Source organism: Crinia signifera, chromosome 2, assembly GCF_055691185.1.
Source record: "Crinia signifera chromosome 2, ASM5569118v1, whole genome shotgun sequence".
NCBI lineage: Eukaryota > Metazoa > Chordata > Amphibia > Anura > Myobatrachidae > Crinia > Crinia signifera.
Genome location: NC_139218.1, coordinates 135,921,404 through 135,993,492, shown reverse-complemented (window position 1 = coordinate 135,993,492; position 72,089 = coordinate 135,921,404). Strand labels below are relative to the sequence as shown.

Below are 72,089 nucleotides of genomic sequence, written 5' to 3'. Positions count from 1 at the left end.
GGAAAAATCTGTCCCATGAGGAATCTCTAGCTTTAAAGCAACTAAGTCAATATGACGATATCCTCATAAGACCGGCCGACAAAGGCGGGACCATTGTTATTCTGGACATTGGAGACTACCGAGCTGAGGTGTATAGACAGCTGGCAGATGTGGCTGTGTATGAGGAGTTACGCCACGATCCTACTATACGTTTTCAAAAGGAACTGAAGACCATCTTCACGACGGCTGTCAATGATGGGTTGTTGTCTGATAAAGCGCGTAAACATCTCTACAAAGACTCTCCTACTGTTCCCGCACTTTATATCTTGCCCAAACTGCATAAGGACCCGATTAAGCCACCCGGCCGCCCTATAATCGCGGCTAGGGATTCTTTATATCAACCTGTGGCCCAATTACTAGATCACTTATTACAACCCCTCTTGTTATGTAAACAAGCGTTCTTGAAAGACACCACTAGTTTTTTTAATTTGTTGGCGGGCATTGGTCATGTCCCAACCAACACCATTATGTGTTGTCTTGACGTTAATAGCCTGTACACCTCCATCCCTCATGGTGGGGGTTTGCAGGCGATGCGTCAGTTTTTGTCTGAGTTCCTGGACCCTTATGTCTTTTCTCATGATTTGTTTTTGAAATTGCTTACTCTCACCCTAGAGAGGAACTACTTTCTCTTCGATGGCCATTTTTATTTGCAGAAGCAGGGATGCGCCATGGGTTCTGCCGTGGCGCCATCCTACGCGAACATTTTTATGTTCAGCCAAGAAGAGGAGGTGTTCCTTAATAGGCCTGAGATTAAGCGGCATTTGCTCCTGTACACCCGCTACACAGATGATATTTTCATCATGTGGACGGGTGTACAGGAGGAATTTGATGATCTCATGTCTTATGCCAATTCCCGTGACTCTCCTATACGGTACACTTATGAATGCAGCACCACTTTGGCGCATTTATGGGATGTGTAGATTACCATCCAAAACAACAGCATCACCACTGATGTTTTTTACAAAGATGTATCACGCAACACATTCTTAATGTCCAGCAGCCATCACCCTCCCGCCCTCAAGCGTGGCCTTCCACTATCACAGATGATTAGGGTGGCGAGACTGGTTAGTGATCATGATGCTCTCTCAGATCGGCTTGACCATTTGATTGGCAAATATCTGATTAGAGGCTATGATCCAGCCTTACTGGCCGCCCAGAAAATTCAGGTCATGCAGATGCCACGTCAGATATTGCTAGAGCCCAAGAAACGCTCCACTGAGGATGTTATCCCGTGGACCAGTACATTCTCCACAGCCAGCCCTATCCTCAGTTATGCAACTAAATCACTCTGGCCTATTGTTAAAACTGATCTACAATTACCCGGGTTCCATGCTTCTCGGCCTATGGCTGCTTTCAAACGTGGCCCTAATTTGCGCGATAGGTTGGTTAAAACTGAAATTACTGGTATGGGTATTCCGCGAGCTCCCAATACCACTTTTAAAGCTGCTGGTTGCTACAGTTGTTTAGATTGCATTACATGTAATTACATGGTCACTTGTAAAAGCTTCAAACATCCCCATATGGATAAGGAATATCAAATTCGCCATGTGGTGTCATGCCGTACTGCATTCGTTGTATACATTATAGTATGCCCCTGCGGGCTTTACTATGTGGGCCAAACACAAGAGGGTTGGAGTAAAGTGCGCTGCTGTTTAAATGATTTTAGTAACTGTAACACATTGGCTGTCTGAAGAGGAATGAATTATGGACACACTGTTGCTTTTAGAAAATATTTATCACGAGTAAAAAATATATATAAAACATACAAATAAATACACAGCATATACAAAACAAGACAATTTTAAAATAAAGAGAATGGGATCCCAATCAATTAATTAATGATAGCTTTGATATGTTATCAGTAGTAATTTCTTTACTGAGAAAGTTAGTGTTCTCCTGCCAATTGATGGAGGTTAAATATGGGTAATCAGATAATGAAACAAAGTTCCAGTTTAAGCAAAGTGGTGTAGCTTAGAAAGCTAGTTGGTAACTTTATAATAGATATAGTCACAATTTAGATGGTATGCTCACCCATATGGTAGACCTCAATCCCCTGGATGTATTTGCGGGGAGAGGAAGGTGGTGTACACTAGCTGATGTCCGGCAGCTCAGATGGACGGAGAGCTGCACTTCAGCTAGAATGTATAGAAGCACCTTGCAGTAAGCTGGAATGGATTTAACCCGGTGGAAGGTGGTCCCACTGCAGAGGTCTCCGTCCCCTTGATGTAATCTGGGGAGAGGGACTGGGTGCAGCTACTGATGTCCGGCGGCTCAGAATATGGAAATGCCGCGCTTCAGCAGGAAGAAAGGTGGGTGCCTGTCAGGTATCCGGTTGCGGTGTACCGCGAAGAATTCAATCCCCTTGATGTAGCTTGGGGAGAGGGACGGGGTGCAAACGCTGATGTCCGGCGGCTTCAGGAGAGGTGAAAGCCGCGCTTCAGCGAGATTGTGGTGTGCACCTGTCCTAGTGCGCGGCAGTGCTTGTATGCAGTCAGGCAGCGTGGGGCAGCTAATTGCCGGCTGCTGGAGAAGGCTCACGCTTGTACAGGGAGGCAGGAAGGAAAGTTGGTGTTAGATGATGGGATCACCGTCTCAGATGAATGAATTGCGTCAACGCGTTTCGTTCCGTAGTCAGGCTGGAACTTTATCAAGACGAGTGGGCCAGACCACTTGCCCCTTTAGAGTCCGTATGGCGCAACACAGGTCGGCGATTGACCTGTCACTACGCGGCAGGAATGTCGACCAACCTGTGGCGCGCCATTTCAAAGCGTTTTGTCACCCATTGGCTTTCCTTTAGTACTTTATAATAGACCACATTAAAGAATCCCTGCGCAGAGGTGACCGTGCCAGACAACTCCTGAGACTTGAATCCCAATGGATTCTCAGACTGGATGTAACTCATCCACGTGGTCTTAATGAGAAAATTAACTGGAATGCCATTATGTAATTATGCCTGCTGTATATATTTTCGTGTCTTTTTGTTTGTTTTATTATTGTTTTTCTTTTTTGTATCGCTTTTACGTTTTGTCTTTGTACATGTATTTATACTGTGCCTTGCTCCCCGTCAGATTCGGCTTCCCCCGCCGCTGGTAAGCGGCTTCTTCTGGATTATGCGCATTCACTCCCTTCAGTGAGACGCAAGCTGTTTTGGTTGCTGGGCAACCTCATCCACTACACGCCGGATATGCTATGACGCGTATTTCCTGTATGTGCGTCTGAACTGCTGGCAGCGTGCGGGGGTGGCCGGAGCTGTTGGTGACTATGTTAGAGGTGAGTGTTATATGTCACTGTTGTTGTCTGTACCTGATGAAGGGGGTCACACCCCGAAAGCTAGTCTTTTAATACAGACTCTTTTTTTCACCTACAACCGCCTCTCGAGTGCTGCCTCTGTTGGATTCATATATATATATATATATATATATATATATATATATATATATACACACACAAATACAACATATAGAATACTATATCACCCAAGATATATACTATGGGCTTATATTAAGTCTTAACACATTTGCTTTAAAAAAAAACACATACATGACTTCATAAGTCCAGGTGAAGTCCATAGATTCAGTGGTGGCCAGCACCAGCTAAGAGGAGCACCCTGTCCAGCCTAGAAGGGGTCCAGCATGGTTATTGTTATTTGCAGATTATCTATTCCATCTTAGTTTTGCTATCACAACTACTTTACAACTTGTACAACAGAGTGGCTAGAGAACCTTAGGGCCTCTATTTGTGTTTTCAGAGTCCTTTAGGGTTGGGCTGCTTGAGTGGGGAGGTTAGGGTCAGGCTGGGGGAAGGTGGGGTTAGGTTAAGGCACTTTGAATACGAGGTTAGATGAAACCGCTGGGCGTACGCATGGTAATGCGGCCGTGATGCACATGTGGGGGGGCGGACAACTGACATAGTCGGATGTCAGCTGCCCGCCCATATCCCTGCTTTCATACGGAAAAATGTGCGAGTGCTCTGGAGCATTCGGTGCTGCCTGACTGCTCGATCCATCATTCGATGGTCGGCGACCATCGGAGGATGCGGAAGGTTCCCACAGATGGAGGAGGTGTTCACATGAAACATCCACTTCCAAGCCATACTCTCCGGCGTCTTACCGCATTTGTACGGGGTGAGCGATCCGTACGGTAGGCGGGGCTAAGAACACTTGGTTCCTGTCCGAAATACACATCCGTCCGAATCAACTAGTATAAGGGCTTTAGTCCCAACAATGGGGATATTGCCCCGTCTGAGCTAAAGATCAAGGTTTCAACACTTCTGAGGTTACTCCCATCTTTTTCTGTTTGTATCCAGTTTTACTATTCATTATTGTATTCTTATAAAAAATTATATAAACTTAGACTACAACCCTTATTATTGTCATTATCCTTATTAGTATTGTTGAGATTTCAAGCCCAATCATAATTATTTTCTACTTCAAAGTCACAGATATATTATTCATTGTCTTTATTAAAAATAGACTTATTATTATTCTTCATAATTATCATCAAAGTTGTTTTACAGACTTATAACATTATATGACTTGCTCATATGCAAAGCTGGATGAATCACAAGATGTGTGATTTTGGTCTGTGCTCAGTAGTTAGGCATCTCTAGACAGCATGATATCTACATAATTCATACTGCTTTATCAGATGAGCCCCCCAGGTACTCGTTAGGACAGGCTAGCTTTAGGTTTATTAGAAACCTTAATACTCTTGTCAACTCAAGTAGGACTGAAGACCCTCAAGAAGTTTCATAAAAAAGAAAAAAACCATGGCATAAAAAATACCCTGCTGACCCAGACAACAAATCTCTGGGGGAAGAAAATCTTGGCGTTTGTTATTTTTCTTCAAAGAAAAGTTAAGTTTTAAGAACAAACCTAAAGACTGGGAGGCTTGGTAAAAATCTGATTGAGCATGAGGAGACTCGAATCAGGTAGATACTTGGAGCATGTCCAATGTGCTAATCCACTTAATGAAAGGAATTTGTTTAGTTCTGCTTAGATCGAAGTCCTTGGGCATAGCCAGAACATTGTGGACCCCATAGCAATACTTTGAAGGGGCCCCTGTTCCAATGCTTCTTGAGAGACACCACAGCAGTTAATGTTATGTCCATAACTATGCCCTAATTGATTTCTGAAACATAGGGTGAAATGTAATAGGATGAGAGATTCAGAAAGTGAGAGATTTGGTAAGAAATCTCCAGTTTTTTTAAAAGCGGCAATCATTTACACTGCAAATGCAGTTTGATTGTGAAGTGTAAATGATTGCCGCTTTAAAAAACATGGAGATTTCTTACCAAATCTCTCACTTTCTGAATCTCTCATCCTATTACATTTCACCCATAGTATTTCCCTAATTTATGTTATGAGCCAATGCCATAGCAGTGCTATAGTAATGACCTATTTCACATTTTGTCACATTATAGGTCTGCCAGTACACATGCAACACAGTATCCCTAGTTCATTTTATGCTACACTACAGTCAGTACATATTTTGCCACACTATAGTACCTCCACTTCCTATTGTGCCATCACAGGCACAGTGCTCCCACCTTGTACCATGGAACTCCTTTCCCCTAACACCAAAGCCCCCCCCCCCACACGGAAGGGGTGTGGTCATACAATAGTAACTCTAATTAAAAGTACAACACATGGTAGCACAATCATATACACATTACACCACATGTAGTGTCCTTGATTCATATTAAATCACACAGTAATGCCATTTATACACATAATGTCCACAGTTGTTCATCTTCACTTTACATTACATATGCCGTGCCAGAAGATGAAGCCGTTGGGACAGGCTTTTCTGTTGGAATTACCATTAGAGGTGCTGAAACTCAGTTTCACCCCGTTCCCCCTCACTTTAACCCCTGCGTCTAAGGAGCCGCACATAGCAATCTGCCACAGAGCCTCCCCCAGAGCCCACTCCTGATTGGCTCAGGGAGGACCCGATGAATGACGTCACCGGGAAATCTCCAGGAGGATCTGCAAGTGTAAACCCACTTGCGGCTCCTCATGTTCGTATGGTACGTGCTACTCAATCTTTTTTTTTTAACACCTGTGGATGCCTACTTTAGAACAAAGAGGATGCAATACATGCTGAAGAAGCTGGTGAGTATAATTTCCTTTCACAGGTACTGTTGGGTTTCTACTGGAGAAGAGGACAGGCTTACGGTGGACCCTATAGGTACGTATGTATGGGTGATTGTGGTATGTATTAAAGTGTACTTTATATGTGTGTCTTTGTTTTATTTTGCTATTGGTTATGCTGTAGAACTGCAAGAACCAGCAGGATGTGTGGTTCTCCCTGCATGTGGGGGAGGCTTGCTGGGACACAACCCAATAATTTATTCTTTTTTTTTTTACACTTTTATGCCATCAGCCTAGGGCCTACCACCCAGGTGCACCGGGGACAGCTCTGCGCTTCAGCCTTGGCTGGGTTTCCCTTGGTGGGGGGGGACCCCTTTATTGGGGTGGTCCCCACTCCCCCAATGACCAGCCAGGATGATCATGTTATGACTCGGGGACCTTATATAATAAGTGTCCCCCGGTTGTGATATGACACGACTGGCTGTTTGAGCCCGATGCTGGTTCACAAAATAGAGGGGGACCCTATTCATTTTGTCCCCCATATTTTGGGAAACAGGACTGGGCCATAAGCCTGATGCTGGTTATAGAAATACAGGGGGACCTAAGCTTATTTCCCCCCTGTATTTCTGCAACCAATCAATGCTGCTTCAGACCAAGCATGCTTCAGACCAATACTCCTGAAAAATGAGTATTTTCCAGGAGTATTTTATGCTGAATAACAGGCCATTGATAATAAATTTGGGATTCACCATTCAAGTGAATGGTGAAATACGTACTGCATGCGTGGTGTATTCATTCATAAAAAAAATATGAATGAATACACCGTTCGTGACACAGATTACACACACTTAGTAAATTAGCAAAAGCTAATTTACAGTCGGCAATTTACATTGAATGGCTAGAAATACCAGCATTCGTAGCCATTCGATCTTTAGGAAATTTTCCCCTATATCTCAACAATCATTATTATACTGAAAGTCCATGGTTGTATATCAATCCTGGTCAGGTCAATCAATTGGCAGCAGTTCTCCAACTTCATTAAAATAGAAGCACCACCATTAGGGAATAAATGGTCAACTATTACCATATACCGTTGGATGAATCTTGAATCTTGAATTAATGATTGTGCTAGTAGACTCTCTCAGGCATAGCTTTGAATCTTAGCCTCAGGTTAATTGTACATTTACATTTATTTTTAATACTTTTGTGAAAAAGTAGAGATCTGATCAGAAAGCCTTTCAGTCAGAGGTGATAGTTTTTGAGATGCCAGTGAAAAACCTACTCTGCCTCTGGCTTTATATGAGTGCTTCTAACAAGCTGACATTGTTCATTTTTGCTGAACTCCTGAAATCTGAAAGTTGACCTGGAATGATCACAAAGAACCTTTTGTTCAATTTTGCTTCTAACTTCTAAGACAGGGTCTACCTTTCATCGGCCCTTTTCAAAACTAGACACTCAAGATCCTCTCCAGGGCCCTTATTCTGATCGGTGCGGCCGGATCCGAATATGCGGCCAGCACCGCGCGTCCTAAACCCCGCCTTCCATACGGATCGCCAACTCCGTCCGTACGCGGTAAGAAGCTGTCCGAATGGACCGCACGTGTATTTCTCATGAATACACCTCCTCCATCTCAGGGAACCTCCCCCATCATTCGATGGTCACAGAACATCGAATGCAGGGCCGAGTGGTCCGCCAGCTCCCGCAACCTCAGACCACACGGGCATTTCTCTGTGCAAAAGCAGGGATCTGGGCGGGCAGCTGACATCCGGCAATGTCATATGTCCGCCCCCTACACGTGCGTCACGGCCGCATTACCATACGTACGCCCAGCGTTTTCATGGGAACGCCCATGAAACGCGGGGTGTAAACATATGGTAATGAGCCCAAACAGCCCTTCACACCCCTCTCCACCCCCTGTTCGTAGTGTACACATTTCATGCGGAATGTGGCCATGCGTCCGTCTCGCACATGCGCAGAGACGCCTCTGCACATGCGCAGACACAAAACATCGGCGGCACGAACGCACGCGGATATTACCGCACCAACCAGAATAAGGGCCCAGATCACTTCAAACAAAGATGTGCATGCTGACCAAACGTTACATCAGTGAGTGTAGCCGTAAATCCAACCCAGGCTCATTGCAGGAAAGATGTGGAAATCTCTGGTACAAGCTGCAGAGTTGTGGACCTTCTACTCTTGCAGGGCTGGTGGGGAATGGTGTGTAGCACATAGATCTGGAACTTCTTTGCTGGGTACAGTTGGGAGGAGGTGCGAAAATCAAGTACTTCCATGAAATAAGGATATTTTTCTCTGGGGGTGGGGTCACAAGATTGGGAACATGTTCTCTGGGTTGGATGGCTCACAGAAATTGGGAACTTATCTGGTGTTTAAGGGAATTGTCAGCTTAAATCATGCGATAGCTGAGTGCTGCATTGGGCATGTGCTAGACGCACACCATAGGAGACTATATAATAGATTATTGATTGCACAGCTACGACTACTAGAAAGAGTTTTATGAATTTCCTTGAAATCTCTGTAAAGGATACATTTTTCTGTCTGGCAAATCCACACTCACAGGGAATATTACACTGCAGATGTGCAATCACAGGACTAAACCCAGCTGCCTCCTATGCTCTTTTTGCAGAAGAATTATTTTTACAATATATTGTGTAAGCCCTGTTTGCTTGGGGGTAGAGGAGGGAGGAGGTAGTATTGTATTATTCATAACGTATGCATTGCTGGACTGTTAGGTCAACAGGCTCATTCGTGCTTTCCACAGGCTCATATAAAATGTTAACAAGTAGGCTGCAGCAGATGTAGAGGTGTCCTCTTACCAGTGATGGATTGATAGACAGTCACGGTTACTTATTTACATTTCCCAGAACATATCACTGTCTTAGGGGCATTTTTTTTTTTAAATGCATGAAGCCCCCAAATATTAAGGATCCTTATTGCCACTTTTTGCGATAAGTGGTTCCACCAATGCTATTGAGTAATAATAACACACTTGTAGTGTTACTTTACTATATTTGGTAAGTATTTGCCGGGCGCCCACTAAGCAAATAGCTTAGTGGGTGATTCTGCATAAGAAAATCACATCGCATGCGTTTTTTGCATGCGATGCAATGCGATTTTCCTATGTAATTTATTCACTGCTCTCTGGCCTTGGGCGGTGCGATGAGATTGCATCGCATGTGATCGCCCCGCACATAAAATCGCATGCGATTTTATAGGGTGTGATGCCATTTAATGTACTATACACTTGTATGAAATACAATGGGATTTAGGGCCCCCCCCCCCCACTATCCACGACACCCCAAAGCGTGTATATAGTGTAGCGAGAAGCAGCGAGCCACCAAGCCCGAAGCGCGGCTTGGTGTATTCCGCGGCTGCTCACCGCGCTTCGGGCTCGGTTGTTCACTGCGCTCGCCACACTATATAAACTCAACTCCACGCCAACGTGAATAGTGGGGGTATGAAAAGGTCGGGAGGACGCGTTCTGCCGCCCCTCGTGGGGTGGCGTGGATAGCGGGGGGTGCCCTAAATCCCATTGTATGTCATACAAATGTATAGTACATTAAATTGCATCGCACCCTATAAAATTGTATGCGATTTTATGTGCGGTGGGATCGCATGCGATATCATCGCACCGCCCAAGGCCAGAGAGCAGTGAATAAATTACATAGGAAAATCGCATGCAATCGCATCGCATGCAAAAAAATCGCATGCGATGCGATTTCACTACGGTGCCGTACGTATGTTAATTGGGCGCCCGGCTAATACATAAGTACCTATTTGGACATTTCAACCCGACAACAGGGGCTCAGTGCTAGTCAGCTTTGTTCTGGAACTCTTAATTTCCTGACATAGGCCAAAACCCTGCACAGGCCAGGGCAAGATGATGAGTAGAGGCCAGACAGTTATAGTATCTATGCAAGCATGAAAAAAAATCACTTTATTTATTATTTACACTTCACTGTATACATGAAACAGTTGGGAAAATGGGAAATAAGTACAAATTTTAAAACACGTTGGTCCTGTGCGTGATCATCTCGTTGGAACCACCTGCCTGCAAATAACAAGCGCTACCAGTCATCCCGCTTTGGGGTTATGAGCCTTATTCTAGTTCATTCTAAAGGTGCGTACACACGGGGGGTGATAGGGGATGATTTCGCTGGGAATATGGTCGCTGGCGACCATATTGCCAGTGATGGGAGTGTGCCCCGGCGATAAATTGCCGGATGCGGGCTCCCGTTTCAGCCCCGTTCTAATCGCTGGTCACAGGAGCTTGCTCTTGCGACCAGCTGATTACCTCTGCGGCACCGCCGGGAGAGGTTCCTTTTCATCAGCGACCATCTCTGGTCACTGATGAAAAGGAGACACTGAGCAATATATCTCCCCCGTGTGTACGCAAATATTGGAATACAGGTCAGTACTGGAACTCTACAGAAGATTCCAAATACAAATTCTACTGCTGTAAACAATTTTCAGAATCCATCCACTTGCTACATTTGGAAAAACAGCTAAGCCGTGTTTTACATGTTGTGACAAATTGAGAAAAAAAGCCAGGATGTATGTGTACACATCTGTATACCACAAACTATTTTGAATGCAAGAATGTTTTTTTTATTTGTCACTGAATAAGCTTGTATCATGTGTGATTAGTGCTACTGTGCCAAACAAGGTCAAAACTGTGGAACCTACAGTATGTAGTGCTTCATAAAGTGATAGCTACCTTTGATCATCTAACTCTTAGCCCACAATTAACAAGTATCAAGAAGATTGTAAGCTTGCAGCAGGGCCCACCAGCAGACCTCCAAGTCTGTCTGTTGTTACCCAGTTTGTTTTATCACTGTCTACTATTGTAAAGCGCAACGGAATCTGCTGCGCTATATAAAAAACTGTAAATAAATACATTTTTGAAAAAGGTGCTAATCACCAAGTATTGTGAAGAGTGGTGCAAGGAAGGAAAAATATATATAAAATAAACACAACTTCCCTTATAATATTTGATGACACTTTCTTGCCAGATATATGGAGGATAAAAAGAAAATTAGGTGTCAGATTTAAGTAGTATAACAATGTGCATGAGAAGAGAAATCTGTATGAGAAATCATCCTCTAAGGGGGATATTCAATCACCGTCGAGCATCTCCCGTGGGGGAGATGCTCGACGGGCCCTATTCAATGCTGTCTTCCCCGACAGCATTGAACAGGGTTTCCTGGCAGAACGAGCTGTCGGGCTCGTTCTGCCGAGAACAGCCGGGAAGTGACGAGCTGCCGGCTGCATCTCGTCACTTCCCGGCCGCAACTCGCGGCCACGCCCCCTTCTCGTCCCGCTGCAGGCGGGACATTGAATCCCGCCTGCATGTTCTCGGTCGAGCTGACCGAGAACGGGACTGGGTCACGGCAGGCGAGCAAGCTCGTCTGCCGTGACCCGAAGATTGAATACCCCCCTTAGGCTGTGTACACACGGGGTGATTTTGTTTAATATTGCCCGCGATGGGATTGTGCACCGGCGATGTATCGCCGGGTGCGTGCTCCTGTTTTCTCCCCCGTAGTGATCGCCGGTCGCAGGAACATGCTCCTGCGACCAGCTGATTTCCACTGCCTGAATTGGATAACAACCCCCACCAAACCTCTCCCGATACAATTACCAGTGGTAAATTGGATACTCACCAAAGTGATATATTTTAAAGTAAAAACAGCCTCCCCCAAAAAATAGCATACAGTTCAAATTAGCCAAAATAACTGTTTGCCTAATGAAAAGTGGTCATCCAGTTTACCCAGTTCCTAAATGGTCCTTAACAAGTGGTTCAGGACCCTTTAGGAACCATTCAGTAATACACACAATCAGGACAATCTAATACCCCGTTCTCACTGCAGGCAAATTCCCGGGTCTAGCATGTCGACCTGGAAATTTGCCTTTTAACACAGGGTTTTTTCCAGTGTGAACGGGTCGCATACCCGGATCTCATACACAGGTAAAACCTTTCTTTTTAACCGTGTTTGAGATCCGGGTATGCAGACAAGGGTTGACCCGTTCTCACTGCATAAAAACCCGTGTTAAAAGGCAAATTACAGGGTAGAACTTCACCCGGGAATTTGTCTTGCAGTGAGAACGGGGGTCCGTCCCTGCAGTCCCCGGCATTTTAATGCTGGGTAAATGCCATGTGTTTCTCACTCGCAGTGAGAACACAGTATAAGTGGCATGTCAGGAGCTTTTCAATGCATTTTGAAAGGGACCCTCTCTTCCTTAGGGCATGTGTGGTGGTTCTGCTCTTCTTAGAGGTTTTAAATAGCAAGGCTAAGGAGTTCTAGCTTCACTGGGTTCTTCCGAAATCTCAGGAATTGGTAGTAAACCAATAGGATGGCACCGGAATCAGTATTGAATCCCGGCGGTCGGGATCCCGGCGTTCAGAATCCCGACGCCGGAATCCCGACAGCCAAAATGCCGACAAGGGGGGGACGCAGCGGGCCTGGTGCCTCGCTACGCTCGGCACACTAATTTATTCTCCCTCCAGGGGTGTCGTGGACACCCCAGGAGGGAGAATGTGTCGGCATTTCGGCGGTCGGGATTCCGGCGTCGGGATTCTGAACGCCGGGATCCCGACCGCCGGGATTTTAACTGCATCCCGATGGCACCACCTCTGGCACTTTGTTAAGTCAATCTTAGAATCTAGGTCTAGGTCGACAGGTCATTAGGTCGACACGAGCATTAGGTGAACATGGGCTAGGTCGACAGTCAAAAGGTCGACATGGGGTATTTCACTGCATTTTTACCCAAATGTCGACACCGACACTGTTTGAAGTGCACCGCATCCCCTCGCTTTGCTCGCAATGTTTCGGGCACGGTTTCTTGCTACGCTCGGCACATTATTTTATTCTCCCACCACGCCCTAGTGGATGGTAGGGCATGAAATAACGCCTGTCGGCACATGTCTGCTCAAAAAACTGTGAAAAACCCCATGTTGACCTTTTGACTGTCGACCTAGCCCAGTGGTGGACAACAGGCGGCCCGCGGGCCAGATGCGGCCCTCGAGACAGTTATGTCTGGCCCGCTGCACAGACCTTTATTACTATGACAAGCGGCCCGACTAGCATTAGCGGACGCTTGTCATTTAACCAGCAAATTTTTCTTTGCAGGGATAAACAGACCTGTTCACCCGCCGTTGTGAATGCACGACGTCCACATCGCCGCGCACGGCATGCATGGGAGCGGACGTGGTGACACGGCAGCCACCTCCCCTTCATTATATTGTGTAAGCCCTGTTTGCTTGGGGGTAGAGGAGGGAGGAGGTAGTATTGTATTATTCATAACGTATGCATTGCTGGACTGTTAGGTCAACAGGCTCATTCGTGCTTTCCACAGGCTCATATAAAATGTTAACAAGTAGGCTGCAGCAGATGTAGAGGTGTCCTCTTACCAGTGATGGATTGATAGACAGTCACGGTTACTTATTTACATTTCCCAGAACATATCACTGTCTTAGGGGCTTTTTTTTTTTTAAATGCATGAAGCCCCCAAATATTAAGGATCCTTATTGCCACTTTTTGCGATAAGTGGTTCCACCAATGCTATTGAGTAATAATAACACACTTGTAGTGTTACTTTACTATATTTGGTAAGTATTTGCCGGGCGCCCACTAAGCAAATAGCTTAGTGGGTGATTCTGCATAAGAAAATCGCATCGCATGCGTTTTTTGCATGCGATGCAATGCGATTTTCCTATGTAATTTATTCACTGCTCTCTGGCCTTGGGCGGTGCGATGAGATTGCATCGCATGTGATCGCCCCGCACATAAAATCGCATGCGATTTTATAGGGTGTGATGCCATTTAATGTACTATACACTTGTATGAAATACAATGGGATTTAGGGCCCCCCCCCACTATCCACGACACCCCAAAGCGTGTATATAGTGTAGCGAGAAGCAGCGAGCCACCAAGCCCGAATCGCGGCTTGGTGTATTCCGCGGCTGCTCACCGCGCTTCGGGCTCGGTTGTTCACTGCGCTCGCCACACTATATAAACTCAACTCCACGCCAACGTGAATAGTGGGGGTATGAAAAGGTCGGGAGGACGCGTTCTGCCGCCCCTCGTGGGGTGGCGTGGATAGCGGGGGGTGCCCTAAATCCCATTGTATGTCATACAAATGTATAGTACATTAAATTGCATCGCACCCTATAAAATTGTATGCGATTTTATGTGCGGTGGGATCGCATGCGATATCATCGCACCGCCCAAGGCCAGAGAGCAGTGAATAAATTACATAGGAAAATCGCATGCAATCGCATCGCATGCAAAAAAATCGCATGCGATGCGATTTCACTACGGTGCCGTACGTATGTTAATTGGGCGCCCGGCTAATACATAAGTACCTATTTGGACATTTCAACCCGACAACAGGGGCTCAGTGCTAGTCAGCTTTGTTCTGGAACTCTTAATTTCCTGACATAGGCCAAAACCCTGCACAGGCCAGGGCAAGATGATGAGTAGAGGCCAGACAGTTATAGTATCTATGCAAGCATGAAAAAAAATCACTTTATTTATTATTTACACTTCACTGTATACATGAAACAGTTGGGAAAATGGGAAATAAGTACAAATTTTAAAACACGTTGGTCCTGTGCGTGATCATCTCGTTGGAACCACCTGCCTGCAAATAACAAGCGCTACCAGTCATCCCGCTTTGGGGTTATGAGCCTTATTCTAGTTCATTCTAAAGGTGCGTACACACGGGGGGCGATAGGGGATGATTTCGCTGGGAATATGGTCGCTGGCGACCATATTGCCAGTGATGGGAGTGTGCCCCGGCGATAAATTGCCGGATGCGGGCTCCCGTTTCAGCCCCGTTCTAATCGCTGGTCACAGGAGCTTGCTCTTGCGACCAGCTGATTACCTCTGCGGCACCGCCGGGAGAGGTTCCTTTTCATCAGCGACCATCTCTGGTCACTGATGAAAAGGAGACACTGAGCAATATATCTCCCCCGTGTGTACGCAAATATTGGAATACAGGTCAGTACTGGAACTCTACAGAAGATTCCAAATACAAATTCTACTGCTGTAAACAATTTTCAGAATCCATCCACTTGCTACATTTGGAAAAACAGCTAAGCCGTGTTTTACATGTTGTGACAAATTGAGAAAAAAAGCCAGGATGTATCTGTATACCACAAACTATTTTGAATGCAAGAATGTTTTTTTTATTTGTCACTGAATAAGCTTGTATCATGTGTGATTAGTGCTACTGTGCCAAACAAGGTCAAAACTGTGGAACCTACAGTATGTAGTGCTTCATAAAGTGATAGCTACCTTTGATCATCTAACTCTTAGCCCACAATTAACAAGTATCAAGAAGATTGTAAGCTTGCAGCAGGGCCCACCAGCAGACCTCCAAGTCTGTCTGTTGTTACCCAGTTTGTTTTATCACTGTCTACTATTGTAAAGCGCAACGGAATCTGCTGCGCTATATAAGAAACTGTAAATAAATAAATTTTTGAAAAAGGTGCTAATCACCAAAGTATTGTGAAGAGTGGTGCAAGGAAGGAAAAATATATATAAAATAAACACAACTTCCCTTATAATATTTGATGACACTTTCTTGCCAGATATATGGAGGATAAAAAGAAAATTAGGTGTCAGATTTAAGTAGTATAACAATGTGCATGAGAAGAGAAATCTGTATGAGAAATCATCCTCTAAGGGGGATATTCAATCACCGTCGAGCATCTCCCGTGGGGGAGATGCTCGACGGGCCTTATTCAATGCTGTCTTCCCCGACAGCATTGAACAGGGTTTCCTGGCAGAACGAGCTGTCGGGCTCGTTCTGCCGAGAACAGCCGGGAAGTGACGAGCTGCCGGCTGCATCTCGTCACTTCCCGGCCGCAACTCGCGGCCACGCCCCCTTCTCGTCCCGCTGCAGGCGGGACATTGAATCCCGCCTGCATGTTCTTGGTCGAGCTGACCGAGAACGGGACTGGGTCACGGCAGGCGAGCAAGCTCGTCTGCCGTGACCCGAAGATTGAATACCCCCCTTAGGCTGTGTACACACGGGGTGATTTTGTGTAATATTGCCCGCGATGGGAGTGTGCACCGGCGATGTATCGCCGGGTGCGTGCTCCTGTTTTCTCCCCCGTAGTGATCGCCGGTCGCAGGAACATGCTCCTGCGACCAGCTGATTTCCACTGCCTGAATTGGATAACAACCCCCACCAAACCTCTCCCGATACAATTACCAGTGGTAAATTGGATACTCACCAAAGTGATATATTTTAAAGTAAAAACAGCCTCCCCCAAAAAATAGCATACAGTTCAAATTAGCCAAAATAACTGTTTGCCTAATGAAAAGTGGTCATCCAGTTTACCCAGTTCCTAAATGGTCCTTAACAAGTGGTTCAGGACCCTTTAGGAACCATTCAGTAATACACACAATCAGGACAATCTAATACCCCGTTCTCACTGCAGGCAAATTCCCGGGTCTAGCATGTCGACCTGGAAATTTGCCTTTTAACACAGGGTTTTTTCCAGTGTGAACGGGTCGCATACCCGGATCTCATACACAGGTAAAACCTTTCTTTTTAACCGTGTTTGAGATCCGGGTATGCAGACAAGGGTTGACCCGTTCTCACTGCATAAAAACCCGTGTTAAAAGGCAAATTACAGGGTAGAACTTCACCCGGGAATTTGTCTTGCAGTGAGAACGGGGGTCCGTCCCTGCAGTCCCCGGCATTTTAATGCTGGGTAAATGCCATGTGTTTCTCACTCGCAGTGAGAACACAGTATAAGTGGCATGTCAGAAGCTTTTCAATGCATTTTGAAAGGGACCCTCTCTTCCTTAGGGCATGTGTGGTGGCTTCTGCTCTTCTTAGAGGTTTTAAATAGCAAGGCTAAGGAGTTCTAGCTTCACTGGGTTCTTCCGAAATCTCAGGAATTGGTAGTAAACCAATAGAATGGCACCGGAATCAGTATTGAATCCCGGCGGTCGGGATCCCGGCGTTCAGAATCCCGACGCCGGAATCCCGACAGCCGAAATGCCGACAAGGGGGGGACGTGGATCGCCCCCCTTGCGGGCTCGCTGCGCTCGCCACGCAGCGGGCCTGGTGCCTCGCTACGCTCGGCACACTCATTTATTCTCCCTCCAGGGGTGTCGTGGACACCCCAGGAGGGAGAATGTGTCGGCATTTCGGCGGTCGGGATTCCGGCGTCGGGATTCTGAACGCCGGGATCCCGACCGCCGGGATTTTAACTGCATCCCGATGGCACCACCTCTGGCACTTTGTTAAGTCAATCTTAGAATCTAGGTCTAGGTCGACAGGTCATTAGGTCGACACGAGCATTAGGTGAACATGGGCTAGGTCGACAGTCAAAAGGTCGACATGGGGTATTTCACTGCATTTTTACCCAAATGTCGACACCGACACTGTTTGAAGTGCACCGCATCCCCTCGCATTGCTCGCTTTGCTCGCAATGTTTCGGGCACGGTTCCTTGCTACGCTCGGCACATTATTTTATTCTCCCACCACGCCCTAGTGGATGGTAGGGCATGAAATAACGCCTGTCGGCACATGTCTGCTCAAAAAACTGTGAAAAACCCCATGTTGACCTTTTGACTGTCGACCTAGCCCAGTGGTGGACAACAGGCGGCCCGCGGGCCAGATGCGGCCCTCGAGACACTTATGTCTGGCCCGCTGCACAGACCTTTATTACTATGACAAGCGGCCCGACTAGCATTAGCGGACGCTTGTCATTTAACCAGCAAATTTTTCTTTGCAGGGATAAACAGACCTGTTCACCCGCCGTTGTGAATGCACGACGTCCACATCGCCGCGCACGGCATTCCTGGGAGCATGGGAGCGGACGTGGTGACACGGCAGCCACCTCCCCTTCATTAGCTGGTGCGGCCGCTGTGTCACCGCGTACCCTCCCACAGCCCAGTAATGCTGTGCAGGGCGGCCGCTCTCCGGCGGGCGCAAGCAGCTAGCTACGGAGATATACAACTAGTTCTCATCTCACCTGGCTTCCCTCCTCAGGCACCACACGCCCCGGAAAATACAATAGTACTAAAAAGTAAGGAGCAATTATTTAATGTGCATTATATATATATATATATATATATATATATATATATATATATATACTTCCAGACAAAGGGCACTCGAGGACTTCAAAGTTGGTGAAAACAAAGGACTGGTTTATTTCTCAGTCAAGGTGATGTCAACGTTTCGGGGTCTCCCCCGTCGTCAGGACAGATAAGGTGAATAAACATAGAGCAAACAACACTGACATTTATAGGCTTAAGACATACTTACCCCCTCTTGCAGGAAGCACACACTTCGCGACCACCAGGCTTGATTTCCGGGTGCGATCGCACGCTGGTGACGTCACCGCTACTCACAGCGCCGTCTGACAGGCGCATCACTGCCGCTCCGTCCTGGGGTCACGTGGGGCTAGCTGTTGGGGAGGCAAAACGGGTGATTTAGTGTCATGGCAACAGTAAACAAATTGCGTACATAAACAGGAGTCACACTGTACAATAGCGGCTTCCAATATACTGCATACATTTAAGAGGAAACCTAAAACAAAGTGCAGAAAAAATACAGCAAATGGTGAGAAAAAACTTGTGAGTAAGTGACATCTGGTAAATAAAAAGATAAAAAACATGTATAGGGACAAACAAACTTTTTTTAAAAACCCTGTACTTCTAGGGACTGCGTGTAACGACTCGCAGTAAAGTGGAGCATAGCTGGCTGTTGGAAAAAGCAACACTAATCAGAAGTGTGCCACACATAGAGCACATGCATCGGATGGCTGCGTGCCAGAGCATAGAAGCAAACTAGCCGTCGTGTCAGCATTAGGCAGGTGTCGACCATATGTCGGAGGAACTGCGTGGCGTTAGCTGCCGCCAAGCAGTGTGATGATGCCATGCAAGTGGCTGGATGCAGCTGTTTGTAAAGTGAAAGTGGAAACAGGGGGTATTTATAAAAAAGCATGTAACCCCAAGCTGTCATTTAACCCCTTAGGGGCCAGAGTACCCAACCTAAATATCCATTGACACTCAAGTTGAAGGAGTTTTTTAGATCAGAACTGCTGCTGCCCTTCTACACATCTGGGTGATGCTACTGCTCCCCTCTAGCCAGCCGTGTGCCACTGCTCTTCCATCTCCCTGGCCGGACACCTCTGCTTCTCCTCCTCCTTGGCAGCTGGGTAGCAAAAAAAGTAGCGGTGGAACTCGCCGTGGGTACCGCTAGCGTGGTGTGTCTGGCGGGGGTCGCGGGCGGGTGATGCTTGTGATCGCAGCCCGCCGCCCGTAGTTTCCCGCCGACGGACCTGTCAATACTCACCTCCCCTGGATCCGTCTTCTGGTTCGGCGTGTGTGACTTGCTGCGTGCCGGTCTGGAGGCGTCTCGGTTCCTGGCTTGTCTGTACTCTACGCTGTGATGTTTCTTCTGCTGTGCCGGTGGGATTGCACAGTGCAGTTGCGCGGATGTCTGTGATAGCGGAGGTGATGGGGATATCGGGGATGCCTCTTCTGGTTGCTGCCAATCTTGTGGGTGCTTCTTGCTGTGTGTGCTCCAACGCATTTCGGCCTACTGGCCTTCTTCTTGGGAGTTTTGCAGTGGTTTGTGTGGCTGGGTTTAAATCAGCTGTGGGCGGGTTCTCTGTGGTTCACTGTCATCATCTGATTGGTGGATGTCGGCTGTGGGCGTTGGTGGTTTCTTATTTGCTGGTCTATGCTGTCAGTCATTCGTTCTGTACATTGTCATTGATTTGGTAATCAGCTAGCGGTTGCTAGGTTTGTTTGCAAGGGAATTGGGCATTTTGCATATATTAAGTACAATTGTTACAGCTCAGCGTGTGGTGATGGCATTGTGTGTTATTTGGCTGTGTAGGTGAGTTGGGTGTTATATAAAGGAACATACGAGGAGGTCGAAGAACATCGCCGGCTCCCCTTGACTGTATCCCCACTACAATTGTACCCCCACTGACAAAGGCACACCTGGGCACTCAAAGACTCAGAAACTTTTTTGCCACTTACCACCACCGCACTAAGGATATCGAGGATACCCAGGGCACAGGCCAGCGGGACGCCGCTACCTGTCCCACCGGCAGGTGACATAAAACAACAGTCACCACTGCCACACCCGCATTATCAAGCCCACAATACGCATTGATTGTATTAACTCCTTTTTTTTTTTTTATTATATAATTACAACTGCACGTTATGTAACAGGGATACCAATACTTTGTAAATACATTGTACGCACCTTGTATAAACCTGCACCTTGTTTAAATAAAACGTAATTCATAACCACTCAGCAATCATCCATTCATTATCACCCACACAACCCCAAGGAGCAAAGCGCAGCACTACCAGAAAGAAAACAATTTGCCAAACCATCCGGATCGGTCACCGGACAAGTGCAGCAGCTAGCACCGCACCCCCCCCCCCCCCCCCCCCCCCAGGAAAACCCCAGTGCGCAGGACCCACCCCAAGAAAAGCATATATAATATATTAGTTTCACCTTTTAATTTGAATTACTGAAATAAATTAACTTTTGTAAGATATTCACATTTTTTGGGTTTCACCTGTACATAATGATAAAACTGTATTGTATAAAATACACAATGGTATTAAAAAAAAAAAATGAATTACAGACTTCCAAACTACAGTATAGCCAAATTGCTTAAAATTCAAATATGCCTTAAGTCAGTCCGACCTACTGTATATTTTAGCTTTCCTGACATACACAGGCAGTTGATGACATAGTTTTGTGTTGGGACCATTTTTGGCACATATAGAATTGCTGACTTCAATTCAGTATGCAGGAAACATGTCTCCAGCATCTTAGTTATGGCAGCTATTCTTATTGACCATAGTAATCACTCAGGAAATTAATGTTTCTCCAGACCTGCATCCATTCTGTATGTGTACACAGTTGCAGGCAGCTGAGCTGTGAAGGCTCCAGTGGCAATATTTATACAAGTTAGCATATTTTCAAACATAATCAAAAATTGAATCTGTCTCAGCATTAGGATGTATGAATCAGACCCAATGTATAAAGAAGCCGTATCACTTCAGCCAGTAAAATGCTCTAGCACAGCAGAACTACAGTGCTGGACCTCAGCAAGAGAGAACATTTCACAGTTGAAGGGGCAGGAGAAGAGTGCTGAGAAGGAGTGACCATGGCCAAGGCACATGAGTCCTACAGGGGATACCAAGTTCCAAGTAATGTAGACAAGCACACATATTACTATACCCAGAGGCGGGCTGGGCCGGGGGGCAGGGTGCCATGTGTCTCCCGGGCCGCTCTATTGATTAGTGCTGCGGGCCGCCCAGTGATGCAAGTTAGGGAATCCGTCATCCCCTGCCATATTCTTTACCCGCACCACCTACTCGCTGAGTGGGGAGTAGGGCAGCGGAGCACAGTTCCCTCCCCCTCCGGCGGCTCTCGGCCAGTTGCTGTGCGGCTCCTGACCTGAACCAATCAGAGCTTGTGTACCAGAAGCTGGGCCGTGAGCTCTGATTGGCTCAGGAGTCGGCGCCCTTTGAAATGGCCGAGATGCTGCCGCTGCATGGTGCTCTCCCTCCTGTTCCTCTGTGATACAGAGCAGCTGCTGCTCCGACTAGCGTCCAGATTCCCCAGTGCTGTGCAGGCGCCACGTAACTGATTGCAGGAAGCTTCGGGTGGATAGGGGTGGGATTGTGATGGCACTCTGCCTGTCCCACCCATTATTCCGCCCACCCCCTGACCATACCCAGCATCTCATCTCCTGCTCATACCAGGTTGTGGCTGCCCATCTCCTCCTGCTTATACCCAACATCCTTTATCATCCTGCTTATACCCAGCTGCCCACCTCCTCCTACCCTGCCACTTCCCAACTCCCCTACCCATCTCCTGCCCATACCCAGCCTCCCATCTCCTGCCCATACCCAGCCTCCCATCTCCTTCCCATACGCAGCCTCCCATATCCTCCTGCTCATACCCAGCTGTCCATCTTCTCCTACCCTGCCCCTTCCCAACCCCCTACCCTCCTGTCCTGCTCATACCCAGCTGTCCATCTCCTCCTGCCCATACCCAGCCTCCCATCTCCTCCTGCCCATACCCAGCCTCCTCTCTCATGCCCATTCCCAGCCTCCCATCTGCTGCCCATACCCAGCCTCCTATCTCCTGCCCATACCCAGCCTCCCATCTGCTGCCCATACCCAGCCTCCTATCTCCTGCCCATACTCACCCTCCTATCTCCTGCCCATACCCAGCCTCCTATCTCCTGCCCATTCCCAGCCTCCCATCTGCTGCCCATACCCAGCCTCCTATCTCCTGCCCATACCCACCCTCCTATCTCCTGCCCATACCCACCCTGCTATCTCCTGCCCATTCCCAGCCTCCCATCTGGTACCCATACCCAGCCTCCTATCTCCTGCCCATACCCAGCCCCACATCTCCTCCTGCTCATACCCAGCATCCCATCTCATCCTGCTCATACCCAGCATCCCATCTCATCCTGCTCATACCCAGCTGCACATCTCCTCCTACCCTGCCCCTTCCCAACCCCCCCTACCCATCTCATCCTGCTCATACCCAGCTGCCAAGGAGGAGGAGAAGCAGAGGTGTCCGGCCAGGGAGATGGAAGAGCAGTGGCACACGGCTGGCTAGAGGGGAGCAGTAGCATCACCCAGATGTGTAGAAGGGCAGCAGCAGTAGCGCCCGCCCGGTGAGATGGAGGAGCAGCAGTGGCAATCAGCCAGGGAGAGGAGGAGCAGTGGCACCCAGCCAGCCAGGAAAGGAGACCCCCCCACCCCTCAAATCACCCTCTCTCACCCCCTGTCACTACACCCCCTCTTGCCCCCATTACACTATCACCTCTCACTGTCCATCACCTCAACCCCTCTCGCGCCCCATCACCTCACAACCGCTTTTGCCCTGTCACCTCCTCTCCACCACCGTCACCTTGCCCTGTCACCACACCAAGACTCACCCGTGTCACAACGCCACTGTCATCTCATCACATCACCTTATCTCGTACTCTTACCACATCACCTTGCGTCCAATCACCTCACTCCCTTGTCATCCCCCCCCCCCCCCTCAGTCTCTTTCCTTTTTTTTGCTCTCTCAGTCCCCTTTTCTCTCTCCTCTGCTCTCTCTATCACCCTCTCTCCCCTGCTGTTTCTCCACTTTTTCTTTCCCTTTGCCCCCTCTCCTATCTTTCTTCCCTCCTCCCTTCCGCCCCCTCTCTTTACCTCTCTCTGCCCCTAGTCTCTCTATCTCCTCTGTGTCTCTCTACCCCTAGTCTCTTTAGCTCCCCTCCTTTCTCAATGCTTCTTTTCTCTCTCTCTCCTCCTCTCTGACAGTCTCTCTCACCACCCCCTCTCTTTAACTACCTGGCGCTGTCTCTCGCTCTCTCCGACACCCTCTCTCACTCCATCTCCAACCCCCTTTCTTTCCCTGACAGACTCTTGTTTTCTCTATCTCCCTGACACCCTCTATCTCTATTCATTCTCTTTGAAACTCATTCTTGCTCCTGTCTCTCTCTCTCTCTCCCTGACATTCTCTTACTTCTACTCCACACTCCTCCTTTCTCTCTGATACCATCTCTCTTTTCTCACACCTATTTCTTTTGAGGAGTGAGAAAGAGAGGGCTTCATGGGAAAAAAGAGAGGGAATCTCTTTTTCCATGGCACCCTCGCTGTCTCACTCAAGTTACCCCTATAAGAGAGTAATTAGAAGCCTTACTGTGAGGCCTAATATTTAATGGGAATTGGGGTATGTGGCATAATGAGTAATGGGCATTGGGGTTTTTGGCATAATGTGTAATGGATATTCTGATGTGTGGCATAATGTGTATTGGGCATTACAGTGTGTGGCATAATGTTTAAGGGGCATGATGGAGTGTGGCATAATGTGGCTACCCCCATATTTCCATGTAACCCCTCCTCTAGTTTAATGTGACCATACCCCCCCCCCCCAAGATTTGTATTAATACATGTTTTTTTCAATGAAAAAAAACACTATTTAACCATGCGCTGATACTTATGGGCCAGTGTCCTGGACTTGCCCCCCAGACTAAAAGTTGCCAGCCTGCCCCTGACTATACCCCTCTTTAGGGCTACTCTTTGTGTCCTTGCTCATTTTTGCAGGGCAAAGGCTTATAAATTGCCCCAGTGCCAAGCAAATACAGTAAGTACAAAAGTTTGTTTCTGATTTGGAAGCAAAGTTATAAAAAAGCCAGCAAATTTGAACCTTGGTAAGAATCATGTTGAACTGCAGGTGGGTAGATTAAAAAGCCTTACCGAAATCTTTTCACATATCAAATAATCTCTTTGAAAATGCATCTTTATGGAGACATACCCCCAACCAATCAATACATGTGGAATAAAAAAAAAATCTCATTATATAGGTCAAGTAATGGGGATACGGTAACTGGGTCGACAAGGTCACCATACATGAAGGTTGACATGGGGTTAGGTCGACAGAATCCTTAGGTTGACCTACGCCTGCCCTACTGCCTGATCCCACCTCTGCTGACTCTCCTAAGAGTTGGAGTAAATACGCAGCAGGCCCATGATGGGATACCCACCTCAGGGATTGGTCAAGCTGCCACAGTAGAGCATCTGCCCTTTGTTGAACCCAGATCAGCTTGCCATGAGTGCTACTCTATATTACCTTTAGAGGCCTTTCTATGGACACTAGTATAAGAGCTGCATTGTGCAGCAGCACCTCTATTTACTCCTTTAAACACATTATTTTGTATTGGATATACAGGACCTGGTGTTATTGTTATGGGGATCACCCCTTATGTAAACTGGGTCACCAACCAATACTGTGCAAGGTAAAATCAAGTCAGACCAACCTTGAAGAAATAAAGCAGCATGTTTTTTACATGTGCGTCTATTTTATTTGAAATTACAAAAATTAAATTTCATATTATGACACATTATTACATTCCCCCAGTTCTTATTATGTAATATTATAGTGCCCACCATGTAACAACGAGGAAATCCGATTATGCCACATTTTAGTGCCTTCCAGTTCAAATTCTACCACATTACAGTGCCCTCTTACCATTATAACATCTACTACACACTCCTATCACTGATACTGTAATGTCACACAATTCAGGCTGGTCAATGGATTATTATTATGTTTTATTACCAGTTATTTAAATAGCGCACACATTCCACAGTTCTTTACAGAGAATATTTGGCCTGCCCCAGGGAAGCTTAGAATGTATTCCCTACCACATGTACACGCACACACATAAATTCACCATCGGTACTCTCATGCTTAACAGACCTTAACACTTAACTTACTAACTTATCTAAAAATAACGACACGGACACAAGTGCTGGAGTTTCAAAATAATGAATGTCAAATTTATTTTTGACAACAGACTAAACTATATATATATATATTGGTGGCGGCACTAAAGAATGGTCAGATTAAAGAAAAGGGGTGGGGTAGGATCACCATACCATTCACACACCGCTGGTGACCAACTCTCCCAGCCAACCACCCGGGTCGGTGGTGGCAGCCATCTTCCGTGCATAGAAGTATGGCTCATGACAATCGATGCCTGGAGAGCTCACCCACTAACCTACACACATTCCATCTACACAATTGACCGTTCTTTACCGCCGCCCAAGTGAAGAAAATAGAGACAGAAAATAGGGATGGGAGGGTGGGAAAAATTTCCAGAGAGGAAGCTGATCCCTAGTCACAAGACCCTTCTGCCCTGCTAAAACTCCTCCCTCGACACCCATTGGCTGCCAGCCGCAGCCCTATCTGTCCCAAACTGCTACCTCTTCCCAGCATGAAATCCCTTTGGTGATTTATGTCACCTCCAGCTTAATCAGCGATCGGTGTTCCTTTCACACACACACACACACACACAAGTTATTTATTTGTTAGGAGCCAATTAACCCACACAAGCACTTAGAGAATATTCAAACACCACAGTTAGGGCCACGGAAGAAATCAAACCCATGACCTCAGTGCTGTGAAGCAGTATTGTTAATAATTACACCATACGTGCTGCCCAATGTATCAGGCTGATTGCTTAGAAGGCATATCTGGAAAATTGGTATGCAACCTTATAACTTGAATCCAGGCTCCCCTTAGCCTAGGGGGACCCATAGCAGAGTGCCCCCACGCAATCAACAATAGTTGCACTGCCCATGGCTGCTCTACTTTCCATTTTGAGCATCATTTCTTCAGGTATAAAGGTTTATTGAATTTAAACATGCTCTTGTTTCCTTATTGTGTGACTTTATATCAGCAGGAGATCCCCTGGACTGCCAGAAAATGAGTCCAGTCTCCTGGATCCTTAAGATTTGTGTGGCACCATCCTTACATTGTACAGAGGAGAGTGAGACTGCAATGACTCAATTCTCAGCAATTTTCTGCACCTCCTGACCTAGCTCCAAATTACGTAATTTGTATTGATGTATCTACTACAAAGGCTTATCTCAACTTAACCTCTAAAACCGATCAATTTACTAGTGTTTACAAAGGATCTAAATTCTTCCACATGAAATCAGGAAAGGTTTCTGGAACAGAAAAATGACGCTTTATGATTTATTGATTCATGTTGGACAATGACCACTCTCTGTTACAATGATGTACTACATAAAATGATGTACAGATGATGGTAGTATCATTAGGTTCACTATTAACCTGTAGAAAAGAAAGCAATATACCTGTATTGCATAATTGTAAAAGTTTTTCACTAAATGGTATGAACAGAGAGGATAATTATATAGTCTTAAAATCACAATCACAGTGGCTCCTCAATTTCACAATTGTGTTTTTCTTCTGTTACTCTAAATAACAAACATTTATTATTAGTACAGTATTTACTATTAGTAATCACTTGGTAACAGGGTCAATAATCCTGGGCCTCCTCTAACTAGGGGCCCCTTGTGGTGTGCATGTATTTATTTTTTTAAAATTTGCTAAAGGTTTTGTGCATAGGAGTGAGGTAGTGCTGCAGCTTCACATATCTGCCAATGTGACAATAATTAATGGTGCTGAGCATCGAGAGCCAAGACACACTGGGGGAAATTTACTAAGATGTGTATTATACTTCACATGTGATGTTGCTATGGGCAACCAATAGATTCTGATTGGTTGCCCATAGCAACATCACATGTGAAGTAGAATACACATCTTAGTAATTTCCCCCCACTGACTGCACATAGAATGAGTGCATTGCTGGGAGTTGACTAAGTTCCATGAGATTTTGCACAAAAGATCAGAGACTGAGTGGCTTGTGCTGAGCTCTGCTTGGTGCAGCTTATCATATGCTTCTCAGGCCTATGGAGGACAGCAGCAGCAGCCTTGTCATGGGAGGCAGTGCTTAGCATGTCAGGACTCCTACAGAGTAAGGTACAGAGGGACAAACGCAGGCTTTTCATATAGTATTACATCTCTCTCTCTCTCTCTCTCTCTCTCTCTCTCTCTCTCTCTCTCGTAATGGTTAGAATTACTGCCTCACAGCACTGAGGTTATTGGTTTGATTCCCACCATGGCTCTAACTGTGCGTAGTTTGTATATCCCCCCCCCCCCCTCCTACTTGCGTGGGTTTCCTCTGGGTACTCCGGTTTCCTCCCAGAATCCAAAAATATACTAGGCTAATTGGCTCCCAACAAATGAACCCTAGAATGTCTGTGTGTGCGTGTACATGTGGTAGGGAATATAGATTGTTAGCTCCACTGGGGCAGGGACTGATGTGAATGTTCAAGTATTCTCAGTAAATAATATATATGTGTGTGCTATATATGAAACTGTTAATAAATAAATTATATATATATATATATATATAAATCTATCCCGCCCCCTGCAGTTACCCATGGACCAAGTTTATACTGCCTTCACTCTGTGTTTTGACAGTGTAATATTCTCCTGTGCAGTTTGCCAGGTGGGAGTGGGCCCCCTGTCTAAAGTGACCCGAGCCCCCAAAGGCTTAATCCAGGCTTGCTTGGTAATAATAAACCTGTAGACTTTAGTGTTGTGAGTATCCCCATATCAGAACAGATTTTGGTACTTATGTATTAAATGCACCCCTTTTTTCATACCCCTACTATCCAACTACGCATGGAGTTGATTTTATGTAGTGTGGCGAGCGCAGCGAGCCACCGTGCCAGAAGCGTGGCGAGCGGACGCGGTCTCACAAGAAAAACGGGAGCCCAGATATTACATAAGTACCCAGATTTTAAACCTGTAGCGGTACTCTTTACCTAGAACGGCGCCCATCGCGACCATCGAATGCACTAAAAAACGGGTGCGATGCGATGCCCGCGATGGCCGCGATTTCCCATAGGGATCAATGTTAAAAGTGAGATTGGACGCGATTTTAGTGTTCAATGCCTCAATGCCCGCAATTTTTCCATAGGAAACAATGTTAAATGGGCCACAGAGCCCAAATAGTCACCCTAAAGTCTGAAATGGCCCCCACAATTGTTAACGCCACCCCACGATCAACGTCAACCCGAGGCGTGGCGAGCGGCGGCGGTACGCGTCCTCCGACCTTTTCATACCCCCACTATCCACGTCGGCGTGGAGTTGAGAATAGAATAGTGTGGCGAGCGCAGCAAGCCACCGAGCCCGAAGCGTGGTGAGCGCAGCGAGCCCCGCGAGGGGACGCGGATACCTTCACAGGTAAACGCGTCCCTTCGCGGGCTTCACAGGTATCCGCGTCCGCTCGCCACGCTTCGGGCTCGGTGGCTCGCTGCGCTCGCCACACTATTCTATTCTCAACTCCACGCCGACGTGGATAGTGGGGGTATGAAAAGGTCGGAGGACGCGTACCGCCGCCCCTCGTGGGCTCGCTGCGCTCGCCACGCTTCGGGTTCACGTTGATCGTGGGGTGGCGTTAAAAATTGTGGGGGCCATTTAAGACTTCAGGGGGACTATTAGGGCTCTGTGGCCCATTTAACATTGTTTCCTATGTAAAAATCGCGGGCATTGAGGCATTTAACACTAAAATCGCGTCCAATCTCACTTTTAACATTGATCCCTATGGGAAAATCGCGGGCATCGCGGCCATCGCGTCGCACCCGTTTTTTATGTGCATGCGATGGCCGCGATGGCCGCGATGCCCGCGATTTTTTACCCCCGAGGCCCGCGATGCCAATCGCGGGCGCCGTTCTAGGTAAAGAGTACCCCTGTAGCTGTAGACTAGACATGAACAAGCAGGTGAAAGAAACCTCATGGTATTGACTCCAACATATCTTCAAATTGAAGATGTAAAATGTGTAGTTTCTATAGAAACAGCAATCAAATGAGGCCTGTTAGTGCACACAGCCCTCACTCTCTCACACACACACGCACACACACATAGAATTGGATGGATCTCTGCCTACACACAGCTCAGAAAAGGATGCAACTCTGTGTAACCACCCACGTCAAGTGTATTCTTTATGTCAACGCCTCGTTGCCACTCAGTAACGCCCATCCAGATGCAACTGAGAAACCAGGGAGATGCATATGAGTCGTAAGTGCTATATTTTGTGTATGCAGACCACAATGCTTGTACTGTTTGATAAATAACACTCAATGTGCCTGCATTCAGAATTTGGGGAAACTCCAGGACTGTATTTGTGTGATGTGTCAATAAAGTTATTATATACTATATTTCTATACATCTATGTGTCTGTTTGTTGCTTGTGTCTTTACTGTATTTATTGATGTTTCTGCCACATGATATGCTGACACCACATTTTTCAGTGAATTCACTATTGATGGGAAGTCACATCCCACACATGACTACCACTTTCTGCTTTTTTTTCTGTCAGATTATTTTTCAGCCATCAGTATACCATGAATTAGCTTCTGCATTCTAGATATGTACCGAATGATATATCACACAGTCCATATGCTAATAATACAGCTTTCCTGTATCTGATGATCTAGCATGCTGCTACCACCTTGTACTTGTGCAGCACCTTGTAGACATATATTAGACTGTCAGTACAGTGCAGGATGGCAATGAGTTAAATCTCTTGTCTGTCAATGTTGTATGTTCTGCAGATCTCTTATCATCTCTCACCCACAAATTATCACTTGGTTTCCTAGCAACCAGCCTGCAAAGATAGGTTGGGGGTAAGGTGCATAAGGGGAACCACCTGCTTATGTATGATGAAGGCAAATTGGTTGATGTTGGTTTAATAATGCTTAAGACTACCTACAAGAAGGACCATGCACTGTGCTCACAAGCCGTGGCTGGAACAGGGTTAATACAGAATGACAATCAACTCTATTTAAAACAAATCACTTATTTGGATGAATATTGAGAGGTTTATTTTTATACACTATGAAACCATTCACATTCCACCATAAATATGTTATAGTAAGTAACAATATAAATATACAAAATAATAATACATTCTTTATACAAAAAGCAATGATAGGGTAAAACGACATGTCCATTTTAATTAGCCAGCATACTGCCATATTTGAATGCTTGGATCCACAATCAGTGCCACAGGTTGGCATCAAAAGCTTTCTGTGCATCATAATCAGAAACAGTTATGCAGCAGTGTCTGCTTGACACTGGCTGGCACTGCCCCCTACCTTTACCCTACGTTTGTGTATATGATTGCAAATCAGTGGGTTTAAAGATTGCCCCTCCTCCCATCTTTCTCTCCCTCCCTTCTCTGTTTCTGCATCCCACTCACATCTTCCAGAGAGGAGAGAGGAAGAGAACAGTCTGCAGTGCCAAGGAAAGAGGGCAGTGTGGGTGTCACTGGAGGACTGGACTTGGCATTAGGAGATGTATGGTTGGATGGTGAAAAGCATTTCATCCATCCAAGCATTTCATCCATCCACCCAGCAACAGATCATTCCTATGTGGAGAGCAAAGGGCAAAGAGAAACTGCAGCTTGGGAGACTATCCTGAAGGTAAATACAGCATCCTCTGTATATATGACAATGAGAAATACAGGGATTGGGGACTTATTCTGATGGGTGACTGCAGGCATTAGAAACAGGGTGTTTTTCTCTTTATTTCTTTATGTCTGATGGTCAAGCCACACAATGCCACCTCTTTTAACAGCATACATACCATCTAAAAGATGTGTCTGTGACTACAGTATATACTGTATGCAGGTAAACAAATTGTTACATTTTACAATATTCTGCAACAATTTTTCAACTTAACATGTTTGCAAATAAAGGGTTAAATGAGGTATGCTATTTCCATGTAAAGGTTCCGATTTTCTTGTATTCTTTTTATTATTTTGCCTGTCAATGCATGTGGAGTAAGCACTCACCTATATGAGGTCGTCTGTTTGTCGCTTATATGTCATATTAAGCTTACAGAGTGGCAGCTATATCTGGATGCAATACACATTTGATGTCTTTCTTAATTCCATTCTTCAGTGAGGACATATTTTTATTAGTCATACAGTATGACTATCTATCTATATATCTACAGTATCTATATATCTACAGTATCTATCTATCTATCTATCTATCTATCTATCTATCTATCTATCTATCTATCTATCTATCTATCTATCTACAGTATCTATCTATCTATCTATCTATCGTATAGTAGATAGATAGATAGATAGATAGATAGATAGATAGATACACCCAATTTTCCTGTTTAGATTTTATAATCTTTCACATTGAAAGCATCAGTCTGTTAATTTTAACAGTAGTGTGTGTGTGTGTGTGTGTGTGTGTGTGTGTGTGTGTGTGTGTGTGTGTGTGTGTGTGTGTGTGTGCGCCATGATGTGATGCCACATGTTTTGTAAATCATGTACATTCAGAGCAGAACGTTGCATGATAACAATAGAAGGAATAGATTTAAGAAGAATGTTACTTTGAACATAGAATTGTGTATAATTGCAGATGTAACTAGTCTATAGGCTAACACTGTACTCCGTAAATGTCTTATTTCAAGTTAGCCTGTACGTTTGCATTTAGTTTAGCATGTAGCTTTGATATGCATTTGATGACTCTGTGCCCTTACAGGCCTCATTTGATGGCTGTTTCTATAGAAACGGCACATTTGCTCTGTTCAGTTTGTGTGACAGGTCTGATGGTTCTCTGCTTCTGTGTGAGACGCATTCAGCACAAGATGGAGCCACCCTCCTCTTAGGTTCTCATGGCCATGCAATTATGCTGTTCTCCTTCCCATTAGTTTGTCTGTCTCATCTCTTCATCTGTCTTTATTGTGCTTGTATTTACTGTCATTCTCAGTCTCTCTCATCACATGAAGGGTGATTTCACAAATCAATAGGTGTATTGCAGCATTAAATGCTGTGAGTAATACATATTCAGTATATAACCCAATGCAATGAATGGTACATTTAAAAATTCTTTAAAATTCTTTATTTATTATTGGAATATGTGTACAGTTATTAAATGGTTGTGTACAATGTGTGGAATCAGTTTACATCTGGTAATCGCTTGCATAATACTGGCTGACCATAGTGGCATTTCCATTATGTACTAACAGAATTAGATCATATTTGGATGGACAAGATGTTTAACAAATTGAACCTATTAAATGCTCACACAACAAATTGGGGAGCCATCATGTAGGAGGTCAGACGGCGAAAAGTCATCACCAGAGAATCTGTAGCATCATGTCATCTATCAGTAACACCTGGAGCACAAGCCTGCAGTTAACACATATGCTGTATGTAATCCTTTACATAGAAATTATTTGGCAGGTCCGTGGACTGTGGCCGTAGTGTTTACACCATTCTTGTTATTGATATATTGACATGTGTCTTCAGGAAAGCCTCATTTCTAAAATAAGACCATGTAAAAATTCTGCTCTTCCCCACACTAAGCATTTCATCCACCCACTGCACACTTCCTCCCCTATGCAGCCACTCCAAGAGAAAGCTCATGGAGACACACCCGTCAGTGACCTGAAGGCCTGATTTGTGTCGTCGCTGGGGCTTCATACTCAGCCAATCCGTACCCTTCGACATGCCATTGGGAACAAAACTCTCTGCCCCTGGACTTCGCTCTTAATGTATGATTGCCGACACCTGTGTTGAATTAGTTAACTGATAAGAAGGGTGTTTCAATAGAGGTGACAGCAATCATACAGTAAGTTCAGGAACGAAGAATTTTGTACAAAATTGAATGGTTCACGTCATATGTTATGGAAATCTGAGAAGATATGCCTGACCGACTGATAGTAGAGTTCATCTTCTAACATGTTCTGCTGTGGTTGACAGTTCAACATGCTGAAGTGCCCAGCAACTCATAGGGCGGTATTCAATGAGGCTGATTCGCCAGGTTTTTATGGCGATTTTGTGCTGTAAGGCGAATTTCTGACTAAAACGGTGAATCACCCTATTCAATGACCACATGGCGAATACATTTCAAGTTTTTTTTCGCCATGATAGCCGAGTAGCAATCGCTATCTTTTTATGGTGAAGTGGAAGGTGAACTTTTAAAATAAAGTGTTTTGTTTTTTACAATTGGTGTAAAAAAATCTGGAATTTTATTCTGAGGAGGGGCATGCTATTTTTATTCATGTGCTGTAAGCACATGAATATATATTTAATTTTAAAAAAAATATTATTATTTTTTTTTACACAGACCAGCCAGCAGGGGGCCGGAGCCGAGCCGCTCATTAGATATTCATATATTCACTTCACCCGATCATTACATATTCATGATCGGGTGTAGTGAATATACCCGGTCCCCTGCTGGCACCCCCGGGGGGCAGCCTGTGCTGCCTGGCTCCCGGGGAGCCCACCTCCCCCCCACAAACGTTCTGGGGCAGGCAGGGAGACTTCCATCTCCCTGCCTGCCACCGTCCTCAGGCTCCCTGCGGCGTCCGCCGCAGGAGCTCAAATTCGCCGGTCAGGGGCAGCGAGCCCCTGACTCGTTGAATACCGGAGCCGGCGAGGCTCCGGAACGCAGCGAGCAGTGGCGAATGTGCAGCGAATCCTAAACAGGATTCGCTGCACATCGCCAAAATCCACATTGAATACTGCCCATAGTGGAGTGTGTGAATCACAGACACCTGCTTCCCCCAACACCATCTTGATCCTGGGCCCGACCCAGCTACAGCACTATCACATTAAACCCTTTTATAGACAGGGCAAGCTGGTTTTAATCCTTCACATACCCCGGGTCGAATTGTCAGGTTGGTCATCTCGGGTTAAAAGTTTTGGTGCTTTCACTCTGCACCTCGATCCGGGTTGACCAGACAGCAACCCAGCAATAAAGTAAAAAATATATAAATCAAATGTAAATCATGACTCTCCAGGGAAAGCATAATACAGGAAGTTCCAGTCTTAGGGGACAATTCAGTGAAAGGTAATTATGACTGGAATGGCAACACAAGCACAACACCACTCAACACCACTCAATTTACGTCGGCTGCTAGCGGCTTCCTTCATCCTCCTGTTTCCAGACAGCTCTACCTCTACTGTGACAGGGAGAGCAGACAGTTGCCTCAGCGCGGCTATATAGCGCGCCGGCTGTTCCTCAGGACTGAGGGGTAGATTTATTACCTGGCGATCAGGGGAATATGCGCTATCGCCTTGCGTTATGGCAGGGGATAGCGCTTCCCCTGATCTAGGATACCTGCTGTGCGGGCAGTGTGGCGTAGGGATGATATTTTGTACTGCGCGCCTGCCTCCTGCCTAATGTATGAATGGTCAGCATCGCTGACCATTCCGCCCCCTGCAGCTATCGACTTCGACAGCTGCAGGCGGCGATGCCCTATGCCCACAGTAGGGACAGTGCTGTCCCTGCTACTGGCTCTGAGCTGAGCTGGGGATCTCGCGTGAGTAGCGAGATCCCGCGCATGCGCAGTGAGCCGGCCGGGGGAAAGGAGACAGCGCATCAGTTCAGCGCATCAGTGTTAACTGATGCGCTGTCTCCAGTAGGGGAGAACGCCGGAGAGGGGAGTTAGCGCTCCCCCACTTCGGCGGAGAAGATGTTAATACATCTTCTCTGTGTCCCCTCTTGCTTCGCCTTGGTAATGAGGCAAAGCAGGAAGTTTTATAGAGGCGCATTTAGTGCCGCTATAATAAATAGCAGCATTCTGGGCCCTTTCTCACATCTGTTTCCAAGACTTCTCTGACCTACTGTACAGGCCTCCTGCAGTGTGCAGAGAAGACAGCAGCCTCAGCGCGGCTATGGGACGCGGCACATGAAGCAGCTTCCTGGATAACCAGCCAGGTAAAAGCAAATAAAAATGTGATTACTTGGGTGCCCTGCAAGCCACTGTAGAAGGGGACTTATATAGGAACATGTTGTGTAGGGTACAATTGGCATTATACATAGGAGACTCATTTTACCTAAGGACAGTTAGGGCTGTTTGTAAAGTGCCAAATGCAGTATACAGTATTAGGTACCTTTGACATATACCTGCTATCCCCTGAACTTGGGAATCTGTTACATTCCAATGCTCAGCAAAGCAATCAGGGCAAGCAACCTAGCAGCCTAACACCCACCTCCCCCCAGTGGCGCACGCAGGGAGGGTTTTCTTAGTACCCAGAATATCCCCCCCCCCCCAGGAGTCTAAGGGCCCTAGGCTGAAAGCTGATGGTCCCCTCTTTCCATGGGTACAAGAATTTTAAAAATCGGCCCTTGGGAACCGGAGATATCTGACTTGAAAGCAGTGGTATGGAAATTATGTATCAGGGCCCCTTCATTTAGCCCCCTTTTCAGACCCAATCTCCCACCATCTGTGCAGTAAAGGGGTAATTAGTGGAAATAACTGATCCAGGCCCTACATGCTGAGCGGTTGTATAATACCCCATACCACCCACGGGACATCAAAGCTTCCTCCACCCCTACTGCTGGAGGATCGGTAGGGGCCCCAATACATTGCTATGCCCAGGGGTCTACACTGCTGTATGTGTTTATATATATATATATATATATATATATATATATATATGTGTGTGTGTATATATATATATGTATACATATATATATATATATTTTTTTTATTATTATTATCTATATACATTTGTTCTATCTATAATACTTTAACTGACCCGGCATATATTGGGTCACCTAAGTGTCCATCTCCGTGCTTTGCTCCGCCCCTCTGGAAACCCTGTTTGCCCCCCCCCCCCCATACAGCCTATCCCTATTTCTACCCCCACCTGCAGCCTAACCCTAAATCCAGCCTAGTGCCTAAACCTAACCCTGACACTCATATGGAAACCCCCATAAAATTCCTGCGTTTGCCCCAGCACCCTCATTTACTGATCTGTGATGTGTGGAGACTCTACACATCCATCGTGGGTTATATAGCACTGCTTCGATTACATTTTTACATTTGCAGTCAAACTTATATTTTCAGTGGTCAAATGTAAATTATTTTAGGTATTGTTGGATAAAATAACACTAATATGATAGACATGGGATAGACATTTTGGGGTTGATGCAGAGCAATTGTACTGTGAGTCAATGTTTTGCTACAGTTAAATCTAATGTCGCTATAAAGTTAATACCTTGTGTACATCTGAATGTGCAAGGGCTCACTCAGTTTTATGTCACATGGGATTTTGCTATGGGCAACCAATCAGAATAAACTTCTTATTTATTTAGCACCTTCTAGAACAGGGGTGTCAAACTCAAACTCATCGGGGGCCGCATCAGCAGTTTGGTCACCCTCAAAGGGCCGGTTGTATCTGTAGGTCCCCCTGTATAATTATAATGCCATGACACCACAGGCTGCTCCCCCTGTATAATATAAAATGAATGCCATGACACCACAGGCTGCTCCCCCTGTATAATAATAATGCCATGACACCACAGACTGCCCCCCCTGTATAATATAATAAAAGTAATGCCATGACACATAAATGATTATACAGGAGGAGCAGCCTGTGGTGTCATGGCATTATTATTATTATACACGGGGAGACCTCAGGAAACAGCAGATATATATTTTTTTTATTGTGAGTGTGATCCTCATCCTCACTACTGTTTCTCCGTCTGTACTGCAGCTGCTGCGGCTTCCAGCTTTTCTTCATTGCTTGCTGCGGCCACACTGTCCCCGACTCCCGGTCCAGCTTCCCTGCCTGCTCCTACTTCTCTACAGACGCATGGGCGGGCGGCGTCATCGTCATGACGTCCCCACCCAGTGTCTGTCACTGCCGGGCATCAGAGGGAACAGGCGGCCGGGCCCTCCTCCATGTAGCCGTGGAGGCCGGCGGCCATGTTTCTGTAGCCGCATACATATGTGCCTACAGGAACATGGCCGCCGACAGTGGAGGAACAGGTAAGGCGGACGTGGACGCGGCCCGCAGCACTCCTGTTTTAGACACACTGCCCCTGCATGCTATCTCCTCGCGCGGGCCACATGATGAGGTCTGGCGGGCCGGATTTGGCCCGCGGGCCTTGTGTTTGACACCCATGGAAGATAACAGAGAGAATCTTGCCAATAGCAACATCCCATCTTAAATAGAACTCTCATATTAGTAAATTCCCCCCCTCACTGTCAGCGTCCATAGATGCTGAGATACCACTTGGTGCGGCATTAGCACTATGGCAGATATAGTTTCTCTACATGTGTATGGTCTCCTACTGTACAACGAGGGATTCAGCAACTTCGTTTGAGACCTCTTTCAGCAATTCGCAAGTGACTGCATTATGCAACAGTTTCATGTGACATTCTAGCCGGATTCAGTATTGAATCCCGGCGGTCGGGATCCCGGCGTTCAGAATCCCGACGCCGGAATCCCGACAGCCGAAATGCCGACAAGGGGGGAACGAGGATCGCCCCCCCTTGCGGGCTCGCTGCGCTCGCCACGCAGCGGGCCCGGTGCCTCGCTACGCTCGGCACGCTATTTTATTCTCCCTCCAGGGGTGTCGTGGACACCCCAGGAGGGAGAAAGTGTCGGCATTTCGGTGGTCGGGATTCCGGCGTCGGGATTCTGAACGCCGGGATCCCGACCGCCGGGATCTTAACTGCATCCCATTCTAGCCACCCTCCTGCTATCTCCCTCACAAATTAGAAACAAACCTCACATTTCTGATACTGTACTATCTGCGACTCTGTAGGGACACATGTGGGACAAATGAACATCATCCGTGTGTGAATCTAGTCTGATTCAGATTCAGGCTCATAATGTGTTTGCTAAAAATCCCCAATTATGGGCATATGCAAATTTGCTTCTATTGCAACATTTGTTGTTTTCAGACACCTAACACATAGAGGTATTATAAGTCAACACTCATTATGAATGTTGACATGGTCTTAAGGTTGACATTGATCATATAGACAGTGATGAAATGTCAACATGTTAGAATGTCAACATAATGTCCCTAGTGGTCCAGTGGTGACTTTTTCCTTTCAATGTCTCATCCCTAATCTGTGGATTCCTGCTGGTGTACGAAATGGTTCTAATCCATCACTAATTAGCTCATTGTCATTTTCCCATCATTCACCTTGTGAGTCCGGTCCAGTCCAGTCATCGAATAATGAGAAGAAATAAGGGCAATAGACCATATTGATTGTTTATCCAAGAATTTGTACTCATGTTTAAAATGAGAGATTCTCAGATTGCAGATTTACTCAAAATATTAAGACTCAAACTAAAACACATAGTAAGGGTAACATGACCAGATTTCTAGTTGCACTGCTCAGTTATTTTGTTAACATAAAATTGATAATTTAAGCAAAATATGCAAAATAATTATATAGCATTTATATAACATCAATTATGTGTCTAAAAATTCTTTATTATAAATACCAACATTGTTCCCAAAAAAATGCCTTTTTTTGGCAATAGATATGGCAATAATTGTTTAGTGCATCATAACACATGAAAAACTAATTATAAATGTATTATTAATTTCACTACCAAGGGGTGGATTAAGGGGTATGCTGTCACTGGCTAGACAATGTCTAAGTCGTCAGTCACTAAATCGACCACTAATGGTAGATACCTTGAAATGGACGACATACCCAAGGTTGACATTGACAAAAGTTCAACACAAGCTTAGTGTAGACATAGACATGGTTGACATGAATAAGGCCGACATGAGTTTTTCACTTTTTTTTTTTTAAAGTGGTTTTTCATACTTTACTATGCAAGTGAGCATAGAGTGGGAATAGAATAGAAGAGGCACCCAAATGCATGGCAAGCATAGCATAGACATGGACACCAAAAAGTCGTGTCGACCTAGGTCACCTAGTGACTGTTGACCTAGACATTGTCTACCATTTCATACCGTCTTACCGTATGTCATACCATAACCGGATTAAGGCATGGTTTGGCAAAGTCATTGATCAACTACATCTCTGACGATAGTTTTAAAAAGCAATTGGTTTAAATTTTAGTAAATCTACTTTGCAGTATTTGTCTGACATGTACTATATTACAATATATTTGGTTTAATTTACTGTATACTGCTGTAGGTTCTTCAAATGATTGCTGTCGTGTATGTTTTCATTAACAAGATCTTTGACGAATACAACAAGCATTAGAAGTAAACAACAAAAGTTTAAAAACAATAATAACTCTCACATCAGAGAGATAAAAAGATGGTTTTGGGGATAGAGAACCCTAGACATGCATCAAAATCATTTAATCAAATTGCAGAATTACGGGTTTATAACTGAATCAATTGTGGATCAACATTTGTAGATCAAATTTAGTACAATGTGTACATCTCATTTTGCAACACATAGAAAAGCAATTCTAAGTACACCCAATCTAATTTTACAGTGTACAATGTAAATTAACTGGAATTTCCCTTATTATAGGAGTTTGTTTGGCAAAGAATTGATGGACCATGAATGTCAGCATTTCTTCTTGTGACCTGGCATTTTGTTTTTTAACTTGATTGCAGTAAATCTATATTGTTTTTTTCTAACGTTAATTGAGCCTCCTTAATTAGAGTTAGGGGCATTTCTTGCTCATGTTTTTAGACTTGCAGCTCTTTGTGCTTGCAAAGGTGGAAATCACAGGCAAGTGTCATTTCAGTACAGTACTGGTACAGACATTGAAGTGTAGCATGTCCCCAAATATACTGTACTGTAAAGACTTGGAGCATCCACTGATACAGCATCCACTGATACACCTCTTCCTAATCACTTCTGTTGCAGGGGGTGCTGGACGGGTTCGCGACATTCGGGATCCCGACAGTCGTTTATCCGACGTCGGGATCCCGACTGTCAAAACGCTGACAGCCGGGTGCCCGACGGCCACCCGCTGTTTTCCTTCGTGGGGGTCCACGACCCCCATAGAGGGAGTATATAATAGGTGGCTCGTGTAGCCCGCAAGGGTCTTTTTTGCTCTCGCCATGCTGTCTGACTCCGGGCAGTCGGGATTCCGACGTCGGGATAATGACTGTCGGGATCCCGACTGTCGGAGTCCCATACCACACCCCGTTGCAGGCACTGGAAGCCCATTGTAAAGATATTTGTTAATGGCTGTGATGATGATAACGATGACACCGTACTTGTCTACATTTATGTTCTCCCCTCACTATCCAAGAGGGGTGATGCAGCTGATTACTGATAGGAACAGGCCAGTGTGATTCTTATCATTAAGGCCATGTCATATCATGTGGGAGGGTCACCCAGTCTTCCAGGAATATGTGGGACACCTCACTGTTGTTCTTGAGCAGTAGGTAAGTATGGACACCTGCAGCACTGTCTAGCGGCTTCCGATTGGCTGCTTGCATTCTGACCTCAGTTCATTTTTTAGCACTGTGGCTATATGATATTACCATAACTCATGGCCATCTGTTCAGATTATTTACATGTCATTTCTATTTGAACTAATGCAGAAAGGAAGAATCCCTCTGGAGGTGTTAAACAACAGATGTGGCGTTGTTTGTATTTTAGTTCAGTTTGTATGGTAAATGCACCTTTCATATTCATTTCTTACACTCATTACACTGTTCTTTTTTGTGTATAGTACTTAGGGGCAGCGGTATTCTTGCAGTAAGTAGAAAATGCAAAAAATACCCTGTATATCGGTTTGAAACTGTGCATTAAGCTTTGCACGGGTGGTACTGACCATGGGGGGTTAATCACACCTGAATCCTGGGCTGTGATTTCGTAGACTGGATGATTATTGAAAGACTGGGTATGAGTGCGCATGCACACAGCCATCCAGTGATACATACCGGTGTATTTTTTTAATCTCTAGCCATTCGCAAGTTGATTGAGCCGGTGCTTGTGGGTGGTAACTGCTCGTTTTCTGCAAGTGTCAGGGAAAATGCAGGCATGCTCAGGCGTTTTCAGGGAAGGTGTGATACGTCAGCTCATTCCCAGATCAGCCTGTTTCTATCGCACCGGGCGAGTAGGTTCCGGGTTACACACAGACTGCACACACTGGAAGAATCATTTGATGGTTAGTGAGTTGCAGCTAATCTCCAATCTGTGATATTTCCGCCAGACATTCCCAGCCTTGCACAGGGCGGGACTTGACTCTGGCAGGGCGGCGGCCATCTAATCGGGGAGGTTTCTGCAAATTAGCAGAGAGCCAAATCAGGTCTAAATAACCCCCTTGGTTTGTAGATCCCGATCTACTTGTTTACAATCATGCATACAGCTTTGCAAACTCTACAGTGAAATCATTGATATACTGTACAGTAAGCATATTAAAATAATATGTATGAAATAAGATTCATTAAGATCAGTATTAATAAAGCAAAAATTTAAATTTCAAAATTTTGCATGCCACCAAGCAATACAGAAATGAAGGAGGAAAATGTGAAAATATTAGTATGTCCCATGCATGTTCCCAAAACTAAATCAAACTCACCAGATTAACTATCGCTAGCAATGCCAAGCACCTACTATACATTATTATGGAGTATAATTATAATGATAAGCATTTGTATGACTTCATCAGAAACATTGCGGTTATTAGTTAAACATTATCGTTAGATATATATGACTTGACATACATACATTCTGGTGCTGGGTGTTCGGCGCCCCAATGCAAGATATAAATTTGCATCTTTCCATACTTTACAAAGAGACAGCACATGCCCCCCAAAAAAGGTATGTTAATATCATAGGGAAAAGAGTAGCTGGCACCAGGGGTAAGTTTACCGCAGCTCTCTGCACCCGGTGGACGAATCGCACCGCTGCGCATCACCCAGCACAACACACACACACACACCCCCGCCGTGAGGCAGCCGAATCACAGACCCCCCCCCCGTGCAGCGGGTGAAAATGACAGCTATTAATGGAAGATCTGTTATTTGGAATATTAATCACATTTCTAGGTATATACTGAAGTTATACATGCGGACATACCTGAGAAGTGGCGATATGTATTGCATCAAAGACATATTGATCATATAGGGGTTTATTCTAGTTCATTCTTTCTGACAATATCCTTCTTAGATGGACAAAACCATGTGCACTGCAGGGGGGCAGATGTAACATTTGCAGAGAGAATTAGATTTGGGTGAGTTATTTTGTTTCTGTGCATAGAAAATACTGACTGCATGATTTTACACTTCAATATAGATCTCACTTTGAAGTAAAACCCCACCCAAATCTAATTCTCTCTGCACAAGTTACATCTGCCCCCCTGCAGTGCACATGGGTTTTGTCCATCTAAGAAGGATTTTGTCAGAAAGAATGGACTAGAATAACCCCCATAATGTTTTAGGTGCCTCCTAAGCTTTGGGGTCCTAAGTGACCTCCTTGGTTCACCTACTGGTAGAAGACAGGAGTTGCTTTGTCAAGAGAACACTGAGAACATTGTAAGTGTACTGTTAGAACATGAATAATTAGGACACCGGCTTTAGTGATTTTAAATCCTGATTCCAGACACCCATATTGTTCATATTTAGGATCACATGTATCCTTCATTTATCATACCAATACTGTTCCTTTCTTATTTATGACCCTGTATAACTGGTCAGACCTGACAGAAATATTGATTGACAGTGCACTCATGGGTGGCTCCATTTCTCTCATGATTAAATGCTTCCTTCCCTCCCAATTAGAAGCACCACATTTTTGTATTACAAAAATGTGAGCAATAAAAAAAAACACATCACTACATATGGAGCTCCTCTCATTCAACCTACCTATGGTGATTGTATCGCCAGTCCGCCATGGCGGGCCACCGCGCGCGGCGTCACAATACATTTTAAAAGCTTGGTGATTCGCAGTGGCGTCTCCGGATGAGTGCAATACCAGTGATCATCCACCAGATGTCACTTTTTGAAATCCTCATTGCGCATGTGTGAAATTTGTGCTGCAGCGTGTGCATGAAGTGACTACAGTATTAAAAAGCTCTGTAGCGCAGGAACTACTCTGCTACTACTGTACTGTCCAGTAAGCTACAGTACTGTAGAGAGACAGCTCTTGTCAGGTGTGTAGGCTAGTGGATAAGCACGCCGCTCTGCATGTTGTACATTAAAGTACAGTATGCCTGAGTTTGATTATTAAAGGGAACTTATTTTTTTCCAACAAATTTACAGTGGGTCAGTTACTGTATATTTAGCACATAAAAACTCGTGCCTCCCTAGTAACCTTTCTGTGCGTCTACACGGGCACGGACGCTAATGCATCTCATTTTTTCACTGTTTTGGTCAAAAGGTGGTAGGATACATCTGAGTGGAAAGTCTGGCCGCTCTTGTCAAGTTTTGTAAAGTAGTGTATAAGCGTGCCACTCTGCAAGTTTGGAGGGGACCTTATCTACGGATGCTTGCCGCTTCCCTTCCTGATGTCATATAAACTACTACTTATTAGTGTTGAAGGTATTGTATTCAGCCCTGCCCAACCCCCGCCTCCCTTTACAGAGAATGCAATGAAAGAGGCCGATTCAGTCATCTTGCTCTATACAAACACTGCATTACACATCATGCTCTATGGTTCTTGTGCATGGACTAACACCAAAAGGCTTATATGAAAACAGTTTATTTATGTTTGTCTAGTGCTATTAAATATAAGGTTTGTAAATGTTTAAATTAAAAAAATAATTATAATAACAATAAAAAACATTGTTCCTAGTCCGACCATAGAGTTTTTCCTATTTGGGCATAGATAAAAGCTCCTTGGATGCAAAAACACTGTCTTTAGACTCTCTATACAGGATCTCCTATTTGCGGTACTCAGTAGTAATGAGCTGCATTAGGTGGACAATTGGAGGGGACCCTAACTACGGATGCTTGCCGCTTCCCTTCCTGATGTCATATAAACTACTACTTAGTCTCATCTCATCTGTAAGCCAAGAGTCTCCTCTTTCATATGATATCAGTCTCAAGTCGCTATGAAACAGAGAACCGGAGATATCAGGGTGCAAATTAGACACATTTTTCCCAATCATAGCGCACTCCGTATGGCGAATGGCGGGATTCCATTGGCACATTACAGTATATCACTCCGACGCTAGCTTGATGGAGCATTAGCCACCCAGTGGTGGTTGATTGTATTACATGGCGTGCGCCCACGCCCCTTGGTAGACGGCAGCGCAAGAAGAAAATTGGAACACCAGAACCTCCGCCATGGCGAACTGGCGGCAATATTGAGAGGCGCTCCATCTGTACCTACCATAACCGTTACTCCTAATGCACTCTTCCCATAGTTTACTGTATATACAGTATAGTGGTTCTCCACTCCAGTCTTCAAGTACCCCCAAACAGGTTATGTTTTGTTTATTTTGCATAAGTTATAATTTTGTTACTAACTCTTAATTGGGTTCAGGTTTAAATCACACCATATTATATTTGGCCCAAGATTTAATAAAGTGTGGAGTGAGATAAAGAACCAACCACTCAGCTCCTGTAATTTTTCCAAAGTGAGAGATCTATTCATACCCTGATTTGCTGAAAACAAGGCTTTTCTCTGCTTCAATATATTCACAGTGCAGGATACCTTGGAGAAGTCCATTACTTCTACAGATCTATGTCTGCATTGCTCCAGCTTTCCATTCTAATGCTGTGTACAGATTTGCCATCTCAGGATGGAGCATTCTGCGCTGCAATGCAAAAAGGAAAGGGAAGTTGCTTACTGTATGATCATAATTGTCAGATTAATTGGTCAGCAGTCACACTGTACAAGTGTGTAACCCACATTAGTGTAGTGGATATGGTCAGCTCAGTGGCTGCATTACATTTGGCCTCACAGTGGACATTTGGCCTCACAGAATTACACAATTGAAGGAGTTTGTAGATCTCTATTACTGACCAAGGGCAGGATATACCAAGCAGCAGTAGTACATTTGTTAGAACAAAGGTGTACCGGGCCTAGTTGCGGGCACCCTGCTGTCCTGGTTGCTTCCTGCATACTAAGACTTCACCTCTAACAGTCACGTTCGAAGGGGGGACTATTTCCCTCCCAACTCCGGTACCACCAGGTCTTACGGGTGACAAAGCTGCAGCAGGAGGCAAGGTGCCGCAAGTGGAGGACTGAGAGGATAAGTACACCCTCCGACTAACCGTATACAGGTGCAACAATGCACAAGGTGGTACCGTGGGAAATTACCCAAATGACAGATTTATGTAACAATACACAAGATGGAAATAGTACAATACAAAGAGGAGGATGCAACAATGCAAGAAAGATGTTACCAAAATACAATAATAAATGACGGACTTCCCCTGACTTATCTGAAGAGATGGTGAGGTGCAGACCAGTACAGGTGGGAGTGCACCGATGCTCATCGCATATGTACTATCATATACGATGAGCAACAAGGGCAGCTTTCCCTATAAGAGCTGGCCTTTGCTATCCCCGCAGCTGCCAGGACAATGGACTTCCTTGTTTCTAATGGGAAGTCCAACTGCGCATGCGCAGATTAGATGGCGGTTGGGGGGCATGCTGGGAGGGATCCATGTTGGATCCCTCACATAGCAGCGAAGAGAAGCCCAAAGGCTTCTATGGGGTTATGCCAGCTAGAGTTCATGTAACCCAGTAGCGCACGCAGGGGGAGTTTCTGAGTACCCAGAAACCCCCCCAGGAGTTTAGGCTGAAAGCTGAGGGTCCCCTCTTTCCACGGGTACAAGAATTTAAAAAAATCGGCCCCTGGGAACCGGAGATATCTGACTTCAAAGCAGTGGTCCCCATTCAAGCCTGTTAATTGCTCTTCCCAGTCAGATATTTCTGTCTGACGTAGTTTTTTTGAAGGTATATTCCAAAAGCTGTGACTCTCCCCCTTTAAGGGAAACTAGTAGCTTATCTCTACTGTTCCCAGAACCTAGAGATATCAGCCTTCAAGCAGCTGGTTACTGCTCCAGCTCCACACACCTGGTATGTAGTTTTATATTCTCGTTGGCAGATTGCTCTGCCTACTGAACTCTGATCCCCTAGTCCATAATACAATTTGGTAGGTGGGATTCTCTAGTTTTTAATTCCATTAAAATCTAAGAAATCTATTTCCGGGAACTGGAGATATCTGCAGTCAAGCAAGCTGTTTAATTATGAATAATAAGCCCACTCCACTATACACCCCTCCTCTGCATATTAAACATCCTCTACCACCCTGGAAGTTATGTATCAGGGCACCTTCATTCAACCCAATGCCCCCTACCACCTGTGGGACATCAAAGCTTCCCCCACCCCTACCACTGGAGGATCGGTAGGGGCCCCAATACATTGCTATGCCCAGGGGTCTACACTGCTGTTGCTGCCCCTGTATGTGTGTATATATATATATATATATATATATATATATATATATATATATATATATTTATTTATTTATTTTTTATTTATTTATTTTTATTATTATTATTATTATTATTTATATACATTTGGTCTATCTATAATACTTTAACTGACCCGGCATATACTGGGTCACCTAAGTGTCCATCTCCGTGCTTTGCTCCGCCCCTCTGGAAACACCCTTCTGAAAATCCTGCGTTTGCCACTGTAACCCCCTTGCAGCGAAGCAGGGAATTTGAAAATGTGTTAATTTTCCGTATTTTTTGTTTAGTATATCTTACCCCAAAAGTCAAATACATGGGGCTCTCAAAAGCTTTCAAGTGGCTGATTTTTCTATATTTTTATAAGACTGAAAAAATTATAACAAATAAATGATTCAGTTAAATTAGGTTCCGTGTAGCCCCATGTCTTTAACCCTTTGAGTGCCAAGGGAATTTGTCAAAATAGGTGTGAAAATTGGCAAGCAAACATTTGTATTCATCATAATGACCTGTAATGGTTACCTTATATAGGAAATATAACCTTTTTTTTTTACACATTTTTTGTGTGAATTTATATAACAAATGTGAGTGATGTTGGCATTTTTTGCAGATATGTTATGCATCTCTTACAGAGAGATTAGCAAGGGTTCATTTGATTTTTGAGTAATTTTAAGCCACTTTTAAAAATAAAACCCATATCATTCGGCTCCAATAACCAGTCAGATAATTGAATACACCCCATAAACTACTGCAATACACAAACTCCATTATGTATCATTCCAGATAACAATACAGTATTACATTACATACAGTTATCCATAGATACAGATTGCCACATCCCATTTCTATCACATAACACTATGCCCTATCTTGTACTGCAGATACCAATTACTTAGATTTGTTAGCCTGTGTGTCAAAGGATGACTCCATTACTCATTGTATAATCTACAGTATGTGTGTCTCTCCTCAGTATCCCGGTAAAAGAGAATGAGATTAGTCTGTGGCCAGTATTCAATGCTCCCGATTCACCGTTTTTTCGGTGAATCGGGCTGTTTTCACTCCTTGCGGTGAATTTTTTTCACTGAAAATATGATTCACCCTATTCAATGTTCACTGTTCGCCGTTTCATGCTCGCTGCAATTCGCTGGTGTATTTCAATGGGGTTTTCACTGGGATTCGCTGAGAGTGTATTCAATGTTCAAATGGAGAACTGCTTTCTCCATTGATTTTCGCCATGATTCTCCATTTTACATTCGTCATCTTTTTTAGGTGAACTGGAATGTGATCTTTTAAAATAAAGCGAGTTTTTTTTGGTGTCAAAAAATCTGATTTTTTTTCTGTGAAGGGGCATGCTATTTTGGTACTTGTGGAGTATCACGGCTCCCACGACCTGAATCGTATGCAGATCGTATGCTAAAAATCGCATCACATGCGATGCGATGCGATTGCACCCGATTTTGCATTGAAATGCATCAGAATGCATTGAAATGTGTATTAAACTAGTGAAATGCCCCCAAATGCCATTTTTCATAGTGCACCACCCCCACTATCAACGTCAACCCAAAGCGTGGCGAGCGCAGCGAGCCTGCGAGGGGCGGCGGTACGCGTCCTACGACCTTTTCATACCCCCACTATCCACGTCGGCGTAGAGTTGAGAATAGAATAGTGTGGCGAACGCAGATACCTTCACAGCTATACGCGTCCCCTCGCGGGCTTCACAGGTATCCGCGTGCGCTCGCCACGCTTCGGGCTCGGTGGCTCGCTGCGCTCGCCACACTATTCTATTCTCAACTCCACGCCGACGTGGATAGTGGGGTTATGAAAAGGTCGTAGGACGCGTACTGCCGCCCCTCGCGGGCTCGCTGCGCTCGCCACGCTTCGGGTTGACGTTGATAGTGGGGGTGGTGCACTATGAAAAATGGCATTTGGGGGCATTTCACTAGTTTAATACACATTTCAATGCATTCTGATGCATTTCAATGCAAAATCGGGTGCCATCGCATCGCATGCCATCGTATGGCATCCGATGCGATCGCATACGATTTTTGAGCAAATATGCTCAAAAATCGTAATCGGGTGCCATCGCATCGTATGGCATCCGATGCGATCGCACATTTGCCAGCAGGGGGCGGGTCATTAATATTCATTAATTCACTGCACACTGGTCCCGATCATTACATATGCACGATCGGGACCAGTGAGTGTAGCGGCTCCCTAGCACAGCCCCCTGCCAGCTCTGGGGGGCTCTCCCTGTGTCCCCGACAGCCCTCCTTCACCCCCACAGTGTCCGGCGCAGACAGGGAGCTTCCATCTCCCTGCCTGCAGCCGTCCCCCAGCTCCCCGGTGGCATTCGCCGGGGGGGGGTTAAAATTTGCCGCCAGGGGCAGAGAGCCCCTGACGCGTTGAATAGGGTGGATGTGCGGCTGCCCGGCGAATCGCCCTACAGGGAGAATTGGGGCGAAAGTCCAGCGAATCCTACACAGGATTTGCTGCTGCCCCCGATTCCAACCATTAAATACCTGCCTTTGTGGTATATGTATCACCTTGGTTCTGTACTGTAACAAACCACAGGAAACAGTTATCAAGACATTGATCTTTCTGGAGGCTTGCGTCAAAAGATAATTATTATTTTTGTGTGGAGGAGATGAGTATTTACTTGTAAAAACCTGTTGAGCATAAAACCTGTAGGTTCTAAAGTCCAGGTTTCATTTATCATATGGGAATTCTGGTTACAGAAGTAAATATTGTATCAAAATTACTCAAAAAGAAATGAGAAGATGCAGTCTTCATCTTTTTGCAATAACTACTTTACATGTGCAACCCCCTGGCAACAAAGCAGCAAATATTTAAGAAATTGTATAAAATGACACTTAAAATGAAGTGAGGCGGTAATAAAATTTAGATACAATATGGACCTTGAGGGCCATTTGCTAGGCTGCATATGATCGAAGTCTGGCAATCAGGTAAATGCCGCCCAGTTGAGTGACCGCTTCCCCCGTCACGCCAATCCCCACATTTGTATGAGAGTGGAGGTGTACGTTTACACATGCACTCGTATGCGGCCGCAAGTGTTTCTCACCATTGAATAATTTTTCTCCCATTCGTAGAGAAGACAGTCTAGACTTACTTTTATCTTGGCCGGAGATGTCCGAATTCGGGCCGGGTGTTGATGTCATGTGACGTCAGCCATCTGCCCCAAGCAGGCATCGACAGGCAAACCCTCTGTGTGCAGGGGAACACCTAGCAATATTTATGCACATTTCCCTGCTCCAGCCCCATGCATGTCTCTATTGCACCCACTATGAAACAAACGGCCTAGCAAGTGTGAAAGCATAATTTAAGTGACTAAGGGATATATTCAATCTTGGCCGCTATTTTTTCGCCAGGCGGAAATAGCGGCCAACAGTATTTAATCCCAGCCGCCACTCGCCTGCAAAAGGTTCTTCTCTCGGTGGTGCCAAATTTTCAACGATGCCGGGTCTTTCCGACTGTCATACTATATTCTGCCAGTTGGAAGAAATGGCCGCTATTTTCGCCTATGCATGACAAGGGTAAGAACCACAACCACATGATCCATACAGGCTATCACAGACTAAGAAGACAAAGCGGGTGGTGGAGCGCTAACACAAAAATGTATATGTATGACCAATTGGGTATTACAAATATTTTATTACTATTAAAAATAAATTTTCTTAAAAGCAATTGCGTGTTTTAAATACAATATAAGTATACCGCCTGAAATGGGATACACGGATTATTTGAACAAGATATACACAGTTTGGGGTATCTCACTTGTTCCTAGGAATACTCTCCCGGGTTGAATAGTCACAAACTCCCACATCAATTTCAATGGAAACTGGGATGGCGGGTGTCCATATACTGTACCTGCTGGAGTTGTTGGAACCTGATCCAGATTATGTAGGGATCCTAGGTTTCAGTCCTTGATAGGGTAGCTCCAGATGAAATGGCAGGTGGTGGTGTCCCTTGTAATGTCCAGTAAACGTCCAACAATTGGAAGTGTGGGGAAGGGGAGAGTTGGTCGAAGTGAGAATTCCTTTTTGTAATCCCAAAGTGGTCAGACTGTATACGCTCGACCTGACGCGTTTCGTCGTCCACAGACAACTTTTTCAAAGGTGGTCCGATATATAATTTCTGTATCACAGACTAAGGCCTACTATTTAAATGCCCTTCTGCAACCCTTCCTGTTCAGTTCTTTGGCTTAATCCTACAGTAAAGATTCCATCACTTGGCTGTGTGTTGCTCTTTTTCCACGTACCAGTTGGCTGGCATTGACCCTGCATCTCTCACTTTGCTCTCAATTTTTTTTTTATCTGGAGTAATGTATTTGGAGGATGCCTACTCAAAACCTTTGCCAGCTCCTCTACTTGCACCCAGAGGGTTAGACCTGCATATTCCGTCTCCAGATTTTTGAATCTAGTTCAAAATGAAACCTGTCCATTTTACCATTGACAAAACTAAGATGGCTTACATTATCTCACTCCTTTCTAGTCATGGGCTGGCCTGGTCTCTCCCATATTGGAGTTCATTAATGTCTTCCACAAAATCTATGAAGAACATAAACAGATATTTTCAGCTGCCACTGCATATTCCAAGCTGTACAGACAATACATTAGTGCAAAGTTCCTTACACCCCCCTCTGAACTACAATGGAGTATTTAAGCCTTGGTGGCTGTATTCTTGCAAGGCCTGGCAGATTATTGGATTCAGGATGAATTAGCTGTATGTAATCTTCATGGCTCTTTAGATGCGATTAACTCATTGGATAATAAGACAGACCTTCATCTTTGAAAAAGGTCCTCAGAAAAGGGTAATTTCCCTGTCCCAGTTTTAGATTGGCATGCTTTCATCCATGCATGCTTTTGCTGGATGAACCCATGCAAGGCAGCTTCTGGAAATATCCAGAAGAACTAGACAGGGGATAGAAAAATAAAGTTTGCCTTTATTATGTATTTAACATCTTTACCACAGAATGGTTACCAGGGTAAAAATACAGTTTCTGCCACTAGAACAGGCATTTTTAACCTCAGTATCTTAAGGAACACTAAGTGCAGAGATATCGGGGGACATTTACTAAAATGGGAATAAGACTTCACATGTGATGTTGCTACGGGCAACCAATCAGAATCTACTTCTTATTTATTTAGCACCATCTAGAAGATAGTAGACAGGATCTGATTGGTTGCCCATAGCAACATCACATGTGAAGTCTTATTCCCATCTTAGTAAAGTTCGCCCATCCAGTCTTCAGCACAGCTGGCTAAATTAAAATAACTGAGGTACTAATTAAGCCACCTGTGCTTCAATATTTATGTAATTAAAACCTGAACTGTTAGTGTACCATGATCATTGAGGTTAAGAATACCTGCAATAAAAGTTTACTTGTTTCTCACTGCTATTGAACAAAGTTGAATCCCTGAGGTTTCCATCTTACAATGAAACATTCCTGATCTCCTCAGAGTAGAGGTTCCACATGCCTCGACCATTAGTATTTTGCCTGCTACAATCCTCTCCAGTTGTAATGGAGTTACTTTGGCTACAACTCTATTAATTTACATTGGATTGGTCAACTCCTTACGTTTTTTCCTAAAGGGTCATACTATGTTGACCACTGCCTTTGTGACGTCATTAGTTAGAGTAGCAGTTCAGTCCAGTATCTATCTTTATGGGAGGATTTTCATAAATTACGAGCAGCACTTTCCCTAAGTGAAACACAAGTAATAGCCATTAAACTTCTATGCAGATGATACACAACTGTCCTTTATTCCTGATACTGAGAACATAATAACAACCTTTAATGGCTATCTAGCTAGGCTCCAGGAGTGAATGATTTCCAGTTGGCTGCAACTGAATCCTGATAAAATCTGAGTTCCTTAATATAGGACTTCAACATCAAAGGACAATACAGCAGAATAGCCAACCAACTGGACTTACAGTTGGGTTTTCAGAAGTACAAACCAATGATAATGTGTGCAATCTTGAAGTCCTGGATGGTGGCTTGTCACTTAAAAATCAGATATCAGACACAATCAAATCCTTATTCTTTCATCAGAAGAACAAGCTTCCTGTAAGATGGAAACTCATCTTCAAGATTGGCTTACTGACTTTCAAAACACCACATGACTAGGGCTCAAGGTACCTGAAGCATCTTCCGATTACATACTGCCATGCTCGATTACTACGATCTGTAGCTGATGGACTTTTAGCAGTGCCTAGAATTTCCCATAATTCATCTGAGAGTCAAGCTTTTAGCCATGCAGCTCTGACTCCATGGAACTTACTTCCCAGTTCAATTTTAGAGACCCCCACTTTATAATCCTTCAAAAATAGACTCAAGACTATTCTGTTTATTCAAGAATTTTCATAACTGTCCCTTTAATATTTCCATGCTCTCTGTACTCTATGAAATGCTTTTCGGTCCTTCATTGTTTCTGTACTGTACTATATTAAGTATGTTAAGCATCTTGAGTCCTATTAGAGAAAGTTTAATATATAAATAATTTTTTACAATTATTATTATTATTATTATTATTATTATTATTATTATTATAAAGATAACATTTACAGAGGAGTTCTCAGACCCTCTATTGACTATTGAGGCTTAAACGCCATTACAATTAAAAACAGGAATCCTCTGTCTCTTATCATGGAACTGTTTGACCACATAAAAGGTACCACAATTTTCTAAACTAGATCTTTACGGTTCCTATAACTTTATTAGAATCATAGCGGGGACAAGTGAGAATAGTCTTCAAATACTTAAGACAGGCATCATGAATTTCTGGTCACTTTGTTAACAAGTTTGTTTGGCATCCACTACATAAATCAATGGTAGTGCATAAGGATGACATACTGAACTATTCCAGAGATTTCCAATCTCACAACACTCCTGTCACCTGCAAACAAATGAAGTGTATCACAAACCTAAGAAATGTTTATTTAAACAAATAGACATTCCATTTTTGGATATATAGTCTCCAATATTAGACTTCAAATTAATGAGAAAAAAATCCAGAACTGGACAGAACTTGAAAGCAGTTCAACAACTATCATATTCAATGTACTACTCTTCATTGGTAGCTCCTATAACTTCTCTATACAAAAAGTGTACATATTTCAAGATATGTCCTTCAGATGCTCTCACTACATTCTAAAAGCCAAAGGAAGTGTTCACTTCCATCACTATCCTTCAGCAACCTAGTACCTCATCAGCCTTTAATCCTAGGAGTTGATATACCCCCAGAGGGAGTCAGTGAAGTGCTAACAGAAAAATCCACAGATGGCATTTGTGTGGGTTTTCTTTAAGAAAATCCTTCTAGCTGTGTTCACTGGGGACAAAAAACTCTTAGCCATGCAACTGGAAGAATGGTGATACCTTCAAGAAGGAGCTAAATTTCCAGCTACTGTCTAAATGTATCACAAGAACCTTCTCTACTTATAATCTGACCAATGCTTAAATCCTCATTAAGCATTATAGTCAAAATCGAAAGGAATGTCTACTTGTGCATCCACAGCTTTAGACTCAGTGCCCACAAGTCTGTCACACCCTGATGAATGTTCACCTGCTGACCATTATTAATTCCAAAACTCTTAAAATTGCCTTTATCGCTTCCAACTTTCCATTTTGTTATGAGGATTTCTATTTTCTCCCATTCTGACAGATTTTAGCTACTTGTTTATCCCAAAGAAATTAAATCTAACTGCAATGTGTAATGTGTTGCCATGTTTTGGAGGGCATTATGTTATGCGTTTAGGATTAATCTAAATTGTACACAGTCTATCATCCTTAGTGCAAGAGGAAAACCAAATACATCATCAACCAAGAACTAGGGCCCTGATTCAGGTTGATTCGCTCCCCTGTGCGGTCGCACAGGAGAGCAATGTTTTCTGACTACGCATGCGCATAAACATTTACTGCGCATGTGCAGCCAATTGGTGCGAGTGGGCAAGGCGAATTGATTATTTGACAGCCGCTCGCACACAGCAGGGCAGATGGGTGTGAGGCATCGGGCCCAGGGAAACGTCCAACCTTTCATGGGTGTTCCCATGAAAATGCTGGGCGTTCCCATGGAAATTCACCCATGAGGTGGGGGGGGGGGGCAGCTGATGTCAACGGATGTCAGCTTTTGCCCTCTTCCTGTACAGGGCGTTGCATATCTAAGGCCAGCAGAGACTGACTTAGATTTAAGAGCGCTGGTGACCATCAAATGATTTCGCCCCTGCATGCAAGCTGCGAATGGATGTTTATGCAAAAAATCTATTCGCATGCTATGGGGAAATTTGCGGTGCATGCATCGGGTGATCTTTCGAGTGGACATTTGTGCATGCGGCGTTTAAATGATTCACAAAGCTACAGCTTCACCCACTAGATTCCTTTCTAAGAAGTATATTTCACCTACTCAAGATGTTGGATCTGCTTCCAAGTTTGCTCACAACAACCACTAAGATACTGCACCTTAAGTCAGCCCGTTCTACACAGTTTATAAAAACCACCCAAGGTACTTGTGTATTATCACGGCGCCCCCGATTTCCATCGCAGGGCATTGTACAACCACAAAATCGCGTCTTATCGCATGGCATGCCATATGATTGCATGCGATGCGATCAGGCGCCATTATACCCGATTTTTAATTGTACAGGCACCCAGATGTCTGATTCCTATGTTAAATGCCTCCCCAGACCCGATTTTACATTGTACACCCACCCTATGTTCAAATGCCCCCCATTGTTAATGCCACCCCACTATCAACGCCATCCCGAAGCGTGCCAAGCGCAGCGAGCCCGCGAGGGGCGGCGGTACGCGTCCTCCGACCTTTTCATACCCCCACTATCCACATTGGCGTGGAGTTGACTTTATATAGTGTGGCGAGCGGATGCGTAATACTTGTAATGCGTGTCCGCTCGCCACGCTTCGGGCTCGGTAGTTTGCTGCGCTCGCCACACTATATAAAATCAACTCCACTCTGACGTGGATAGTGGGGGTATGAAAAGGTCGGAGGACGCGTACCGCCGCCCCTCACGGGCTCGCTGCGCTCGCCACACTTCGGGTTGGCGTTGATAGTGGGGGGGGGGGGGCATTTAACATTGTCATTACCCATCAGGGTGGGGATACAATTAAAAATCGGGTCTGGGTGGGCATTTAACATTGAAATCGCGTTGCATCGCATCGCATGCCATTATAATGGCATGCGATGCAACGCGATATTACACTCTTCCGGGAAAAGCCTCAAATCGGGTCCATCGCATGCCATCACATTAGTGGTATGCGATGCGACGGGCACCGTGATAATGCACAAGTACCCCACCCAACTCTCTGTCATTTATCCTTTCTACTCAGTGTCAGTTTTCAGAAACCTAAAAATATTGTTAAGCAAAATCTTCAAAAAGTTTCCAAAACTGATATATTCTTTGCAGATTGGAAACATCATGCCATATCTAAGCTTTGGGTAAAGGATAAAGTATTGCTATCATCAACAACAAAAAATCCTTGCTTATTTCTGTCTACAAGTAATAGGCTTCTAGATTTATTGGGAGCTACAAGAATCTCCAGATCATTAACCTAACATCTTAGAAATAAATTCTTCCTACACTCCAAGCACCCAGTACCTTCTATATTTCCTTATTTAAATAAGACATTTTAAATCACTTTCTATACCTGTACAGAAGGAATTCAAACCCAGGATTTAAAGAGAATCCAACAAAATCATGGATTGGAAAGGCTTTTACCCATATCATTGGACTTGAATCAGTGCATCGTATATCAGCACAGACACAGTTAAAAAAAATTCCATTAAAAATATCCTAAAAAGCTTTTCTTCGGGTGTCTATAGTATCCCCTTTTAATGGGGTGGTAGTATAACACTCTGCTGTGTGACTTACTTACTGGGAGTGATAACCAGTACCTGGGGTCGATGTAGTGCACACTGATTTGGACTCCATCTTGGCGAAGTCTCACATGATAAAGTCCCACTATTATCCTACAGTTTAGCACAGTTCTTTCTCTCTCTAGGGGTAAAGACTCTTACTTTATTGGGTGCTGTTATTTACCTATTGTTCCCATGTACCAGTTGGTTGTCCTTGACCTTGCATATGCCACTAACCCTTTTTTAGCTTGATTCAACATTTCTGAACCTTTGCTTGTGACCTTGGAATTTCTTGATCTTCCATGTTGATTCTAATTGTGTACGGAGACCTGATTCTACACTAATACTCCCAGCTAGTCTAGGGACTGCGACCTATGGGTTCCCTGCAGTAAAAAGTAAATCACCATTTCACCATGTGAAATCCATATACCTGCTAGAATCCGAAATCTCATGTGAGTCTCGGAAAATCACTACAACTAAATAAATCTCTAATATCCCTTTATTTATTTATTTATTTATTACCAGTTATTTATATAGTGCACACATATCCCACAGCGCTATATGGAGTATATTTGAGCATTTCCAGAAAAAAAAAAAAATCAACCTATACAATATTCTCACTGTTACTATGTATATTTTTCACAGATTCAGCATTACACTGCTCAGCATCAGTTATTGGGCTGGATGCTACAGCTTTGGGCAAGAACATGTCCTTATCTAAGTTAACACTTACATTTTATGCTGTACTGCTTGTTTTTCTCATAGAACAATTACTTTGCAATGGTTTGCTGAGGGAAATCCACATAGACTGTACACTATGGTGAGCAAGATACAGTGGGGGAACTTTACTAAGATGGGAGTTCTATTTAACATGGGATATGGGATATTGCTATGGGCAACCAAACATATACTATCTATTATCTTCTAAAAGGTGCTTAATAAATAAGTAGATTCTGATTGGTTGCCTTAGCAACATCCCATGATCCTGAATGTACGTATAGCAGCAGTTCTGGCGGCACTAAGAGACGGATGAACAATGAAACCAAAAAAGGTTTAATGAAACTCAATGTTTCAGGGCTGCGCCCCTTTGTAAAGCCATGTCACTTGTTGTCTTTCTGGCTTGACAAAGGGGCGCAGCCCCAAAACGTTGCCTTGAGTTTCATTAAACCTTTTTTGGTTTCATTGATCATCCATCACTGAGTGCCGCCTGTTCTGCTGCTATATATATATACATATATATATATAGAAGATGGAGGAAAACAGCGGCACTCAGAGTCTTGAAACGATGCAAAAAACTTGAAACTTTTACTGATCTACAGTTTCGGGGTAATCACCCCTTCATCAGGACCTGATGAAGGGGTGATTACCCCGAAACTGTAGATCAGTAAAAGTTTCAAGTTTTTTGCATCGTTTCAAGACTCTGAGTGCCGCTGTTTTCCTCCATCTTCTACATGTTTCTGGCTCTTTAGTCAGCACAGACAGGCAATGGAGCAAGTTACCCCGTGGGGGGGTCTGAGTGCCGGGCATACGAGATCCATATATATATATATATATATATATATATATACAGAGTCCAGACATGATGAGACTAGTTGGGCATGGCTTCCGGCAAGACATAGAAGCACTGACCCTCCTCCAGGAGTCACCGGCAGCGAGTGTAAGGCTGTTCCCAGCTTCAGTTTGCTTTCCTGGGTGTCTCCGGAGGTTCATCTTATAACAACTTATCATGTATATGAGCTTGTTACACCTAGTAAAGTGTTATAAATAATCAAATAAATAATGGGGTTTTAGTTAATTAATTGATCAATGCTTTTAAGCTGTTTCACTGCAAGTCCTACTCTAACAACCAGATTCAACCTGGCATTTGCACTGAACATGTTCAGTTTAGCTACAGTATAATTAGTCTGGCTCATCATGAATGGGTTGTATTAAAAAGTCTAAAAACTGGGAGAAGGGCTGATATAGGGACCCTCTTGCTGAAATTATGGGTCTTCTGGGAGGTTTGTAGGGGTCTTTGTGTATTTTTGGGATGGTGTATAAAACCGGAGTAATAGGGAATGGTTGTGACAATGCTTTAACTTCTCTTTCACTCATCACCTTATCCGATACGGCTTGTTTTAAGATGGCTTCCAGTTCACTTTTGTATGTATTTGATATGTCTCCAAATTCCTTAGTTGTTTTTCTATTTCCTCTTTATATTGTGTGAGATCCTGAACGACAATCCCCCACCTTTTCCGCCAGGCGGATTACAATGGAGGTGTCCAGAGATAAATATTTTAAGGCCTTTTGTTCATAAGGGGCCAAATTATGGAACACTTTAGGTTGCGCTTGACAATATCTGTTTACCTATTTTCCAAAAGTCGGGAAAATATTTATATGGAGGAATTTAAGGAAAAAGGGTCGAAAGTGCTATGTGTTTTCAGATGTGGTGGAAGATATGGAAGGAGACAGTGCTTCAGTGCTCATTTTGTTTTGGAAAAATTATTTTACCCTTAAATTCCTCTCAAATCGAAGATTTTGAACTTTCCAATTAAAATCATCATGTAAATTAGTTGGAATACAACAAAGACCTTTGTTCTTTTCTCTATATCCTTAAATTGTCTTTTAGATAGATTATAAATTATGTTTTCTTCTTGTTTGATTTTATGTGTTCTTTTGGTTTGGCCCCCACGCATTGTGGGTTTAAAGGGGAATGGCTCTCTTGTACTTGCATTGAAGGGGCAGACCACAGAGTAGTGGAGACGTCAGAGTCAGCAAATTGGAAAATCACTGTCACTTTGCGTCGTAGTTACTTCATTCGGAATTCTTCTCTTCTTTTGTCGCCAGCTATTTCTTTGAGCTGGAAGATTTTTTTGCTCTATTCCTGAGAGCCACCGATACACCTTCTTATCCTCCTAATCAGTAGATAATGGACTGTGGTCCATTTGTTTTTCTTGTATTTTAAAAGATCCTTTTTATATTGGTCACATGTAATCTGTGAATTCTTCCAAAGCGTTTAGTTTGCTGGATCTTCAAGTATGTTCTTCCTTTATTTCAAATTATTTCTTCTTCGCTTTTTTATGTTCTTTACCCGATTCCTCTATTACGAGGATCATTCAATTAAAACTGCATTTGTTTAAGAAGGCAATCCACTGTCAATAGTGGGACAGTTTTTTATACAAAATCCCCTAGGATCATTTTGGCCCAATAGTAGTTGGATAAAGTGCTCCCATTCAGTAAATAGTTGGTCTCTCTTTTACTCCATTTGTGCAATTGATGGTATATATCTTCATCTGAACATCCTGGCTGTGTGATCGAGGTTTTTGTTTGGAACAAAATTGATCCAATTTCAGCCTCTGTGAACTTGGTAGATCTAAATCCATAAATGGAAGATCGTTATAGCCCAATCAGTCTGCCTCCCTATTGCAGTTAAAGTCCAATGCTTGTATAAGATATAGATTGTAAGCTTGAGAGCAGGGCCCTCATAACTTTGACTGTCTGTAAATACCCAGTTTGTTGTATCACTGTCCCCTTTTGTAAAGCGCAACGGAATCTGCTGCGCTATATAAGAAACTGTTAATAAATAATAATAAATAAGTGCTACAGTGCAAATAAGAGCTAAGTACCGTGCTGAAATGCAGTGAGAAAGTGCTGAGCAACTTGCCATGATCCAGAAAAGAGAAAAGAAGGTGGCTGTGCGCTGTCAGGTCACAATGACAACAGTAGATATGGGTGCTTAAAATCAATAACAAACAAGTGATGGTAATACGATAGAGGGTGGTGGTGTCCCAGGCCTACAAATATTTTTAGTTAAGTTTTCTATTCAGGCTGCAGTGGAATGTGGGTACTCAAGCCACACGAGAAGAAGACAAATATACAAAAAAGGACACTGCCCTAAAAGAATACATTTAATTCTAAATCTAAAAATGGATAAATTAATTTATCCATTTTTATGATTTAGAATTAAATATATTTCCTATTTTAGCACAGAGTACTTTTTTGAATATTTATTATCCAGAAAAATAAAGACAATCCTGCGTTGGTGCCTTGACTCTTAAGGACTAAGCACAGTCCAATTCATGTAGCATGTGGTTTGGCACTCCTTTCTGCAGTAGATCAATATTGCCGGGGTTCCTTCCTACTTCAATAGAGCCAGCAGTGTTTCCCTGTATACAGTATATATATATATATATATATATATATATATATATATATATATATATATATATATATATATACACACACACACATTTTGGTACAGTAAGTTGTTTTATTGTAATATATGCAATGGAAGTATGCCAATACTATTGAGTTTTTTTCGCTACTAGTATATGCTTCAGATGATGAATGCAGAATGCTCAGACTCAGCTCTCTTAGGGGTAAAATTACTGAAGATTCTGAAAATGAAAAGAGGTGATATTGCAATATCAACTCCTTTTATTTTTGGAAGCTTTAGTAAATTTACCAATTAGAAGCACCTGAGCACTTCCCCCATTTGACCTTCGATGTGATACTGCTCAGCATTGAAATGATCTCTGTATATCTTCCTAATCTGTTAAGTCTGTAGTTCAAATAAACTCATTTCATGCAAAAATGATATTTACCACCTGGTTTGTTTACGGTGGCCACTGTACTTCTTTAACTAGGTACACACTATCTCAATTTATCATTATCAAGACAATTTCATTACGATAAATGGCACACTCCCGCAGGTCAGCAACGACATCCTCTGTCATCCAAACATGCAGCTCAATTTGAGGATATTGTCAACAACAGCATACTCCTGGACATAGCCACTAATGATATATTGTTGGTTATTCAGAAGATCGCACAGTGTGTACGCACAATATTGTTTGACTGGGTATACAAATGAAATCATTAACCACTATGTATTGTTTGCATATCGTGTAGTGTATATCTAGACTAAGGGGAGTATTCAATCCAGGATGCCAACTGTCAAAACGTCCCAACAGTCGTAATCCTACCATTTTCACCGGCTTCCAACACTATCTCGACAGTCAGAATTCAATGTTCTGACTGTTGAGAGTCGGAACAGATTCGACAATCCACAGTCGTGTCAGACAAAACAGATTTGACTTTTAAAAAAAAAGACGAAACTGACAGCCTTCAATGCTGTCGGAGACAGTAGCATGAAATAGGCGAGTGTCGCTATTTCCACCTGTCGGAAATATCGGCACAGATTGAAGTCTCTTGCTAGTTTTATATGTGTAGTTTCTAGGATGTTCTTAAGCATGTTTAAAATTTGAGTTGCATTTTATTATTGTGGGAGCCTATTAAAAAATTTTTGGTTAAAGCTGACCCCCGCGGACCACAATGTGATCTGTAGCCCATAGGTGTTACAAGGCACCTCTGGTTGGTCTGTGTAACTGTGTTCTGTGTGCAGTCTCACCTGTCACATAATTAGGCCATTAGCACTCTGCCTTTGTGTTAGGCTGCCCACCTGCAGTGACTTTCCTCATTAAAGGGGCTTGTCCTTTCTAGCTGTTTTGATTGTTCCCATTATAATCCAGCCTGCCCTAGTCTCCATGCTGGTTATACTCACTCCAAACCCTGATCCTGTACAGATCCTGACTAGTGTGTGAAACCCTGACAAACTCTGAATAATCCTGTTCAGTTTCCTATCTCCAGTTCTGTGGCACTAGTGTGTATCCTCTGCATCAGTGGTCCTGTGCCAGCAGCACATGGTAGTGTGCTAAAGTTATTGGTTGTCTTGTGTGTCTGGTCCTATCTCCTGTGTCCCAGTCTGACTCCAGTCAGACTCCAGTCACAAATTTGCATTGCCCAGCCTCCTGTAGCAGCCTTGTACAACTTAAGACCTGGTGGCACCCTTGTACCTGGTGGACCTAATTTGCTGGGGGAAAATGACTGTTATAGGCAAAGCCTTAGCTTGCAGTAGGCTTTATGGACTGCTGGGCAAGAGCAACAGTGCTACCTAATACCACCTTGGTGGCAATCCTAACATTAGGCTAAAATGGGCTACCACCATCTTAGAATGGCGGTAGCGCCGGGACTCTATGCGATGCTGAGATTGGTATTGATACAACAGACTGAATCAAATTCCCATTAAAACCTATGGGGGATGCGGCTTTGAGTGGGGCAGGATGGATCGCAGCAGGGATCTGAGATTCCTGCTCCGGTCCTTCCTGGATACATTTGGGAGGTACTTAATAGTTGTGGATCACCCCGAAAATGGGTGTTTTTTTGTCAATTAGCCACAAGTATTCAATGGTAAATGGGTTCCTAGCTCTCATAGCTACCTCTCACATTTGTGCATTTGCACCTCTGTCTGTCTTACTACTCTCTTTTTTTTGTGCATTTGCACCACGTCCTGTATGATTACTCTATCTATTGTGCATTTGCTGCATCACCTGCCTGATTACTCTTTTTGTACATTTGCACCTCCACCTGTCAAATTACTCTCTCTATTGTGCATTTGCACATCTATCTGTCTGATTACTCTCTCTATTGTGCATTTGCACCTCCACCTGTCTGATTGTTCTCTCTATTATGCATTTGCACCTCCACCTGTCTGATTAAACTCTATTGTGCATTTGCACCTCTGCCTGTTTGATTACTCTCTCTTTTGTACATTTGCACCTCCGCCTGTCTGATTACTTTCTCTATTGTGTATTTGCACCTCCTCCTGTCTGATTACTCTCTATTGTACATTTGCACCTCTGCCTGTCTGATTAATCTCTCGTGTATTTGCACCTCCTACTGTCTGATTACTCTCTCTATTGTGCATTTGTACCTCCACCTGTCTGATTACTCTCTCTGTTGTGTATTTGCACCTCTGCCTGTCTGATTATTCTCTCTATTGTGCATTTGCACCTCCACCTGTCTGCTTACTCCCTCTATTGTGCATTTGCACCTCGCCTGTCTGATTACTCTCTCGTGTATTTGCACCTCCTACTGTCTGAGTACTCTCTCTATTATGCATTTGCACCTCCGCCTGTCTGATTACTCTCTCTATTGTGCATTTGTACCTCCACCTGTCTGATTACTCTCTCTTTTGTACATTTGCACCTCCGCTTGTCTGATTACTATCTCGTGTATTTGCACCTCCTACTGTCTGATTACTCTCTCTATTGTGCATTTGTACCTCCACCTGTCTGATTACTCTCTCTATTGTGCATTTGCACCTCCACCTGTCTGATTACTCTCTCTCTATTGTGCATTTGCACCTCCGCCTGTCTGATTACTCCCTCTATTGTGCATTTGCACCTCCTCCTGTCTGATTACTCTCTCTATTGTACATTTGCAGCTCCACCTGTCTGATTACTTTTATTCTTTTCATATATTAGTTTCAAATGTCACTTCTTATGTTGCTTTCATTATTTCCTTCTAAAATTGTACAGTTTCATTTTTATCTAACTGTATGCCTCTATCTCTTTCCTTTCCAGTACACCATTGTCATGCTCTGGGCTTCTTTTGCTCACATATTTTATCTGTGATTCTCCTTCCCCCTCATTGCTGGGTATTAAGTGCTCATGCTGACACTGCAGGGGTTATAAATTACCTCTGTTCTATGCTTCAGTCTATAGAAGGAGGTGGCTTTCCATGCAGATCCTTTGCTCTCTTACCAGACAATGCTATTGTAAGAGCTCCTGCGCTGGCTAGGAGACAGATTATAATACTCCTAAATAAATGCCTGCGTTATATAGCACATCCATATCCATAGACATTTCTACAATTATTGTATTTATTTTATTCCATTAAAAAAGGTAAACACTGTACTGTTGATTTTACAGTTTGTCTTTCAGGGTAATACATTTTAGAAGCCATTTTTAAATTACCATATTATATTCTTTTAATAGTAATTCATATTTTATTTTTCTGAAAATATCCAAATCATCTTTACATCTGTTTATGTAATGACTTCATATTGCCTGAATGTCGTGTGCATTATCCGGTCTCTCATTGTGACCATAGGCAGCTTTGTTACTGGGATACTGCACTATTTCATATTCAGAGAACTTCCTTATAAGTTTTCCATTTTTAAAAGTATTAATTGCCAGAGACAACCATACTAATCTGAAATATATAGTCCAGGGTTGCCTACTTTTCAGCTGCCCTCTCTGGGAGAGGGGAGCCAGCTAGCCGGAGTAGGGGGCGGAGCTGGCGGACATGCCATGAAGGGGGTGTGGCCCAAGGCCAGGCTGAAACGATGTGCTGTATTTGAGGTGTGGCCATTGCGATATCATCATCATCATCATCATCATCATCCGGTATTTCAGACATTGCAGAGTGGGGAGCGGGGCCACAATGACGAGTTTTGCATCTTCGGTCTCCCTAGATCCCCCATCAAGTGGAAATTGCAGGTGGCTGGGGGATTCCGGGAGACTTGCCTGTTTTCCCGGGGGGCGGACCCGATTTCCACTAGCCTATCGATCATTTTGGAAGGGTAGGCAACCCTGATATAGTCCTTTTCTATAGAATTAGAGTACTCTTTTGTAAATAGGTCTATCTACTGTACCAGTACAGTAATTTGCGGTAAAAGAAGAAAACTAGGTACTTGTGTAATAGCACGGCGCCCGTTACGTAGTTAGCGTAGCGTCCCTGTCAGGATCAGCATAGTGTTTGAGCGGTCAGCATAGTTAGCGTAGTCAGTCAGAAGTAGCGTAGTGTTCCCGCGGCCGCTTAGCGTAGTTAGCGTAGTCAGCGTCCCTATCAGAAGTAGCGTAGTGTTCCCACGGCCAGCGTAGTCAGCGTCCCTGTCAGATATGTGTTCCTGAAACACCCCCACTATCCACGCCAGCCTGAAGCAGCGAGCCCCGTGAGGGGACACATTACGCATCCCCGACCTATTCATACCCCCACTATCCATGTCGGCGTGGAGTTGATTTTATAAAGTGTGGCAAGCGCAGCGAGACGCGGAATACATGTAAAGTAATCCACGGCCCTTGGCGGGGCTCGCTGCGTAGTCACTACGCTAGGCAGCCATTGGGCTACACTGACAGCATAGCTTATCCTACTCTGAAAATGTACAAGCACACTAAAGGCCCCATACACTGGGCCATTCAGCTGCAATTTTGGCTCTTTTCCTGCAATCAATTGCAGCAATCAATCACAGAAAAAGCGCCCAAATTGCAGGTGACTGGTAGCGGGTCTGAGTCGCACTGGACCCACCAAGTCACACAGCAGGAGAAGCAGAATTCCTTCTGGCTCCGGGCAGGCTCGGTGGGGATTGTATGCGATATATTACATGTAAAAGAACCACACCTGGAAGGTCCCGGGGTCAAGGGAGCACTAAGTGTGACATCTCCGAGGGGAGAAGTCGCCACAGTGTATGGAGGCCTTTAGGCCAGGATGTAATAGGACTGAGTTAAGTCCGGTCGTGTGAAATATCTGATTTTTACACAAAAATCTGACAGTCAGGTAATGTAATAGTGTCCGAGTTCGCTAAAGATCAGAAGCTTTCAGCTTCAAATACATTAATACGGTAAAAAGTCAGATGCAGATTTTTTGCCCATGTTAAACATACATCTCAGCCGATAATAGGAGCCGAGTTGGAAAGTCAGACATAAAACTGCTCTATAAAGTTGGTCATAATTAGATGTTTTTGTTTGGATGAGTTATATCGACATATTTCAAAATCACTTAAATGTACAAAATTAGAGCACCTTTGTAATAAATAAACATTTAAACAAAGATTTCTAATCTTAAAACTACTAAATGTACTTTGATTTGTCAAAATATCTCATGTACTGTACATGTAATTTCCCCCCATTAACTGCATGTTATGCACATCACTATGCTAATCAGACATGCAATCAGCTTTAGCTGATTCAAATGATATACAGCTTGCCTATATTCTATATGTACCGTAATTGCGACTATATCTGCATAAAAAATATTTTGATAGTATTTCCCAGACAAACAGTATAACAATATTTGTTATGCAGATAGTTTCAATTAGACACAAAATATTGACAAGCCGCTTATCATTGTATGAGCTATTGTGACAAATCAAATTATTTTTTGCATTTTTAAGGTTAGAAATAGTTTTTTAAATGTTTATCACAAATGTGCTCTCATTTTGTACTTGTATGTTAATTTAAACACTGTCAATTATAACTCCCCCAAACAATTAGCTCTACTTTATAAAGCTGTTTGGTGTGAGGCTTGCTAACTCAGCTCCCTACTTCCTGGCCTGCAACTATTACCGGTATACTATATACGTAGCATTCCAGTGGGTCCAAATCAATTAGACATTTCCTGGTCATCAGAAGTTGGATGAGTTTTGCATTTGTAGCATAAAATACGCAAACCCTTACATTGGCCAAATTCCTAGGAAAAGTTGAACATTACTACGTTCTTCTTTGAAAGACTTTTCCAGGGATGCTAAAAATCGGTCCTCATTACATACTCGCCCTTGTGTTTCAGTTTCATTCATTGCATCCCCTGAGGGGGCGATTTATCATAGCTTGGAAAGATTAAATGGAGAGAGAGATAAAGACAGTCAGCTCCCGTCATTTTTCAAAGACCTGTACAATGTAAAAGACCTGTAAAGGAGCCAATTGGATGGTACTTTATATTTCTCCAATCCCCCTTAGCATTCTAGATGTCTGATAAATAAAAAAATGAACAACATTCAACAGGACCTTAGGGTGGTGGTTTTGTACTGTAAAGAAAATAGGCTTAGCCTGTAAAGTGACCGGAGCTGAGTTTGTACTTCATGGGCCAGATGCACTAAGCTTCAAAAGCGATAAAATGGAGAGTCATAAACAACCAACCAATCAGCTCCTGCCTGGCATTTTTCAAACATAAAAACCAGTGCCAATAACGTTCATTTATAAAAACACATTTAATAATGACAACAATTAAAATGAATAAATTAAGAGGGAAAGGGGATTGATTGCCAGTCGGTACGGTACCGTAGCTGTCTTCATAAGATGATGAGCTCCGTTCCTATGATGCCTCTTATCAGGGTCCTGAGATGGATCCAATAAAAGGAAAGTCCACTGCTGACCAAGTATTACTTCTCTTTCTTGGGTGGAAATTCACATATGGGATAGCAATCCCCAGCAGTTGTGTGAAATAAAGTCCACTTGGTTGGCATGCAGTTCAACCAAGTGGACTTTATTTCATCATAGGAACTGAGCTCATCATCTTATGCAGCTATGGTACCGTACCGACTGGCCCTCAATCCCCTTCTAGCAGCATCTATTTTTTGATTAATTTATTCATTTTAATTGTTGTCATTATTAAATGTGTTTTTATAAATGAACGTTATTGGCACTGGTTTTTATGTTTGAAAAATGCCAGGCAGGAGCTGATTGGTTGGTTGTTTATGACTCTCCATTTTATCGCTTTTGAAGCTTAGTGCATCTGGCCCATGAAGTACAAACTCAGCTCCGGTCACTTTACAGGCTGTAAGAATTGAAAGGATGATTGAGTGGTACTTTATCTCTCTAAGCTTTGATAGATATTCAACTGTAGTACATAGTAATGCTATGGTAAGTGGCTATAGTATTTACCAGATGTTCAAAGTAGTACTACTGTACTTCAGTAATAACTAAGAGAAGCCTATGCAGTCCAAATGCTTCTCAAATCATGTGTAAATGCCTTTTTATGCTGTGAATATTACACTAAAACCTGAAGTGACAGGAGTTAAACTCAAGGCTCATCTGCAAACAAGTATGTAAGACCAGGCTATTTGCACAGCTCACAAACTCCTTTTTTTCTCTTAACACTATCCTTTTGAGGCCAGAGCTGCATATCTGGCCAAATAGAACATGTCTGGTGCTTGCTGATCCGTTGCCATGGCAACAAGTGAGAGGCTCTCTGGAAAGAAAGGGCCATGAAAGAAAAGGCTCAGCCTGTGGGGGCGATACAGAGGGAGGAGGAGATGAAGAATTAAAAAAAACACTAGGGATGGCGGAAACGGGAAATGAGGGTTGAAAAGAGTAAAAGGAAAGAGGTGCTCTGTGTGGGAGAATGGTAGTGAGAGCAAAGGGTCAGGTAGAGAGAAGGGAGCTAAATGAATAAAACAGCGTAAGAGAGAGGAAAAAAAAAAGAAAATATACAATAAACTGGATATACAACGTAATCTGATGTTCTGCATTCCTATCCTAACCAATAACACTTTGTCTCCACAGATCAAATCAACAGTTGGACGGCTAAATGATGCTACAGAGAAAAGGTGCCCAGTGTCCTGGTGTTCACAGTAATGGAAGAGGGGTGTTGACACATGTTGCTTATGATAACGTATTCTGGATGTATCTGCTGCATTATTCTAAGTAAACTACATTAATCAATGTGGAAGGCTATCTTTAACTATTCTTCTCCTGGCTGCAGGATGAGACTTCTCGTGACTAAAATAATCCTATTTTGGGCATCCTCCGCTCTTGCAGGGATTCCTGCTGTGCCCTGGAAGGTGCAGTGCCCATCACAATGCGTCTGTCAAATCCGTCCCTGGTACACTCCAAGGTCAGCCTACAGAGAAGCCAACACTGTAGACTGCAATGACCTGTTTGTCACAGCTGTTCCAACTGCTCTACCAGCCGGCACTCATACACTTCTCCTACAGAGCAACAATATAGCATATCTGGAGCAACAAGAAGTAGGTTACCTGGGAAATCTGACAGAGCTGGACTTGTCTCAGAACAGCTTCTCCCATATCAGAGATTTTAATGCCAGATGCCTACCAAATCTTGTAAGCCTGCACCTTGAAGAAAATCAGCTGGAAAACTTGCCCAACAATAGTTTTTCCGGGCTTGAGAGCCTAGAAGAGTTGTACCTGAACCACAATCAGCTGTCTGACATATCTCCACAAGCTTTCTCTGGACTACATCGTCTACTCCGACTGCATCTGAATTCAAATTTACTGAGAACCCTGGATAACCAGTGGTTTAAGGAAATGCCAGCCCTAGAAGTGTTGATGGTTGGTGGCAACAAGGTGAGTTCAATCCTGGACATGAACTTTAAGCCACTCTCCAATTTAAGAAGTCTTGTTCTAGCAGGTATGGGGCTGAAGGAAATATCAGACTTTGCCCTAGAAGGATTGCTGAACTTAGAAAGTCTCTCTTTGTATGACAATAAGTTGATTAAGGTGCCAAAGGGTGCACTACAAAGGGTTCCTAGCCTGAAATTTTTGGATCTCAACAAGAACCCTTTAAGTAGAATTCAGCAAAAAGACTTTGCAAACATGTCTCAGTTAAAAGAACTAGGTTTAAACAGTATGGAGGAGTTGGTATCTATTGATGAACTAGCACTAGTGAACCTACCAGAACTGACCAAGTTAGAAGTAACCAACAATCCTAAACTTTCTTTCATTCACCCTCGGGCATTTCAGAAGTTGCCACGCATGGAAACACTGATGCTTAATAACAATGCTCTGAGTTCTTTGCATAAGGAAACTGTTGAATCACTACCGAATCTACAAGAGATTGCCATGCATGGAAATCCATTGAGATGTGATTGTGTTATCCGTTGGGTCAATGCCACTGCCCCTCATGTTCGTTTTATGGAACCTCAATCCACATTGTGTGCCGAACCCCCAGAATTAAGGCGCACACAGTTACGATTAGTCCCATTTCGTGAAATGAGTGATCGCTGCCTGCCCCTTATTCCCGTACCAAGTTTTTCACCTCGTGTAAGAGCAGCCAGTGGACAAAGTATCACATTACACTGCCGAGCACTTGCTGAACCTGAACCACAAATTTATTGGGTGACACCCACAGGAGAGCGTCTAGGAGTGTCTGCGGACTGGGGAGGCTACAAAGTACAAGAAGAAGGGACACTGGAAATACAAGTAGTGTCATCAGCCCATGCTGGGGTCTATACCTGTGTAGCACAGAATCTTGTGGGAGCAGATTATAAGAGTGTGCATCTAATGGTAAACCAGCTCTACCCAACTAGAGACAATCCTGTTCAACTGCGGGTGGGAGAAGTGGGCGAGCGTCATTTGTTGCTCTCCTGGATACCACCTCTTAATGCACTTGGCTGCAGCCTGCGTTGGAGCTGCTTGACACCTGGGGCCAGCGTTGAGCGTGCAAGGCTCCCTGTGGGTCTAAACTCATACAATGTCACAAGACTACTTCCAGGAGAGGAATGTAGGGTATGCCTACGCGTCTCCCTTCTTGGAGGCAGAGTGCGAACGGCTTGCGCTAGTGCCAGGACTAGGGAGACTGGCACAGGTTATAGGCATAGAGGACAGAAAGCACTAACAGCACTAGCCTTCTGCTCTCTGCTTGTTGTGATTGGTTTACTTGCCCGTTATCGTCCTGGTGGCAGGTCAGATCACTCATCACCTTGGTCTCTATCTGGCAGAGTTATTTATCCACCAGTTATACATCAGTGGGACCAGAACAAAAAGGAGCATCATCTGTCAGGCATCAATGTGCCAGCTACCCCTTTGTGCTAATAAACCTTTGCCTGAGTTATCTCCGAGACTTTCCCAGAGAAGAAACTGTGGAGAGTAGTGCCTTGGGAGGGATCCAAAAAGAAAGCCTTTAAAATACATAGGCAAAAAAGGCAGAGCTGCCATGTGGGCACGGAAACTTGTATAGAAACAAGTTCATGCTAATACACATGAACATTTAAGTACCAGGAAACATACAAACATAGTGTAAACTCACACAGATGTGTAGTTGCACCTAACCGTAAACCTACCCTGCTGTAAACCTGCAAAGAGTGAAAAAAATGTAAAGGAAAACCCTAATCACACATTCTGCAAGCATGACAACACTTAGTACACACAGACATCAGTCTTACACACCTAACATTTGTACAGACTACAGAAAGACATAGTCATGTTACATTACACAATGATACAAACGGTGTATAGTTATGTATATGCTACACAATGCTGTGACTCTGTTGCTGTGTGGTAATCTCCTCTTGGCCCTTCAGCACACTTCATGGACTCCTCAGCCTCAGGGCCACAAGATTATTTCTGCTGATCCTATGACTAAGACAGGAGTGCAGACAGTCTCATTGTAGCCTATGTAGGAGGGCGCTCCTTCAAAAGTGCGGGAAAATGTAAACACTGTAAGGCAGAACCCCTCCCTTCACATCCGTCTGATACAGAGAATTTGGGACTTTATGGGGCCTCTTTGGCTTTGGACTGTATCTGGGGCAGAAAAAACTAACGGACTTAATTGAAGTAGGCAGTGAGACTCTTTAAATCCTTTCCCAACTAATATGTACAATCGTGATTGTTATAATAAAGCTCTGAGCAGCAAGAACTTGTATAGAGTCAGCGGTTTTTGAGGTACCAACAAAGCACAACTTTCTCCTTCTATTCTGCAGTATAGGAATAGTGCCACTATGTATGGCTGGTTTCTAATAACACTATATAGCTATACTGTATCTGTGATTGGTTTGTATCTTAGTATCTGTTCAGGTGTATTTCTAATATCATATGGCGGGTGTGGTATGTTTCTCCGACAGTCAGGATCCCGACAGTCATTATCCCGACGTTGGGATCCCGACTGCCTGGACTCAGAAAGCATGGCCAGCTCAACAAAGCCCCAAAGCGGGCACAGTGACGGCCATCGAGAACC

General features: G+C 44.0%; 1 protein-coding gene across 1 annotated transcript; it reads left to right on the top strand.

Annotated features, from left to right (window-relative positions):
• The first annotated feature begins 30,797 nt into the window (after nt 1-30,797).
• LRRN2 (leucine rich repeat neuronal 2) lies at nt 30,798-71,771 on the top strand. Its single transcript, XM_083172904.1, has 2 exons — nt 30,798-31,027; nt 68,682-71,771. The coding sequence occupies exon 2, from the start codon at nt 68,840-68,842 to the stop codon at nt 70,946-70,948; it is 2,109 nt and encodes a 702-aa protein (XP_083029030.1). The 5' UTR covers nt 30,798-31,027; nt 68,682-68,839; the 3' UTR covers nt 70,949-71,771.
• Nucleotides 71,772-72,089: the final 318 nt, after the last annotated feature.

Excerpts from the sequence above, each read along its gene's own strand:
- LRRN2 (XM_083172904.1), top strand. The coding sequence starts at position 68,840 with ATGTGGAAGGCTATCTTTAACTATTCTTCTCCTGGCTGCAGGATGAGA.